The following is a 72,089-nucleotide window of genomic DNA, read 5'->3' as shown; positions in this document are numbered from 1 at the left end:
ACGTGCAATTCTATTTTGCACTTCTTGATGTTAACCTTTGCTATCCAAGGGCAACTCTAGAAATTTCTCCTTTTCTCTGTGAGATGTTAAATAATACTCCCCTTTCTCACACCTCTACAATTTTTTACTTTATTCTTCTGCTTAATGTTCAAACCCTTCTTCAAAAGGCTGTTTGAATGCAGCCCTACATTTCTATTCTTCTATATTTTGTAGAAAATAGATAATCATAAAATTGACAGTCCAATCCACAGGTACCAATCCACAAAGTAAGTAGGAGATGATGACACCGTACAAATAACTAGCAAGCTGGTCTTCAGAGGTCACTCACCCTGCATCATGACAGAGCAGGTATTCTCAAACTCTATCACAACTTCCCCCTGGGCTCAATAAAAATTTTAATCCACATTTTATTTTCACCCATATCCTAAGTACTATAATTTTTTAAAACACCCTTGTTTCTTTTCTTTAAAAGGAAAGGAATTGGAAGTGTTAGACCCTCTCTGAGGATGTCATTCTCAGCAAAGGGAAATTCATAATGAATGTTCATTAATGTTTTTTATCAGTTCATTAATGCTGCTTGTGCACTATGTTTATGAACATCTTTGATAAACATTTGGATTTGTTGTGCATGAACTGCTGATGAATAGTCATTAAACTGTCCCTAAGTTTATTCATTATGAGTGCTTATTAATTTCTCATGAATTATTATAAAATTCAAGCTGCTCTAGCAGTCATCCATTAACAAAGAACAATCTTTCATAGTATAGATTACTTATTAGAAATGAAATATAAGTTTCATTTTAMAGATTAATGCATAGAAAATGTACTTTGTTCTGGTAGTAACTTAAAGCAAATCTAAGGCAAGTTCAGAGAAAACTATTGAAAATTATGTTATAATTTAGAAACACTTTCACTCAAGAATCATCTGATGGCCAAATTCAATCAATATTACTGCTGAGCAAAAGTTTACTTCTTGAGTACTTGTGTAAAGATATCCAGATCTATCCAGCATGTTGAATATCTCTCTTCTCCATATTATTAATATTAGGGGAATGTTTTCTGCTGTATCAGTGTATTGTTCTTCACAGACTTATACTACCTTAATATGAAGTAACATGAAAGCTTGCATTAAAAAAAAATCTAAACGCATCAGAATTATGACAGCCTATACAATTTTAATCTTCTTGTCCTGTGCATGACTGTCACTACTCAGTCATGTAGTTTTTCTTCCTACCAGCTCCCACAGCCTCCAGTGTCAAATGACTCTGTATTATTGTGACTACAGGACAGAACAGAAATTTCTGAACTAGATTTAAATTATCTAGATTTTATACTGATAACAATTTAGTCCTTCCGAAGCTCTATGCTGTCACAAATACACAAGTACTTAGCATCTGGGTTAGCTCAAATACAGGCAGTGTACAGCTAGCTCAGATATGTCTACACTATACTTATAGGTATCTATAGTCATCACTACTCTGCACTCAACCCCCTTATAAAGCCCTTTTCATGAAAATCTTAAGTTATTAATCAAACAATGAATGCTTAATGTTTGTCCAGTTTTCATTAATAAACTGTTTTTGATCTTGACTCTAATGATTTGGGGGGTTGACTGGATAGTGTAAGATGAGTATTTTTCACAGATGTTACAAACATACTATCCATACTGCTTCTATTCAAGGAAAGAAAGAGAGAAGTAATGAAAACTGAGGKCAAGTAAAAACATGTAGTAAGCCACTGTATCACAGTCTGACAGCAACTGTTGCAACTGGAAAAAAGTCAGGTAGGCTAGTCATGATAAATGCTATAAAAAGGCCAAGAAGGTCAAAAAGATGTGCTTACAGATGCTAAAAAGTTTTCATAGAAGGGTAGTTTCTGAATAACTAGGCAGTAGTAGAAGAGAGAGGACCTCCAGCACAAAGAGTACAGTCAACACGAAGGGCTCACAACACAAAACAGATTGTGTGTTTTGGTTTTTAATAAGCTCAAGTTTGATGAAATTTACTGTAACAAAATTCAAACTGAGATGAGATTTTTTGGGTCTCATTCTTGGCATACTAGTTTTGCCTCACAGTATTTATGCTACTTCAACTGTAACTTCTAATCTCCAGCAGTGTATTTGTATAAGTAGATAGTGTTCACACTAATAATTATTCAGCCATTCAGCAATGTCATTTTCTGTTACTTAACAGACTACTTAAATGTTATTTTAAATAAGTTAGACAGAAAACATGTACTCTTATTTTGGTTTTATAAAACTGGCAGTCAGCATTCCTTCTTCTAAGGACCCGACTCATTCATGATAGACTGGATACACAGGATTTTAGACAGGCTCTCCTCTCCTGTGACCCATACAGGACCACTCACCCCTCAGATCTGGTTGACAGGATGTGTGCTACTCACACAGATACACAAAATCACTGATAAATATGCACATCCACTGAAGTTCCACCAGATTTCCATTACTGTAAATGAGAAGAAAATCATATTCAGTATATTGGGGGAAGGGGGTTCAAATTGCTTCTCTTTCCTTTGTCTTTTATTTTGTAGTTTTTTTCTAATTCTCTCTTCTTACTCGAGTCCTACTTTTAGTCTTTTTTTCACATAGCTATTTCATCTCTTTTCCCTTCTTTTTCCACAACCTAAAGCAGGCAGCTACTCAATGTTTTGTTTGAATTCACTCCCTCAAATCAAACAAGATGAAGGACTTTAATAAAAAAAATTGCCATCAGTACATTCAAGAGTACTATATAACTAAGACCGTACTAAAAAATTGAGGTGGGCATATAAACTAACAAGCTGATTAGCAGTGACCTATGTGTAAAGAAAGAGCTTCTCACTCACTTCCTCGATTCTACCTACTAAGCTGCAAAAGCCACAACAAGGGAGAGAAAGGCAGGACCTGCCAAGCAACGGGACAGTTAGCAGCGAGCACCCATTAACATCCTCCTTCAGGGGCTAGGACATCGTGACACCCCTCTGGCTACTACTCCTCCCTTATGACCTTATCTGACACTGAGCTTGCAAACACGTCATTAAGGGGACAGTCCCAGCTCACGTCTTTTCTCCAACAATGTAAACAAACAAAAAGACAAATCTAGTAAACAGATTTTACTGAGAAGTTCAGTTCTAACACCTGAGTACCTCTGTCAGTATATGTTTGATCTCAAAATCTAAAAATATGCTGATTGCAAAACCTCCTGTAACAATCTAAAAGCTTTATACCATCTTAGGATCTCATCTATAATATAGGAATAAAAAATGGAAATTCCTTTCTTCAATACTGGAAGCAAAAACTTTATTAATGTTAATGGGAGTTAAGCTTGTACATCAAAAGGCAATATGAGCTGAAGCGACTTAATTTATTAAACACATTTGTCATTTAATTATCTAAGAGTTATCAAAAGTAATAATTGCATTTTCATAGGTAAGGAAGTAATTCAAGAAATCAGACTGATTGATTGAGTAAGATTACCTTATGGATTCATTTTCTGGAATAAGCTAATTTAATAAGCAGCATTTGGAAAAGCAAAAACATACACATGTGGAAGTGGTAGCTATAAATTAAAGTAGTGAAAAAAAGAAGTAATCAGACTTTGAAATACTTTGAAAGAAAAAAGAACAGGACCGTCTTTTTACCCTGAAAGAGCTACTTAGAAAGATCCAAGTCCTTTTTACATGTGTGTAGGGCTTTTTTTTTTTTTTTCTGTGTTATATACTAACTTTCACTTTGGTTATAATTTACTTTGTTAAAGGCAGAACAGAGAGCATCTTTTCCATGCTTAATTTTATCTGACACTTTCTTATATACAGTGCTGTTTTGGGGTGATGAGGGTTTTCATAAAGGCTGAAAAAAAATTTTTTTTGATTTGCCTGTCACAGGGTGAATTTTGAAATGGTTCTGCCACCTATCAGACTGATTTAGGGAGAAAATGTACTGGCATCTAGAAACATGTTAAGAGTTTAGAGCCTAAATTCATACATGGTTCATCTACACTGAGAATGTCTCAGTCCAGAACTGTGGAAGTGGAATGACACTTTGCTGTTGATGGTTTAGTGATCTGGGCAGAACTCAAGAGAGCAGAGATTTTCTTGCCTATGTTTTCAGGCCTTTAACTGTTTTACTCAGGGAGGAGAAAGAAAAATGTGAATGCTACCTGACTGGATCACAACTTGGCCATAGGATATGGCAATAGAAATGGGGGCAAAGGATGAAGGAGCCCGGATGTGGAATCTAAGAGAGACTGTCAGCAGAGAAGGAAAGGATTAAGGAGACAAARGCAAAAGGGTGTTTCTGCTCCAAATGAGATAAAAACCTGGGAGTGTCTGTGTTTGTGAAAACATCTCCTTTCATAGGCCAATTTAGAAAGGGTGATGACACATTGCTTCCATGTGTTAGTGTCAAAAGTCTGCACTGAATACCAGAATTCTAAACCTGCTATAGTCAATACATCCCCATGCAATGGACTTTTTATTCTTTCAGCATGCTTTAAAAAAAAAAGGAATATTATACTTAGAAAAGGTTGATGAACCACATACTCCAACATTTGAAAATATGAGAAATGCCTCCTATGGAGTGAAAATTTGATGTTTGCTGAACTGAACTCGTGACTACTCAGTTTGCCCTTGCCTTTTAGACCCTTCAGCCTTAGGCACTGAACACTATTTAAATCTGGTAAAATTTAGAATTATTACCTTTTCCATGATTTTTCTAATTCTCCATCCTGAGAGATATTGTGACCACAGGTACATTCTGTAACACCTGAAGCCAGTCTAAGGTTTAGAAGAGAAAAGTGTTAGGAGGAGAGGTAGGTTGCCCAACACTGGAAGGGTTCCTGATCGGAAGGAGCTAGAAGTTCAGAGATGGGCATTTTGGTGGTAAGTGCTGGGTGTAATAATATGTTACCTTTACCACTAGGGGACCTCTGCTTGGCACCAGAGGTGAGGGAGACATTGCTAGACAAGTGTCCCTTTATCCTGACACCATTCAGAACTGTCCAGAGCTCCAGTACTACTCACATTTTAAACCCTCTGTCCTGCAGTCTTAATATGGAAGCCCTAACAGAGTCCATCATAAAGTATGGGTGCACTATGCAGGACTCTGTATGAAAACATAGAAAACCATTCTTAACCTCAGAAAACAATAGTAGCTCCACTTTTAATAACATTATCCTTAGTTAGTTTCCATTCTGAGATTAATTTTTCTCTTTCTCAATGTTTGCCTGCCAGATTTAAGAGCCTTCTCTTAAGAGGAGTGAACCACTTTCTGATCTTACTCCAGCTACTGGTAGCACGCTATAGGAAAGGCAATATCTAAAAAATTATTTGTGTGATAGAAAGGACAATTTCTGCGATGCTTTGCTCTCTGAAAGTGTGCTTACCATGATAGCAGAGACACTGGTCTCATCTCTTGGGATTTAGGTCCAATTCTCAAGCCATTCCTTTCTCCTCAGCTAGATATTATTGAGGCAAGCTGGGAATCAAAGATATCTAGTGGAACCACTAGAAGGAACCAATCCTTCTGCTGATGCCAGGGACTTACAGAGAGCTATTACACTGAGCAGGAAAGAATGGTTCAGTTTGGCATTTGGTTTAGCAATGATCCCTTCAGAAATCCTGCATGATTACAAAAGGGCTAATAATCAGAAGTTCCTTTGGGAAGTTAGGAACCTGAATTCTATTAAAAGGTGAAAGGACTTCTAAAGCCCAGAGTTTTTTGAAAATCTTCCTTCCAAAAGCAAAGGACAGAAACATTTAGGCTTTCAGGAAAGATTGCTCATGAAACTACTAAACTCATCTGTCTCCATTTAGTGTGGTATCTGGGCACATATTAGTCCACACTCAAATACACCGAGCAAGTGAAGTCAGAAAATAATTTTTTAACCTATGAGCCATAAAGACATAGAGAGTCAAAGTAATTAGCACAAGGGCATCCTGTAGCTGAATTCTGAACTGAAATGGTATCATTCGAGTTCCTAGATGTCTCTTTAGCCAGTAACTTATCCTATTTCTCTCTCAAATACTGTCTTTTAAATAAATACCAACTCCCATTTCCATCCCAACAGAGGTTTAGGTGTTAGAAGAAAGGGGATTCATTCCTCAGCCGCTGGAATCTCTAAGTAACTGGTTGACCTAGTCAGTCAATCAGGCTGTTTGGATTAGGGGCTGTCTCTTTCTTTGCTTTATCACTCTTAGGCATGACCTGCCCCTACCTTTTAGGTAGACCAGATGAACAAAAACTTTAAGAGAAGCTGCAAGGTCCTACGGAGGGACTGCTTCTTCCTTATGCCTGTGGTTCCAGTTTGCAGCAGCCCAAGGGACCACACTGAGGTCATGTGTGTAACTCCTGGTGAGACGTCAGCTCAGGAACATTGCGGAAGCGCTTCCCACATTCTTTGCACACATGAGGTTTCTCCCCCAGGTGAGTTTTCTGATGGAGAGTGAGGCTGGAGCTGCGCGTAAAATGGTCACCACAGTCTGCACACTGAAATGTGCGCTCGCCGCGGTGCACCTCACGGTGCTGAGTCAGAGACGAGTTGCGGCTGAAACTCTTTCCGCACTCTGTGCACTTGTAAGGCTTCTTTGTGGTATGGACACGCTGGTGCTGGAGAAGGTTGGAGCTGCGGCTGAAACTCTTCCTGCACACAGTGCACTGATAAGGACTCTGGCCTGGTGAAGCTATCTCTGAGACTGCAATGTCTTGGAAGTCTCTCACATTACAGCATCTCTTCCTGGAGACCTCTGTCTGTTTGTCCTCAAAGGGTGTTTTTAAATTGATATTTTGAGACATTTCACCCTTCTGACAAGCTAGGTCACCATTTTGGAAGATGCTTTCTCTTTGACCTCCTGATGACACCTTGTGCACTTCTTTATGTCCATGACCTTCCTGTTCATGATTCTCTGTTTCTTCCTCAAGTCTATCAACCACTGTGGGTAGAAAAATAAGTAATTTGCTACTATTAGTAAACAGCAGACATAATTCTTTAGTACCTGTACGTTGAAGCTAAGAACTCTAGTCAGAGTTACACTATTAAGACACTCAATAATGTAATAAAACTTAAGTTTTGACAGCTCAAGGATAACAATATAATTTACAGTTCCTGTGAAAGAAATGGTTCTGGGGAACAGAACCCTGAGTATTATTCTGAGTACAGGGAAACAAGTGCAGGAGAAACAGGAGGAACCAGTAGAGGTTTTGGGGAGGCACAAACTAAATGCTGATTGGCTTAACCATCCCTTCTGAAGTAGCAATTTAAATATGCTCACATGCATCACAATCTGAACTGAATCCAAGCTGTGCAACACTAAGATCAGGATTTTCATTGTGCTTGGTACTACAAAAGGGGTAGAAATCCGTCATGCTTAATGTTTTCTACAGCATCAGTACTATTTTCTACCACTGTTTACAACTTTGATACTATTATCAAAGAAAGAACAGGAATCCTCACCAATTTTTTAAGTCACAAGAGAACAACATGAACATTAACTTGACCTCTTGCAAAGGACAGGCTAGAAGGCTTAACGTAAATCAAAAAAAAATGCTTTGGTTCAACTAACAGTTACGAGTTCAGTGCAGGAATAACAAAGTTATACCTATACTTACATACCTTAGGTATGYAAGTATACATGCATGTAAGTAAGCCATCTGGCTTACTACTTTCTACTCTTTAAAAATCTGGGAGTTACAACCATCTGGTCTGTCCCTTGAAAAATTCTCAAAAATCTCACTTGGGAACGCTTTAGGACAAACATAAATGGGTAAAAAAAACCTTTTTTTCCTTATGTACCCCAAACCCCAGATTAATGCAAGCTTCCCTCCTTTATCCCCCTCATTTAAATCAAAAGCATCTCACTTTGAAGACAGAGAGAAATCTGATTCCATAGTTCCTGTTTTCATGTTTCTCTTTAGTGAGGTGCCAGGTATGATGGTGGATTTGTTGGTATAGACACCTAAACTAAATTATTAAACAGCCAGACCCAGGAATGTCAGATAAACCAACTGACCAGGCTATATTATTGCTAAATCCTGTACTGAAGCATTTCTTGCTTTCTCAACAGTCCTCAGCAATTTTCTCCCTGTTCTCTTATATACAGTTCTATGTGTTCCCATCTCTTATAGCTTCTTACCCAACTCTTGAAGGAACTGGTGGTCTTCTTTAGCAACAGAGAGCAGCTTGTATTTGAGTTCTGGTTGTTTGCTTTCTCCTGCCTCTTCCTGGGATGGCTGTTCAAAATCGGGCTGTGGCTGATTAAGTGGAGAGCTGGAAGGCTCCCATAATTTCATGGGAGCAGCCATCTTCACACAGTTCGCTTCTTCAGTCTTCAAACGCTCTCTACCCTGGCAATAAACCACACACATCAGGAAGAGGAAAGGCCTTGGAATCACTAGGAGGTCAGATCAAGTATCCCTGAGAAATGAACACACACCTCACTCTAGGTCTTCACACTGCTGTGGTGCTGCAGAATGAATGAAGGAGCACCAGAGGTCTGATACTCTCTTACACCAACTTGATGCAGGCACAAACATTAGCCTACAGAGCTGGGATAACAGAATTTAAATTGCCATGTGGGAGGAGCATTCTTCCATCCCAACATAAGGAGTGCACACTGCTTTATCCTAAGTAGCATTTCCTCAACTGAATCTACATTGGAATACAAATCCCTTCTCAGGCTGCTGAATCAAATTTGAATTCAATTTTAAAGACCAGTGCATTTAGGATTTTGGTGCTGGCTCCCAGACCTGATGTGAGCAATGTTAAATAGTTCTGGAGAGGCCAAGAACAGTTTCTAAGCCAGTACTTCCCACCCATGTTTGTCATGTCTAATGCTCCCCCCCATGTGCACTCTTGGGTGAATCACTTTGAGATTGTATTTCCAAATACTTCTAAGTCCCAGTGAAATTCATTTTTGCTTTTGAAAATATCCTTMGCCTTTTTGTGCTTCCAGCTTTCATTTGTATAATGGAGTATTGTTATCGCTATACCTTTTTACTTTTAGGGAGACATTGAGGTTAAATGCATGAATGTTCACAGAGTACAATCATGACAGAAATAAATGTATAGATAATGATAGATTAATTATCTATTTCTTTGTTGCAGAAGCTAAGAGTCTTAGTTGTGTCTTAAATTTTTAAACAGGAATGGTCAAACATTTCYGTGCAAGCAAAGTATTTTTTAACAGAAATTCCAATTTGGTGAGGACAGTTTCAGTATTAATACTCAAAACTAGTAAAAATAACACCTTGTCCTCCACAGAAATTTTAGGAAAAAAAAATCATTTTTTTATTTTTATCCTCAACCTTATGGTTCTTCAGTGCAAGAAGTAGAATTAATCACATTTAAGTTTTCATCAAAATACATCTGCTAGATCTGAGTTAGCTAGCTTGCTACCTTATGGCAAATCATATGCCTGAGCCTGTGTCTTTTATTGTGTGAGACTTTTTCCATGTTTCAGCATAATTCATGGCATACTCAGGCCTTCAGTTCCCATCTGGCAAGTAAGAGGAAAGAGCCCCTCTTCTAGGTACTAGATCTGTCTTCCCTCTCTTTGCACAATGGTACATTGGGATCTCATGGGATCCTGATACCTTCATGGCTCATCATCATCATCCTTTCATGGGGTCCCTTATGGGGTTTCCATTCTAAAGTTCTGAGCTGTCCAGATGAAAAACTGCAGGTGACTGCACTTTGTGTAAAACTAAGATGTCAAAACTTTATTTAAAAGCCTACTATAGAGAAATTCTTATTATGGCAAGAAAGAGTCACAAAGGCCTGACATATCTATAGTTTCCCTCCTCCCATAGGTATAAATACTCTCACTCTGCAGCCCTAGTATTTTAGCATCTGGTTGGTCCTAGATGGAAACCTTCTCCCAGAGCAGTCATCTAGAAGCAGGTATCTGGACCATGCTCCCAGACCCAGCTCTTCCACCAGCATACACAAGAACTATTGCAGGATACATGTGCCCATGATCTGCTCCTTTGTATGTCTCTCTGCCTTCAGCTTATAACTCCAGTTGTCTACAAGCCTCATGGGTACCCCCAGCCTATTGGCAGCAGAATTGTCTGAAATGCTGGAGCTGCGTCTCCATGGACTCTACTTTTTCATATATTAATGACAGTCTCTTACTGATTCACAGGATTTCCAACTTGTGCCAATCTCCTCCAGCATTTCAGAGCTAACCCTACCTGTGTTCTTGCTCAGTGGCACTCTATATAAGGTAGTGGCATTGCAGACAGCTATTTCTAGTACTACAGTCCATGTCTGGTAGGTAGCTGTTTTTTTCCCCACATCCAATCTGTGCAAAAATTGTTGAGCCTGAGTATTTAATACCTGGTGAAGACTGATCAAATCTTTTCTTGCATCTCAGGGTCACCAGCAGCACAAAAAGTATTTATGGACTGGCAAGGGCAACAAAACATACACATATCAGGAAGGGTCATCTGAATCGTTTGCAAAAAAGAATTAAAATAAAAAAAATTATATGAGACCACTACCTACCACATGCTCAAAAAATCAAAAACAGACAAGAATCCCCTCATGCATCAGGCATCATTAGTTCTGAAACAAAGATCATGAGATTGCAATAAAAACTCATTATCTAGAATTCGGATGTAATCTAAAAATGCAGTAGGCGATCATTTAAATTTCTGTAATTTATGCTGCACAGATTACAAGTTGTTGAACGTACACCACTTCGTATTTTCATACAAAAAGCTGAATGACATATACACTCTTGACAATTTATGCAATATTTAGTGTATTTCTAACAGCAATTCCCCATGGAATTCCACAAATATATTTTTACTTTATAAAACTAAAATTTGGCCCTGATTATTTCAGACAAAAGCTTTAAAATGGAATTTAAGTACATGTTAATAGAAAAGGACAACCCAGAAGTTAAATAAAAATATAGCACCTTTTTATCATCTCATTAATGACAATCCAGTTTTACAATATTTGAACACTTCATTCATGAACACATGAAGTTCTACAATGCTGTTTATATATTTCATACTACATAACCATTGCTTTAAATGTAATCTGTATAAGCAATAATATTAAAAGTACATATTCTCTCCTCACTGTTATTCCGAATTTGCATTTTTCAAAACGCAGAGCTATTTTGGAAAGAGTGACAGCTAGAAATCTATTAATACCAAACTGTCAGAGTCAAGGAACTGAGAGAGCAGATCTTTAGTCTTAGCCAGCATGGTAGTTCTTATGATCTAAACTTTGGAAGATATATAAAAACTGTCAGACGGGAAATACTGTCACCCACACTAGCTGCAGACTCCTATTATCAACTGCAGGTTGGATTTAAAAATACAGTAGGTTATGCTATCTCAATTTTTAAAAGGTGGCATGCCTAATACAGTTTATTAAGCTGCAAGAGCTATCTTAAGGCAGATGCATGTGTGTCCTGAAGTAGAGGGAAGCATGTACAGATGCACTGGCAGAACAGAGATACACAAAGTGTTAAAGTTTTAAAAACATTTTGACTTTGAATAGGAGGAACGTTCTATCTAATTTCATCATCCTGCTTTTATTCTCCTTTTCTGGATGGTAAAATACACATACACAACATATCTTCATAATAATTTGATTCTTATGGCACATTTTAAACACCATTGCATTTAAAATATGCCATGTTTAAAAACGAACACAGAAATTAGTGTTTTCTAGTATGCAAATATTTCACTAAAATGTCTTTTGAAACTGCCACAAAATTTGTGCTGGGGGACATTAAAAAAGAAAAAAATGCCTACGAATGAAACACCCATTGGGATGGGCGTTGCTCGCGTGCGCAGCTGTGTGAGAGCCAAACGCAGGGCTCGCCGCCTGCCGCCCGGAGCTGGGAGGGGAGACGAGCCYCAGCCCGGCCCGGCGCGGGTGTGCGGGGACGCGGGTGTGAGGGGACACGGGTGCCCAGCGGCAAGCAGGTGTCAGGCCTCACAGGGCAAGGCGCCAGGATGCAGGAGCCCTGCTCCGCTCCGCCGGCCCCGCCAGGAGCAGTGTGACTAAGGAGACTCTCTGGGTCGAGGAGAGATTTGGGGGCCGCTGAGTGAGGCGCGGCGGGCGGTTTTCACCCTCCGGGAGCCGCTTCTCRCCTCGCGCACGGCAGCTCTGTTGCCTCCCTGGGAGCCTGTGCCTGCTCCCTGGCCGCCTGTGGTGCAAAGCCAGGTCACTAGAAGTGTGGAAATGTGGGTCTTGCAAAGGCAGGGGAGAGGGTTCGCCATGCCATGGAGAAAACTTACATCTACCTTTGGTTTCAGTCTGAACACAGATTTCTTAGTCTGGAAACATTGATATGGTTCCTCAGATAATCCTTCTAAACGGCCAAATGTTGGATGTGACAGAAAAACAGAAGGCACCAAGTCTCCCTTCATGTTATTTGCCTGGACTTCTGAATAATTTTGCAGGCTACTTAACCAAACACTTTGATCACATTTTCAATTCTGCAAAGATTTGCTCCTTGGCAGAATTTTATTGTTTCCCAGCCAGAAGACGTAGGACCACGACAGACCCTTCAACAGCTAAGAAGGGCTAATTATCCCCTCCAGGACAAGTTTCTCAGTTTTGCTGTGTGTTATTACATCTGCTGTCTGATTCTTCTTGTTCCCAGACGCTTGGAGAAAGCAGGCCTGGTACTGTGAAAAAATGCACCTGAGAATGCGGCAAGCTGATCTTGATATCCCAGTTCAGCAAACACTGTTCTCGTTCCTAAAGTTCCCGTTAGGCTGTCTCAGGTCCCCTCTGTTGTTCCCTGATCTCTTAGGAAGAAAACACCTTCCCACAGGTGTGAACTCCCTCCTTGAGGTTCCTGGAGGTATCAGGTACTCTARGGCTTCATTAATCTACAATACTTTGCCAACTAGCAAGGAAATCGCTGTGAGGCAGACTTAATTTAAGGACAGGATTATTTTTTTGATCATACAAAGCACTTAATCCTTGAATTTGATGAGAACTAGTGAGAGACTGAGAGATGAGTTTCTGTGGCTGAAAAACAGAATTCTGTTTCTAAGCTTGGTCAAGCTACTCATTTTTTTTCCCCTCTTGTTCTGTGCTTGACTGGGCAACTCTTTATTTCTCACTTCATTGTGAGACTTCACCRCCGTAAGAGAGAAAAATCCAAGCCTTGAAGACAGTCTTCCCTCCAAACAAGATGGTAAAGAGCTACTGCTCCTTGCATATTTTTCCCCCAAACTTCCAGCTAGACACTCAATGCCCTCAGTGCATTTTTTCTTTACAAAGGACAAAACTTAAGCCATAACAGAAAGGTTGTAGAATATGGCAGTCTACATCAGAAAGTTTTCCAAAGAGAACTCTAACTCGAAGGAAAAGCTATAAATAGAAGAAAAAGAGCCAGTTATCACTGGCAGAGCATGGTCTGTAAAAGCTCATATAAATATATGCAGCACTTCTGGAAAACATAAACATCTCAAAATCTGGAATTGCCTCACTTGGAGATCTATTCACACCTCTTCAAAATGTTATGAATCCTCCAGATTTCGGCTACATTTAGCAAAGCTTTTTGCAGCTATCCTTCTAGGCGTCCATAAATAGAGTTCATACACTGAGCCAGGCAGAGGTCTCCCTCAGAGTCCTACCTATGAGAAATGCCCCGTTAGCAGGAAAATGAAGCACAGCAGTTGCATGCCATCAGTGTGAGGCACCAGAGGAGCAAGGCGTATAGGAACAGCTGGCTACAGAGCATCGCTATGTTAGAACACATAAAACTATTGCTGCTGGATATACATACAAATGCATCAATCTAGGAATAAGAGATTGCAGTGATGGGAGTGCTGAGAAGACTGACAAGTCAGGCCAGTTTTAAACTTTAAAGCTCAACTTTCCCGAACGCACACGCTCCCTGCTCGCGGGGCCCCCTTACCGCCGTCAGAGCCCGCCGGGCACCGGCCACCGCCTGCCTCTCCTGCCGGCGGCTGCGCTGCAGCCCGCGGGGCCTCTCCCCGCTCCGGTCCCCCGGTGCCGGATGTTTTTATGCTGCTGCCCCCTCCCCGGCCCTGCTCCCCGCGCCGCTTATCTCCTTGTCTTCTGTCTCGCCAGCCTCCGCCGTGTGTATTGGCGACGTCCCGCCGGCTGCGGCCGCTTTTGCCCCCGGGCGCCCCGGGCGCCGGCTCCCTGCGCCCTCGGGGCGAGCGCCTTGCTCGCCCGGGGTGCGAGGCTGCGCCTGCCTGTGCCGCCGCAGTGCTGCGCAACACCCGTGTGCTGCTCCTCGCTGCCCGTTTTGGCACGCTCGTGTTCAGGTTCAAGGCGAGCTAATACTCATCATGTCCTCATTAATACATTTACAGTATGTCGCATGCATGTACTCTGACAGTGGGTGAAGCATATGGACTATGCGTTGTTACTTTTTAACTACTGTAAAATGGTTTCCACATCTTCCTTGTTTCTAATGTTAATGGAAAAGAACTGTATATTTAATATTAACAAACAAGTATTTTTGTATTCATTAACACTTCATATCTATATAAGCAGTGGTCTCATATGCATAGAAAAAGACACATGCATGCTACTACAAGCTGTAAAATAAACAGTCTTGGGGACAATACACCACAAATCTGTCTCATACTCTGAAACGCTAAGAGCAGTCTTGGATCCATTTCTTGAGTGAAGGAAGTATAGCTGGTTCTATAGGGAAATTTAAATATTTATTCTAGATTTATAGTGCCTCTAAATTAGTAGCACCAATCACTTCCTGTTAATGTAGAACATCTTCTGAGTCAAGTAGGTACATGGAATTTCGTCAGACTTCAGTTTGACATGATTTTTAAGGGATACTGGTGTGGGTGATATATCATGGCACACTTTGTGAAGTGACATTTTCTACAGAGCTATAGAAACAGTGTAAAATTATCATTGGAACCAAAAATAATATGGAGTAAAAAAAGATATACTCTATATGGGCAGATTAATAAGGGCTCAAACCTAAATTTGTTAACCAGTGAAGCCAGTTTTCTTGAATAAGTAAATACTGGCCCTATTTGTCAAAAAGTGGAAAGCCAAAGGTATCTCCTTATTATTCCCTTGGGATCCTGTCCATTTTTTTTAGATACATATTTTTTGATGGAATGGCAGCAGGTTCCATCTTCTTCCATACACATGCAAACCAGCTCTCCTCTGTCAAATGCTGCTTGTATATTTATCTTCTTCCAGTTCATAATGATTTTTCTGTCCATTGTTTCTATTTCTCTTATATACCTAACAAGGTTGGAATCATAATTAAATTCCTTCCACAAGTGTCCATTGAATTCTTGATCTAGAGTATTCAGAAATTTTTTGAAGGTCAGAGAGTCTATATGAATATTGACTTTATGAATATATTCATGAGGATTTTTGTGACAAACTTTCATTTAAAAATCATCTCTCTTCCTACTCTATACCACCGCAGAATATCTTGTTTGAATGAATGTGCCTCCTATTGTGCCCACATGGACAAATGTTGAAGCAAAATGTGGACTATGCCTAAAATGTAAAAGGTAAGAAAAGGTAAGAAAACTGCATGCAAACACAGTTTATGACAATAGCACTGGAAATATAGCGTGGGAATTAATAATCTCATTCCACTAGTATTTATTTTGCTAAAAAAAATGATATCTTCTAGGAAAGTGAAGATATCTCATTTCTAACATACTCTGAAACCACAACTTTTTTTTTTTTTTTGAAGGCATGAAATTCATCATTTATTTTTATTGCTCTTAAGCATAGAGCTCTGCAAGTTTGGAGAGCAAAACAGATGCAAGCTTGTTTTCTATTTTTCAGAAAGAATAGCTCCCCTGCTGTCATTTTCAAGTTAAAGACTAATTAGACTTACAAAGATATTTCCAGAAAGATGAACATAAAATGTAAGGACCTGATCCTGAGAAACACTGAAAATTTGCAATGTCAGTGAAAGAAACCAATGCCAGACGACTGTAGGGGATCTGCTTATTTATCTTTTTCCCTCTGGGCCCAATTTCTTTTTTCTTCTTGTAACGGGGCTCATGCTTAGCCGAAAAAATAAAAGTCCAAACATAATCTGTTAAAAACTGGCAATTTTCAGGCAGGCTGCAGTCCTTCTTTGCCTGTCAGGCAAATGGATGTAATCTTTTTTTCCAAAACAGGAAGAATTGTTCCGTACTGATAGCCCTGTTCTGTACTCCTAAATGAGTTCCTTTGTGCTCTATGAACTAGGATTGAGATGGTCCATCATTCCAAAAAGGAACCTATCAGACTGTATTAGATTTCTGGCAAGATGATTTTTAACCATGTTTTTCTTTTGCTGTTCTCAGTAGAAAGCTAGTTTTTGAAGTGGTTGATATTGCTATATTCTAAAACACTTGTCAGAAAAATGGGAATCAAACTTTTAATGCACCAAGGAGTTTCAGAGAAGGAAAAGTGTTTCATAGGTAAATTAGAACATAAGGTTAGAAGGGACCATTAGATCATCTAATCTGACCTCCAGCATATCAAGATGTTACATTTCCTGGACTTTCACATTATGCTTTTGTTGAAGCAAACCTTCCAAAATGCACATATGCTCTCAGAAAGGTCTCTCCTTCAAATTCTAGTGTGGGCTTTTACTAGTTTGCCTCAGTGATTAACACCTAATCTAGCCAGGGATTCTTGTTATGCATTTCTCTACCTACCTGGGGGTGTTTTGGAATTAGCATTTCCTATACAAGTATTTCTTCTTCTTAAGCACAGTAATCAAGATACTTTTCAATGTCTCTTTGGATAAGTTAAGTAGCTTAAGCTCTTTTACATGTCTTAGTAAACCATGCTTTTTTCAGTCTTTCCATCATTCTTTCAGCTTTTCTGTACTTTCTCCTATATTTCAACATCTTACCAGAACTGTATGTCTAATTCACAGAATTGTAAAAGTCACAGCATTCATACAGAATGAGGCTAGAAGGATTCTAGGCAAAGTCATCCAGTTCATCCACTACTTCAGGGCAGCATCAGCTATACACATTCTTGATCCAGGTTTATCTAACTTGTTCTTAAAAACTTCCACCAGCGGCGATTCTATAACCTCTCTAGGCAATCTATTTCAATGCGTAACTATCCTTACCATTAGAAACTAAATCTCCCAACTAAAATTGGGCACATTACTCCAGGTGAGGCCTTCCAAAAGCTGAACAGAGCATAAGGATTACTTTACACTCTTGTTATCCCTTAGGGTAAGGTATCTGAGTCTTGCAACAGCACAGCCCTCACTCAGTTTTGGCTTAAAATTCACAATAGATTCTGAAGCTCTTTTCTGTAAAATTAGTATCTACCCAGTAGTTTGTTTCCCTGCATTTGTTCAGACAACTATTGTTCTCTCCAGCCTTGTATAAAGAAGTAAAATTACTCTATTCATATTCACTACTGCCTTTTTAATACATCTGATGGTCTCATGAGCTCTTTTAGCAGCTTTGCACTAAAACTGTGTCGGTTTCCATGCATCATGACTTCTCAACTCTCCCCAGTGGTTCAGCTTTTCAGGAATATATGTAATCTTTCAATAAGGCATTTATTATTCCTAGCGATGTAAGCCAGCATTCTGTAGCAGAGAACTGTCAAAGCTAGCTAGCAGTTTATCTTAAGTTCCGTCCCTCTGTAGCATTTAGGTGCATTATGCAGAATTATCACGTGTGTCTTACTCAGAAGTATCACATACTCAGAATTCTCACATTTGTGTGCCTTACTCAGAGCTTAAAATCTTTGCCTGATGACAGGTGCTACAGTCTTTCTTTAAAGATAAAACAGAGGGATTCTAATCAGCAAGACATTTACATACATCTTGTGGATTTTTTATACCAGCAGAGCAATGTAGTTGAGAATGAGCCTTCAGTTAGCACTCTGGGAACGTAAAAAGTTGAATTTGAGGTCTGATGCTACAAATAAATTGACACTGGCAATCTACTGTGACTTCTTCATAAGGCAACTTGCAATGTTAGGTGCCAAGCTAACTTCTGGAAAGAATCATATCTGGTTTCTATATAATATAGCATGATTCCTTGAAGAGCCTCAGATAACTGATTTTTTTTCTAATTTAACATAAAACTATTCTAAATCAGACAAACTGATTTTCAAATATATTGAAAAACCTGCTGATAAACTAGTTATGTTGTCAGTGCACATTTTATTTACTAGACATTAATTGGAAATAATGTTTCTGAGATACCTCAGATGTCCTAGGACATGACAGACATCGCTTATCTAAGAAAAGAGAATGACCTGCCAAATGGATACTGCTACTTTATACCTAGTTTTAACAAGTAATGAGAGTATGGTAAAAGTACAGATAGTGGAAAACAGGTATGGATCAGGCAATCATGAACATACTCAGATCCTACTAAATTGCAAGAATAATAAAATTTACTAGTAAGTAACAAACGTGATGTTTTAGAAAAGCTAACTTTGAAAAACTAAAAAATTGGTGAGGCTGAAAGCACATGAAATAATGGCTGAATACAGAGGAAGAGTGGATTAATTTTATTCAAAAGTGAAAATACTATGGAGCTTTAGGAGCTTTTATTCCTGGTAGGAGGAGAAAAAGTGGTCAGGGAGGATTTTCTTGGATTTTTAAGCCCTTTTAAGGGGATATTAAAAGTCAGAAGAGAAACCAAGAAGGATGGAAATAAAATTGGTTAACAAGTAGATCTATGTGTCAGAGATTAGGCAGTGTAGAAAAAGGAGAGTATGCAAGAGATTTCATTTACACATTACACAGAAAATTAAAACAAACAGCAAAAGTTTTTTGGCACATAAAAAAGTACTATTGCAAACCTGAAGGCAAATATTTTGCTTCAGTTTTCGATAAAGATGGATATGAACTTAATGGCACAGTACCTAATGAAAATGATAAGACAAAATAAAATTGCAACATTAGATTCCAAGGTGGAAGCAAAACTTTGATTGCTTACTAAGAAAAAAAATAGGGATCCTGAATAATCTTAAACCTTAAATACTGAAGTGGTTAATGCATTAAACTCCGAGTTGAAAGGAAATACTATTAATAAACATAAATATAAGCTTTTGGAAATGCAGTTTTGCACATTTACCTAGATGCTTGTTCACAGCATTAAAATTATTACAATGGCAATCTTTTATATTTTTTAAATATTTTACAATGCATAATATTAAAATAAGATGGTAATAAAACAGCAGTGTGATTTGGGGGAATTTGGTAGTACCTTTTGGTCAGAACCGTTATATGTATATATTACCTTAACCATCACAGCCTAAAGACAATAATTCTCAGTATGAGAGTATGTGACTACAATGCTACAATGGACCCTTGGTGCTAGAGACCTTCTTATTGGAAGCCCCTGCCTGTAGATTTTTAAATTTACACAGACTAGATGTGTTCATACAAGAAAGATCAACTGAGGCTGAGGTTTACTGAACTCAGACTGTGCCTGGCTGAGGAAACGCCTGAGCCTCAAGCACTTGGCAGCTAGAAGAGAACCAGGGGAAGCAGCGTCTGTCCTTCCTCCTTTCTTACACCCTTCTTGGGGCACCCGCTTTGGGCAGTGCTAGAGGCAGTGTACTGCACTGGCCAGACCTTTGACCAGAGCACAACCATTCTTGTGCTCTTATATACGCCATATATACAGTAACGACTTGACAAGAGGGCTGGTTTTATTAAGGAGACAAAATTTGGTATGCCAACTCACTACTTAGCCATCTTTCTTACTATCATCCATATTGCAGTTGTATTAGACCCGTGTGTGTGTGTGTGTGTGTGTGTGTGTGTGTGTGTGTGTGAAGCTAAAGTTTCTTCAAAAACCAGCCCAAGCAGAATCCCTGTGGAAACTCTCTCTTCCCTTGAGAAACCAGCAGAGATTAAACAGCCTTTTGTTCTGGCAGAGTCTGTGTCAGGAAGCTTTGTTTTACTATAAGAGGAAACTTTGATGAACATGTAGGTTTTGGCCAGTTTTTGAGTTTGAAAGAGTATTTCTGAAAGTGTAGAAATCGGTTTTTTAGCTCTTAAAAAGAGCCAAAGAATGAGCTTTCCATTATTTGGGTTGTAACTTCAGAAACTTTTTTTTTATGTAAAAACTCTCTCAAATACCTATACATATACATCTCACTGATAATTCTGTATTTTTATCAAAAAACTCTTTGAATGCCCTGATAATACTTGTAAGTGCTACTGACTTCAGTGTTACTCAGTACCGTGCATTTTCAATAGTGGATCCTAAGGTTATTCGGTATGTATTGTCAGATCAGCATTAACCATTTCATGTATTTAATCCATGCTAAATGACAGTTTATATCCAGTGACAGCTGTGGCAAACTGTCTTTCCTTTGTACCTGTGAGAGGATATTTCAAGGGAATTGCTATTAATCTGCATTCTAGTTCTCTGCACCATAGCTTGTGCATGTAGCCATAGCCCTAACTCCAAATACTGATAGAGGTACTAAAATTTATACATCAGGAGTTACTCATTGGAGTCAAAAAGACTGCTCATAGTATAAGAGCTGAAGGCTCCAGTCCTGCAACCAGTTTTCCACTTGGTTATTGGTTCCACCAATAATAATTGCTGCATGAGAATTCATGTCCACCATCCCCCCAAATTAAATTTTTTTTCAGACAAATTTTGAAACATTAAAAGCAAAACTCATTGACTACTAATAAGCTATATCACCTACTAATAAAGTCTATAAAATGAAGAGTTTTAATCTTGGGGAAAGCAGTGATCTGCCATAGTGACGGGCAAGTGAAGAGTTAACAGGACTGAAGTTTGTCAGTTGATATGCAGAAGAACTGATAGCACAAGAGCTGACCTGCACAAAGCTGCTGAACAGAGGACTTAACAGGACTAAAGAAGTCTACCAACCGATATGCGCAAGGACTGATATGCGCAAGGCTGCGGAATGRYWRMMWWRACWRGMSWRRWGARGTCTGCCACCTGGAATCCGCACGGACCCCCGGGGAGGGGAGAAGCAATACGGAGGTGTTGTGGTCTTGCCTCGCTAGCAGGGTCCTCCCAAGCAGACAAACAGACAGTCCTGTGATTGTGAAACTCGCAAAAAGTCAGCAAAAGCAGTGTTTGCCCAGAGCCCCAGCCGTGTAAAAAGAGACTTGGGAGCTAGGAGAGTTTGAGCAGGGATGGGAACGTGACCTGATCATCCTCTCCGGCTGGACCGTGAGTATTCCCCCCCTCCCCTTTTCCTGGGACGCTGGGTTAAGGTAACTCCTCGAGGTTGAGAGCCCTCTCACTAGGAGAGTGAACAAGAAAGCTTTCAAGCAGGGGTAAGCAGTCCTTCCAATTAATAACGCAGTAATCGATGGTTTCGGGTTATCCTTTCTAAATTAGTAACTGATGGTTTTGTGTTATCCTTTCTAAATTAGTAATCGCATTATTTTAATGGATGTTACTAATCCAAGAACTTGTGTGAGGAAATAAACATCTTTTTTATTATTATTATATTACTGTCTCAGTCGTTGCTATCGAACCTTCATAGCATGACAGCGTCACACATAGACTTAAAGGAATAATTTTGAATAGTCTGATTAGCCTAACAGGAGAACAGGCCTCCTGATTAGAGAAAATAGAGCGTCTGATCTAGGATGTGGATAAAATGTAGCAAAGAGCAAATCCTCCTGAAAAAGTTTTTTTGTTTTGTTTTGGCAAAAGAATGGCCAAAAGAAAAAAAAATATTTTGTAAGTAAGCAGATTTCTAGGAAGGCACATTCAGATTTGAGAAATTGATAGTATGCTTTCAATAAACTTCATAGTATATTTAGCCTGTTAAGATTATGTTTCAGAGAATTATTACAAGAAAGAGTTAAGAACTACCAAGTAATTTCTGTCAGAAGTGGAACAGGAAAGCCTGGAACTACAGCAGTCAGAGAGGTCATAAGGGAGCGCAAATGCATGTTAGCTAGTGAGAAATATTTCATCATTCCTTTTACCACTTTAAAAAAAGATAAAGAAAACAATCTTTGTATACATTTCAAAAGTGATATAGGTTTAAGAGGAAATTCTTCAAGTCATCTGGTATTGAAATGTGTCCATGATTTATTGACCCTCTTGCCTTGCTATTGTTAAACAACCCACTTACTGTGAATTCCGGATTTCATACTCTGGGCTCTGATGTGATACTGCAAGTGTTAGAAATGTGGAGACAGTGACGTCTGAGGTTGTTTGATTGAACCTAACAATGAAGGTGAGGCATCCAAGGATGCATTTTTCCCCTGATCAGTAAGAGTTTAATCTGAAGACAGTTAAAGATATATTTTAAAAATGTTTTTAGTCAATGCTTCTGGTGAAGTCAATAAGAACCATCATATGGATCTTGTGTTAACTGGCTTTGGAAATCTTATATAGATTTGAAATGGCTAAGAAAACATATAATATTATACATGTTACATCTACAATTTTTACATAAATATTTATTATTAATAATAAAAATAATTGTAACTGAGGACAAGTCATCTAATTTACATTTAGATCCAGTCTTGCAGAAAAAATATTTTTTAATTTAACTGTATTCATGATAAAACAAAGTAATAATACTGTATCCAGTGGATGTCTCATCAATTGTCTCATTAAATTAGTTTTATTCAGAATGCACAATTTACAGCATTCATAACATCATCTCACATCTTGTTCTGCATGTATTTGTAAGTTTTCTTCTAGTACTAAAGATATTTAAGTTATTTTTATAAAAACTAAAAATAAAAAACCTCTTATGTCTATTTTAGTCTTGTTCTACTTMATGATTATTTTCTTGCAGAATCATTAAATTGGATAGTTTCTTTTCCCTTTTCATATGCGATCATCATTGATGTTAACAAGTGCACAAGCAATGCAACTCAAAATACAGTGATCACCATTACAATCGTTACCATTGCCGTTTGTGAATTAACATTATTTTGTAGCTGTTCCAACACAGAAATGGAATTTATTTATAAATCTTAAAATAAACAGCTTAATGAGTCCTTTCATTTTGATTTCTGTGGACTTGAAAATCAGTGGAAATTTTCTTYGTGAATGACAGTTCTTGTCTGTCACTTGTTCATTTCTTGTCACTGAAGAAACTGGTTGCCAAAGCAGCAGCCCGTCTCACCCCAGTGTTGCAAACAGGTCAGAGAGCCAAGGAGCTGGTGTAAAATTCCAGGATGGCAACCCTTTCACTACTGTAAGTCTCTACGGTGATTTTAAGTCAGACACGTAGGTTACAACAATCCTCAGTCCTTGTTCACAGGCTGGAGCAAATCCCTGCTGTTGTGACTGGACTCCACACCCTAGAAAAATCTCCAAATTCTGAGGTGTCTCTAGCCAGTTATGGCCACAATCTGCTGACTTCCCTGCCTATACTCCCTGCCCTCCTGGGGAATCATCTTCTGCAGGGATTAGCAAGGCCAGTGTTGAGTTGCTGCCTAGCAGTTCTCTGGGACCGTGGGGCAGTACATGGAGAAAGCTGGGATTCTTATTATCCAAAGATGGCTTTAGACATGGTGATAACTCTATCACAAACTTGTCTAATAAGCTCCATTAGTCCAAAATGCCAAATCTGGTTTTCAGAGAACATTCTAATTTGCAGACTGTCATCTGGCCATTTGTCAGACAACTTAAGCTCCAAAAGCAGAAGCTATTCTCATCCAGCAGATACACAGTGACTGCTCCTCCCGCACATGCTTGCCAGCTCTTTCTCATCCGGCAAGTTTTCCACAGTGACTGCTGCAGTGCAGACTCCAGTTCCCTGCCTCTGTGCCCAACAGCAAGTAACTTACGGCTGTTTGCATTGTGGCCCTGAGCAGCTCTGTCAGTAGTGTTTCAGACTGCACAAGAATGATCCAGCACGAGAGAAACTGGCAGCTTCAAAACACAGGTAGAGAGAGGGAGGGAGAGATATGCTTCATACAATTGCTAAACAGCAGAACTCACTGCATCAAGATGCCTGCTCCACAGCCTGTGCACCAGCCTCACAGAGAATAATAAAGGTGACAGTTCACGACTGACGCCTCTGTATGCGCTGCTGGTGGACAACAGTGTAATTCCACTAGCAGATGTCTTCCCTCCAGAAGTGGTTCTCTGGAAGGGCAGAGGAAGCTGCAACATGGCCTGCGGCGATCTCTGCAGATTTGTAGGCGGTCTTCCAAGCAGGATGGCAGCAGCATGAAGAACCTCTCAGCCCTTCAGGTTGTAGAGAGCCTTGGTATGTCACTAGAGCCTGACAAAGGTGGCAGAGAAACCAATGAGTCCTGAGTAGTTTGTATGATCAAGTTAGAAGATCACTTCTCAGCACTCCTATTTCAGATTCTCTACAAACCCAGGAAGATATTACTTTATTAGTTGCATTTGGGTCACAGCTTTAAGTTTGATTGTGTTTTGGTAGAGCAGGGGAGAAGGCAGGAGAGGAGATAGGATCATGCTACCACAGTGTCYGGAAGTTTTGGATTCTTTTTAAATGTAATCATAGATTCTGGTGTAGTCACATGATTCCAACTGTAGAGCTAGATACACACATAGTAAATTCAGCACTGTCGTGCCAAACTTGCCTTTTGTCCAAGCTGCAACTTTTCATTTAGATGCTAGGCTTCCTTTTTGAACTGATCTGAACTGGTCTGACCAAATGTGGTTTTGTCAGAAAAATGCCAGTTCACAGAACTTGAAATAAACACAGGCTTTCTCCAAAGCCTAAGTAGGATTTGTATTTGGCTAATACAATGAAGGTCCCTCTGCACAAGTATTCCATAAACAGACTAGGAAGTCGCCCTGCAGACAGAAGCAGAACAGGATCAGAATGTTCTGTGCTTGTCGTACTCTGGAGCATACTATTCCTGAACAACTTTGAGGTTATTTTATGCTTACATGAAATTTTAATGTTAGAAAACTAAGGAATTTGGGATTCTTTTCTTTTTAGTCTCAGGGATAGATAAAAGTTTTTGAGAATTTCCATTGTAGACCTAGGAGGTTAGGTCCTCTTGTGGATTTAGACCTTATCTGGATAGTTTCATGAAGGTGCCTTATTAACTGATTTCAAGTGCAGCCATTTAGCAACTTATATTATTTCACTTTTACATTTAAAATTGCCTCTCCAAAAATTTTAAGTCATGTTTTGAAAACTATTCCAACCTCATCCAGCGCTGTATTAGTAAAAGTGTAGTAAGTAGATCCAAGGAAGTGTTGCTTCCCTGCTTTCTGACACTTGTGAGACCACATCTGGAGTACTGTGTCAAGTTTTGGCCTCCCCAGTACAAGAAGGATGCTGACATACTCGAGAGAGTGAGAGGGCCACCAAGATGGTCGAGGGTTGGAGCATATAACATTTGAAGAGAGGCTGAGGGCACTTCATCTGTTCAGCCTGGAGAAGGGAAGGCTCAGGGGAGACCTTGATGTTTACAACTACTGGATCAAAGGATACAGAGAAGACAGAGCCTCAGAGTCTGAGAGTCTTCTCAGAAGTGCGTGGTGATAGATGGAGAGGCAATGGAATCAAGTTGGAACATGCAAACTTCCAGTGAGATATTAGGATTTTTTATTTTTATTTTTAATATGCAGGTGGTCAAATACTGTAAGAGGTTGCCCAGAGATGTTGTGGAACCTCCATGCTTGGAGGTGTACAAGACTCAACTGGACATGGCCCTGAGCAACCTGATCTGCTCAGACCTGCTTGGAGCAGGAGGTTGGACTAGATGACTAGATGACTTCTGGAAGTCCTTCTGCCCTATATTATTCTACAATTTCATGAACTGAAACACAAAATATTCTTAAAAAARGAAAGAAAGCAGATCCTGTATTATAAGTATATATATAAGAATTATTATTGATCTGATCTATCATTCCTTAAGTATGGTGGAAATTAGCATTTTAGGACTGCAAATGAAGGGGCCCTTAGCTTTTACTAAATTCTTCTTTCTAGAAATAGTACTTCCCATTTTTCCTACATACAGTTTTATACTCCAATAGCATATCAGCATATTTCCAAAAATGATTTTAGAGAATGTTTTACATATGTTGGCAGTTTAGTAAGGCTATTCAAAAACATTAATATTTTAGCAGATTATGTTACATGAGAAACACATAAAATAATAATTACATATATGCTCAGTTCAATAACTAAAATAGTTTAATTATGACATTCTATAAGAACATGTAAGTAGAATTTACATGGAACTTACATAGTAAGTAGAACTTATATGGAGCAAGCAGGTTTTATTCTCCATATGCACAGTCTTCTAGATAAATTTAAAATAAAATATGCAAGAACAACTCTAGTTCCTTTTTCTACCAAAATTATACTTAGCTTTAGTTAAACAAAGGGTATGTTGTTTTCATTAGTATTGTCATAAAGAACATTGCATGGGGGAGCCTCTTTTATGTCCTCCTCCACATGTTCTGTCCTTTCTCAAGGCTATTCATTACCTTCAGTTCAATCAAGTGGCTCATCAAACAAGACAGGTGGGTGGATTTTTTTATTTATTCCTGACCTAAGAGGTGGCAAGCTGAACTGGCCATGCAGGAATCTTACTTGCTCATTTCAATGTTCCAGGAAAGTTCCAGAAAGAGGAGTCATTAAAAAGAGGAAACGAAAGCAGAAAGGGTTGAAGGGAGAAAAAGGTGAAATTTCTCATCACTGAAAACAGCTGTCATTACATGCGCTACATAATGAAAACCTCTTGGCAGATTTTTGTAGGCAGTATGTAGACAGCTTTTAAAAAGCTCGGAATCTATCACAGTATCATCTGATCTTGCCAATAATGGTAAGTGCATATGCTGATGATGGCAGTACAAAAAAATAACAACTCCTCTGTTGCCTAACATGCCGTGGAATGATCMTGCCTTTGCCATTAAACACCTGAAGTATATGGCTGTTGCTGCATAGTTTAAAGGCATAAGCCAAAATTAGAAACTTCATATTAGGTAAGTAGTGGAGGTTTGCTGTTCCTGATTCTGATCTGTAGAAGGGCTTGTGTCCTCCAGGTTTATCCATACCAGTTTGTTTAATAAATGATATGCTATAGACAAATACTTGAAAAATCAGTGAATAAAAAGTACAGAAGTAATCATCAAAGCTTGGAGTAAACTCCAGGACTGACACTTTTGGAGAGGTGAGCTGGTAGGCTACAGAGTCAGGCTCCTGGATGGCCAGCTGAGAACAATATTTTCCACTGGTCATAACCAAAGTTTTATCGAGATGGGGGAAGACAACCCTACTAGAAGATCAGAAAATCAGGTAATTGRTCTGTTGGGACTTGGAGGATGTGGATTTGATCCCATGGGACTGAGGAGAAATGTGAATTGGGAACTTTTCAAGGCATTAGTTGAGTGCTTTTAGGGCAGAGCAATTTCAGAAACTTTCACAGACAGGAACCTATTCTGAATTTTTGTAGATAGGCTGTAGGTATCAATGCTCAGAAGATAATCCTAAAATTTAGCATCCAAGTAGGTGAAGGTATTTTCCCAACACAGATACTTAAATGACAAATAGTAATTTTTATTTGTGCAGTATTTCTTTTTTGACTAATTTCCTGTTCATCTGCTACTTGTTCTGAAAACCTTTCTGACAGTTATGTTTCTCCCATTCACTGAATAGGGAGCTGCCCCTACAGGCTTCTGGCTTTTACCTCAGGGGCTAGGTATCTAAAAGAAAGATGTTTCACCAGCTCTTTTAAAGAAGTACAAGTCCTTTACAACATATGTGTGTTTTGTATTGTCAACAAACAGAAAATTAAGAGCCCTGCCATACAAAGACCTACCTTATTCATATAGTAGCATCGGTTTTATCAGAATTTATCCCACAGTCCTTTCTGAAGCAAAATTATTGTATTTTTAAACATAGTTTTTCCCAAAGCTGGACAGAATATTTAACAATGTCAACCTCATTACATGACCAGAAGCATAATCTCATACTATAAGTATACTGTGGTCATCAGTAACAGTTACTGTAATTCAGAAAGTATTCATTTCCATGCTACCAAACAACTTCACTCTCTCTAGTATTTTTTTGTGGAAACTTAATAAATGCTGATTTGCTAATGGTTCACATTGTGCTGCTCATCCAGCATTCAAGAGAGACCCCCAGTATTCAATCACATTAATTCCTTCTCCCTCACTACTTTTTTTTATGTTAAGCTGATATAAAGTTGATATCCTCCCTGTATGCTAATACATCTTCTTCTCCTTGAAATCTTTTAACTTGTGTAAAGCCTTTCCCCCCACTGTTTGAACATAATTCATTACTTTCTGGCTTTAAAAATCTAAGAACTGAAGCTTATAGACTTTACCTTTGAGGTCTGATTCCTTTCCCTTTTTATCCTTTATTTTTTATAGCCTTTTCAGCAATATGGTAATCTTTCCAGAAGGATTTTTTGGCCTTACAATCCTTTCTATACTCATATTCTTTTCGCACCTGGTGGACTAGTTCAGGTAAAAGCTTTTCTTGTACTATTTAAAAGTAGAATCAAGGTATTACTCTCCAAATTCTTGCTGTCTGTTTTGCTTCATCAAAACACATGCATTTTAGCCTGTTCAAGAAGTTTTTTGGATTTCCTGCATTTTTACATTTACAAACTGGGTTACTTACTGTCCTCAGAAATTAATTACATCCGCCCCCTGCCCCTTTTCATTAGCAGAGGCAGTGTGAGCAGTGATAATCCAGTAGAACTCAAACCTGTAGGGCTATGACATCACACCTGACTTTGGAGGATCGGATTAGGGATAGTAATCCCCAATTTACTATTCATCTTAAATATAATTCCTCTTCTTTACTGATCCACCCACCATTCCTCCTATACTCCGACCATAAATATAACATAAATGTAAGACGGATTCTCTAACAAGTCACCAGACATCTTTTTGAAACATATTTTCCCTAACATAGGAGGGAAAGTCTGGACGAAGCCAGAATGCCTCTACAACCTTCTAGAAACAGGTTGTAATTTTAGAATTGTTGCCTGTAAACTCACTGTTAATTATCAAATAAAGTATATGTCTACTAATACTTGCTACTTTTAAGCTTGTTTCTCACAAGACTTGCTAAATCATTATGGAAAGTCACAGCATTCTTGTCTCTTACCAGACCACTTTTATAAAACTTATTTCAATATTTATTTTCAATTATTATTACACATTAACCTTACATTTCATCACTAACCATAATTTTTAACAAATATTCTAAAAAGGTCATATCGTTTTGACAAATAAGGCAGTTACAAGCTTTCTCAATCATAATTCTACATAACCATGCATTTTGCTTATGTTACGTAATTTTGAGTTGTTATATTTTCCTTTTTTGTACTTTTGCAAAATAAACATTTTACTAGTATCAACTACACTACATTTATCATAGAATTACCATGTGTGAGTGCAAGTCTGCATCTATCTAATCATTAGTTCTTATTCTGTACAATAGCTATGCTATTTGGAACATATGTGCTACATATCTGTGGAAACCAACATATTTTTTATGAGCCAGTTTAAAGGATGATTCTAGGTTTCTACAAAGATCATATTCATGATCTTATTAAAGTACTTTTTCACATGAACAATGAGAAGAAAGGGCATTACTGTATAACATTATATGTTTTTATATAACTATTCCATTTAATTAGGTTTACACATTGCTAGCAGGGTGGAATTTTCTTAAGCTTTTATACCTCACTCTAGAATATTCATCAGGAACTCAATAGAAAATCAATTTTCTGAGTTCTCTGGGCACTTCAAACAAAGATACACAAAGACTGGCATAACTTAAGAGAAGGCCTGATTTTTAATTCCTTACTTAGATGCAGCTCCCCAAGCTGACATGGGAACTTTATTTCAGCAAGGAGAACAACATCAGGAGAATATATGTGAATACTTTGCCTCACAGTACAGTCATAAGATGTGCCAACATGCACTGTGACTCATTCACACTGCAGAATTTTCTTTATTTTTCTGTTCTGTCTTGTTCATGTCTCTCCATTTACCATAGAGATGACTGGGACTTCTGACCTCAAAATAGTCATTTTAGTTGGCAAGGGTCACCATAACAAGTAGCTCTGAAAGGCACGGTTAAGAGAAGCTCTAGGGATAAGAAATCTCCTCTGCGCTCATAAGCCCACTGCTCAAATGGGAAAGGTAACAGATAGGCTACAGGTTCTCTGCCTTGCTGAAAGCAGGTAGAATATACTCTCACTTCTCATATACTAGCCAATGAAACTGGGTAGGTCCACATGGACTTCACATTAGAAGTATAATTCAGCATATTCATTATATCTCAACATGAAGACAAAGCCTACAACCACAGCGCATAATATACCCAGAGTTCATATTGTAATATATTGCCTTTATTATACTTTTACTGTTATTTTCTGTAGCATGAATTAATGTGCCATGACTCAACAGTCACTGTTATATTCAAGGGAAGAAAATGTGTTTATATCCACTCTCTTTCCCTCCAACCCATTTATTACACATCTTACCCTGAAGATGTTTTTAATTAGTTGATAAGAATGGCAAATAATGAACTTCATGAACATTTTATTACAGTGTGTATGAGTATTAATTGTTGCCAATTCATCAACCCTAAAGCACACACTGGAAAAAAGATTTATTTTATCTGTTCTATATTTATGAGTACAATCTCATCTTCAAAATATTAGTAAACAAAAATATCTTCTGAATATAAAATTTGGCACTGCTGTTCTCCTATCTCAAAGCTGGTCTCAATTGCTGTCCTAGGAAATATTTTGTTCATTAGTAATTGAATTAAAATGATATCCTTGTGATTTAGCTTGCTTGTGGCCTCTTTTAATTACTGTATTGGTAATTCCCTGGACTCTCATCTATGTGTCACCTCAGATTCCATTAGTTAACCCAATATTTTCCTCCTTCCTTGTCTAGTTCATTTACCACTGCTACAGGCACTGGCTTGCGCGCAGTTTGTGATGTCCCTTGTAGGCTTACTTCCTCAGTCCTGCATGCGCCATATTAAATATAGAGTCAGAGGGAAGGAGGCTTCACAACCATGTGACAACTGGAAAAAAAGCCCATGACCTGGAAAGCACATGCTATACGGTGGGGTGGTAAACCCTGTATACAGCCCTCATATTCCAGTTCTTCTCTTAATCAAATCTGAAAATTTAGACATCTGCACCAGACTGAAAAGTGAGACTCACCGACTTTTACAGAAGGAATTAGAAATAGGTATAAACGCGTGGCAGGACTTAAACATTGCCTACAAGTGGTTAGTAAATATGCTATTTCAAGAGGACTAGATTGTGACAGCAAGGGGCAGTGCTGAAGGAAGCACTGTCTTTTATACAGTCCGCTTCGCCTTGTGTTCCCAGCCTGCAGGCCACAGTTACTGCTTCCTTCTGCTCCCGTGACAGTATTAGATCCCTCAAGACAGCTCAGCTCTAAGCACTCTTGAACACAAAGTTCTCCATCTCTTGTTCAAGTCATGCAAAGAGAAAGTAGGGATTGCTTTACAACTTTCATACACACGTGGGATGTTAGAAGGGTTTTTTCCAGAAAATAAGTCACTCTCTTATTTTTTAGAGTTTTAGCATTAGAGTTTTATTCTTCTACAGCATATATTCTTATACAGCATACACAGAGCACCTAAGTCATTTTCCCCCATAATAAGGAGTTCTATGAACTTTCCTTAGATAATAAAAGGAAAATTATTAATTTATCAAATTATATGCCACCAGGTGATGCAGATATTATGCCATTCATAATAATATAATATATAGTATAAAATATATAATATGTAATGATATAATAATATAATAATACAATAATAAAGTAAAGTTCAGCAAAAAAGGTAAAAAAAGATCTACTTAAATAAACAGCCTGAGCTAATCTCTTGGATGCATAGGCCCTTTAGTTTCATCCAGTTACTTCTCTAGCAAATCCAATAACTACTGTAAAAAAACCTTTTGTTTGTTTTGGTTTTGTTCCTATAAAGCAACATTTCTCAGTCTAAAGGCTGTCACAGGTCACTGACAGGCACATCTGCTGTCAAAAGAGAACACAATACTTTTCAGCAGTAGATTAGAAAGCCTGTGAACTTGCAACCTTGAATGTAAAACAGCATTTAACCCCTTTCTACAAAGCTACTGAAAGAGCACTAGTTCTGGGAGTACAATAAGACTGAAATGGCAAAGGCAACACTGGTTGACTGAACAAAGTTTAATTTTTTTTTTTTTAAGAGAAAAGAGGTTGTCTGATTTACAGAAGCAAGGATGATATTCCAAAATACAGAAAGGTATGATTAGGGAAAAACAAAGTCCTTGCAAAAGGTGATTTGGGACATGGAACAAGCTGAAAAGATGAGAGATGATCTGCAGGTCTAATGAGGTGAAACCTCAGAACAAACCAGTCAACCCAAATGCTCTGCTTTCCAAAGTAACCTACAAGGGACCACAAGGGAGTCATGCTGTACTTCAATTTGTTCTTGATCTGGATGAGCAGAGAACCACGATCTTGTACAATGCAATGCCATGCCACATAGATAAATCTAGATGCAACTAGATATGCTTGCTCTGGACAGAGAGCCAAGCCTTAAAGAGCAACAATGGGATGGAACGTGCAAAAGCAGGACACACAAAGCAAGCTACATGTCTACGGAGGCAAAGAGCAAGAAGATCGCTCTATTCCTGCATAGGCCTGAAATCTTTTCCTGGCAGTGACTGAACATGTCAGAAATTCTGGACCATTATAAAACTGGGTGACAATTTGTGCATCATTATCTAAAATAATATTTAATTGCAACAGTAGCCATACTTAACAGAGAAATATTTGGGATTGTTTTAACACTTAGTCTGACCAATTTCCAAGCTTTAAAATGTCTGTTAAATGTTACCCCAACCCAGAATGTTCTGGTTTTGCTAATATTTTGATTTAGTATTTTTCTAATATGTTCAAATAAGTTGTTGCTTGTACAATTAATCATGGGAATTTTCAGAGGCATGGTCTTTTGAGGTTTTTGGACCTTGGGACTTTATAAAAAAGAAAGAACATGGAAACTAATTTACAACATCATTTCATTTTCTTTCCAGAGAATGTTGAATAATAGTCTCTAAACTAATAGACTGAGATTTTTTTCAACACAAGCACTTAGATGCACTTATACAAAACTCAGCTATAAAATATTGTTTTGTTCTGCCTTTCAAACCCTCCTCAGTGTGCATAGTCAGAACACCAGGACAGATGCTTAGTCATCCCAGCCTAGATTACACTGTGTCCTCCTGGATGGTTTCTCAGCTCAGCTTTTATAATGAGAAAGACTTTTTGACTTCTAACCAGATCTTTACAGAGCTTCTTCAAGCAACAGGAGAAGCTAGCAATAAAAATATTTTCAGGCCTATAATGTGAAGGGCATCATGATCTTTTTTCCACAAGGCAATAAACCTTTCACAATGAGGAAACTGTCTTCAAGAAGTTTACCACCAAGCAGCAGGGTTGGAGTCTAACAAAGCAATACTGTTTTTGAGTAAGTATGGTGTTTCCAAAATAACTTTCAGACATCCCCTGAAATAGCTTCATTAAATTAATTTAAAGTGACTTAATCTGTTTGACTTCAATAGAAATATAAGCAATCCCTTACTGATAGCTTTGATGTTCTGAGTATACAACTATTATTAATGTAGTATCTACCTTTGAAATAGCCTTTTAAGATAAAATAGTTTTAAATGTTTGCAATCTTATGGTCTTCCTTAAGTCTATGGTACAAACCAGTTCTGGGGCTCAGTTCTTCTCCCTGTCTTTGAATGAAAGTCGTGCTGCTCAGCTACACCAGTGGTGGTGGCTGGGAGGAGAAGGCTCTCCTGACTCCTTGCCACTGCTCACTTTAGCAATGCAAGTGAAAACTCTGTAGAAGCCTTTCTCTCTGCTGCACTGTCACACAGCTAACCCTCACAGGGTAACAGAAGGTTTTTATGGGTCCTTGCTTCTCTAATCACATTCATACACCAGTGTAAGGGCAAGTCACAGTCGTTCCATTTACACCACATACTCAGTTCTGGGGAACACCTGACCATAATTTGTAACATCGGAAAATACTAAGTTTCATACTTAGCCCACTGAGGCTATTCTGTACTCCTCTATTTCCACACATCAGTCCTAACATGGTCTTGCATTCCAGCTAGCAATTCCCCTGGTGAACTGTACTAATGTTCAGAAATATTCCTCTAACATAGTACTTTCTTTTGTTGCTCAAAAGTTACATTTTTAATGTTAAATTTTAAAGGTATGTTCTGAAGGAAATACCCCTCTCACTTTTTAGAGTGGGATAATCGCAAAGGATCAGTGATCTGGCAACTTCACTTCAAGATTTCTGCCTCATTAATATGTCTCTTCCTACATATTCATGGATTAATTTAATAAATAATTTTACTTCAGGAAATGGGCTAGGTCACAGGAAAAATACAGAGGAAAATATTTCATAAATTGGAACATTCAATGCTTACTCAGGTTTTTTGATTTTGCCCTGCTCTGCCTACTCTTCTTATCCTACTCATCCTATAGTTGCATCATGTAAAGTGTGTAATAAGGTAAAGACTGCCTTCTGCCTATGTAAGGTGCCTGCCACAGGAGGTAACAATTGTTGACTAAGAAGCCTAAGTAATATATAGAATGTCTAATAACTAACATTACAAAAACATTAACAAGTATCTTTGCACACAGCAGTTTGGATTAAAAGGTATTTCAAAGTCATCACATCTGTGCCCAGTAAATTCTCTTTTGAGAGTGCATTAAAAAATAGGTTAGAACAATGAATAGCTTTTTTAAGACAGCTATGATCCTTCTGAGTTGTGCACAGACCATTAACAACTCTCACATCTTTTCCTTGGTAGTAATAGCATATAGGTTTAATTATACTAACATGTTAACATGATTTTCACTGAATTTTATAATCAGTTTTTATAATGAAAATCCATCCCAGATCACAAGAGTGAACAGGAATGTCTCAAAGTGCAGTACCTCATCTGCATAACTAAGTTACATATTAACAAGCTTATTGAAGGCTCGCATAATGATTTTGCGTACTAAACAGCAATGCCTTGTGTACACTTCTATCCCATTCTTATTAGTTAGGTCATGAATTATATAAGTGTAATCTAATGTAGGTGAAGGTGTTGTAGCTTAAAAGACTTACTGTAGAGAAAAGAAAAACAAATAGAATCTCTAGTCTGGATGATTGTTTTGCATATAGGTCATCTGACTGAGTACAGAAAGAAGCCCACAAAATGTCTCAGCCTCAATTAGGGTAAAAAGTGCAAGGGAGATAAAAATTCCTCCAGGCAATGTGACTAGCAATCACTTACAAATCTTTCTGGTTATTAGGCAGTCACACTTTTATTTTTTAGGGAGAAGTGGTATCATTTATCGGATGAGCTGGTATAGTTGGGAAAAAAGGGACAACCTCTTAGCAGAGGTCTGAAATGGCATCAAACAGCTCCAAATTATTTACATTGGAACAATCACTTTCAGCTTTGTTTAATTAAGTAACTAGACAATTTGAGAAAAGAGGGTAGTTATGAGAGGTGCATGGTAGCAAGAGAAGAGATGATAAAATCCTTGGCCCTGTGAGAAGGAGACAGAGACAGGCAGTTACTCTGAAACCAAAACTTTGTGTATTTGGGGGKTTTTTTTTGCCCTCAGCTATCAATCCATTAAAGATATTATCTCTCTTAGGAAACTTACCTCACTTATATCCCTATCCTATTACAGCTTCAACAACACTACACTTCTGATGGATGGTTTAGTCCACAGGAGAAGAATCTGTTATTTGCTCTTTGGCAGATATTAAAAAATAGTAAAGACAAAGAAATATCCTTCTGAAGCTGGGCACGACATAAAACCTAATTTAAATCAGGGCTCAGAACTTAAAATATTCCCAAGCATTATGATCTCCTACTACAATAATCCTCCTCCTCTTCAGCTGGGGAAAAAGAAATATGCCCAGATATAAATTAAGGAGTTAGTATTATTTCAGAACAAAAGATGGGAATTAACAAATTTGGGATATGTTGTATGAACATGTAAGATTAGGCTCTAAGGAACAGAATCAGTGAAGGACTTAATTACCTAAATTGGTGCTGAAGTAGAAAACAGATGCATAAATCCAAAACTAGGATACCAAATCTCTTTGCTCATGTTGCCTTATCCTGGAAATAACTGAAGTCCTTCCTTTCTAGTCACTTTAGTGGTCAGGGATTGTATCTCAAAAGGAAGAAATGTTTGGGTTTGAACCTCCTTCAGCTCGAATGGGAACTGAACCTGCATTTTCTATTTCTGAGCGTTCCAATCACTAGGCCACTGTGTGAAATACTACTAATAATATACTACTACTATTGTAGGCTTTATATCTCTACCTTCAGAATAAGCTTCCTAACTATAGATCTCTCTCAGACAATTTAATCTCTTACTGAAACCTTGGAAGAAGACAGCATTTTAGACACATTCCATACTTGATGTTTCTTTTTGCTTTGATCTAAAGTACTGCTAATCAGTGCTACGAAAACTTACCTACTTACTCTCCCCTTATAAATTGTATTTCATGGGTGTAACTTTCTGTTCACCTGAAGAACTACAGAAGATTACTAGTCTATAAAAAAAACAGAATGTTTTTTTCTATCAGTACATATTTAAAAAAAAGATGTACAGTAATATAGATTAGAAGGGTTTTTTTTAAGGTTTTACAGATATTCATTGTAGCCCTGATGCTTTGCTCATTCAAGTCAGTAAGCTTCTATTGATTTCAACGTACAGCGCAAGAAAAATATGTCAATGCACTATGTACATCTCCAAAATTGGTGTAGATTTTGAATATGGTGTTAGCAGCAGATGAAAAAGAATGATCCACTAATGCAAGAAGTTTAAGTTACATTCCTTTTTTTAATGTGAAAAAGGCCAGCTTAATTAAGCTTTCATTTGTCCCATCCAAGGGCACACCAGAAATCTATGCACTGGCTCTAGGAACTTAAATATAAGTCATGGTCTCTTTTATTCATGGTCCTTGGACAGTGTGCAGACATACGAGAACTTGGAAATAGAACTATGTGAAGAAAAGATTTATTTAAATAAGCATTACAAGGAAATAAATAAAAAAAGATTAACTGTGCTAAGATATTCCAGGACCAGAAGATATAGCACATTATTTTCGTAGATCCAGTATTAGAAGAACTCCCCCCACCTTACCCTTGTATTGTGGCAAAAGCAGATTATTCAGAAAGCATCCAGCTTTGACTTCCTGAGAAACTCCCAATCCCTTAGGGGCTGGTTATAAAGGCAATTCTCATTTCCCCAAAGCAAGCAAGCAGACAACAACAGCATCAAGAAAAACACAACGAAGTTTTAGGTTTTTTTCTTTTGCCTTAATGCACCTACATAACTTATTACAAACATCACCCTCTCTATTTAAACTTAGAAAAGCTTCAGTTCCTCAGCCCTAAAGCAGCTGAACTCTGCAGAACCCAGGCAAATGTGGAATTCCTTTCAGCTGGTGTTGAGTCTAGATTATTCCAGACTAGTGATGATACAGTCAATCAGTCAAGCTGCTCGAGCAATCTGCTCCACTACATCAGTGCCATGTTTTGTCTATCCCACTGTCATCATCAAACACATTTGTCTTCTTCCCAGTGCAAACCAAAATTAAAATGATTTTCATGATTCATGATTTAAAAATACTTACCATACTTTGCACAATTTGGGTACATATGTCAGTCTGAATATTTAATAATGGGATAGATAGCATGTAACTGAAGGTTTTATAATAAGCTATAAGAGGATCTTACTTCAGCTGTTTTCCATGCAGATTCACACAACAAAGTTCAAACCATATACAAGCGAATATGGAAAAAATGTTTGTTTGCTGAATTCCCAGTATTCCTAGACCTTTCTGAACTGTGGTCAAATTCAGAATAGGAGACATATTTAAGGTATTGTCTTCATCTATCCAACACACACTGCAGAGAAGTGTATGATCTTTCTCAGATCCTGCCCCGTGATGGTACTCTGCTTTTCACTATAATGAGTATGTAGGAAATGAAGACAGTAGATCTGATGAGTAAGTTAGTTCAGTAAGAATTCTTTTACCCTGAAAAAATAAGAGCAGCTGAATCAGTCTTCTCATGTCAAAACATCATATCGCTCCAATACTTTGACTTATGTGTCATAAAAATGTGACACTCAAATAACACCCACAATCTGATAACATAGAACAGTAGTTGACAATGCATAGTTAAGGTTATAACCTTGTATTTATAAACTGATTTCATACAACTTAAGGTACAAAATCAGTGAGAATGCAGAATCCTTTTCTTGTGATTTCAAAAAATTACTTCTATCCATACAACCTTCAAGGAAAAGCTGTGCAACATGAATAGCAAGTATTTTTTTTGGTCACCAGCATGATCAGAATAGATCATAATAAAAATGCAAAGCATAAATAAAAAAACAGAGAATTGTCCTTTCCAATTACATGGTATTAGTAACTCATTTAAGAGGGATCTTACTTAGTTCATACGTTAAGAATTAAAATATTAAGCATTCAACTATTTAATGTTTTGACAAACAAGAATTATTAGACATGCCTTTAATAATAAAAAATAGTGCAAGATTTAAACCAATCTTTAAATGTGTTACAGAAGAGACTGAATGCTTTTCTGAAACAGTCTTACAGCTGGTGATGTTATAGGAGAAAATTTACTTGTCAATTCCATTTTTCACAAATCTGGCATCAATCCCATATGATAGGTTCCAGCACTCTTAGCTGCAACTTTGCTGATTAGGAATTACTATCTACTATTTCCATAAATTACACATCATTAACAGTGACAGGCAGGTACAAGAAGCTGCTCCGTTAAAGCACAGGTCTCTCACAGGTCTTGTGTTGTAAGCCAGTAAAGAACTTACTTTGTAAGAAGCTGTATGGCCTTCGCTCCCTCTGACATCAAGAGTCTAAATAAATGATAATTCTTAGTTGCCACATCCTAATTTTCAGAAGAGGTGCTAAGGTGAGGATAATTTAGAGATGTACCACACTATTAAAAAAAGACTTTCTGCAATATATGCCTAAAACATTGTTCATTTCATCCATCCAAGAAATCTCATTCATGACCTTTGGTCCAGTAAGATGAGTATAACAGAGCCAAGTCCTATATTTTCAAACAAATTGTTTGCATTTGTTTTAAAATGAAGCAGCCAAAATTAGTAAAAATGATGAGTTATAACATATATTAATAGAGGTATCCTACTTGTTCTGCATAGCTCAATATTACATTTTGTAGACTTACAGTCCAAACTAACCAATTACAGATCATTTTGAATAAGCATAGTTAAAACCAATATACACAACCTACCCATATTTGCCCTTTCTCTATTGTTATGCTCAGCCTTCCAATGTGTTATTATGGTGAGGCTGACAGCATCCCAAGTTCCTCATCAGTAGTCATATGATATTGATGGGGGACACTTTCCCTGTGCTTTTGGGGCTGCTTGGGTTTATTTTTATACATTTTCTAACTTTGTCTGCTTATCAAATCTTTATTCACTGGTCTGGAACTGCATGTTATATTTCAGTTTTACAATGTATGGTTATGTTTTGCATATGATGGATATTGTCCTTTGTTCTCTTTGGTACCCTAAAACCAGTTTTACCCAATTCCCAAGACTGCATTCCTTTAGTGATCAATAATCAGAGATTTGTGTTCATAGCCCTGAAGCTCTGTTATCCTCTGCTTGTACTTTCAAGGCCTCTGCTGTCATGCCACACTTGCACTCTACTACACTTTTATTCTAGGGCCACAGACGGTTCACTTTAGAGTGAATAACTGAATACTAACTGAATACTAACTGAATGAATAACTACTGGCTATTATCACCTATTAGTTACCGACATACACACAAATTATTATAACAATCAGCATTACACCACACAAAAGTACAAAGCTAAGCTTAAGATAAAACAAGTAAGGCAATAGTTACCTGTCATTAGACAACTGCTGTTACAGCTAAATAAGCTAAAACAAGTTCCAGAAAGACCAAGACAAGTCCAAATGAGCCTGACAAGTCCTGACGCCTGCACTGCCAAGTTAATACAAAGCCTGCGGCCTGTTAATAACAACAGCAAGACCATACTTCTCGGTCTACAGGGCTGTGCTGCTTCAGTGGTGGAGCCACTGACTCCAGCAAGTGTCCTGGGTTCCTGTTCAGGCAGCTGAAAGATTTGAGCACCTTCAGATGCAGGAAGTCATGCACAGGACTGCTTCATAGGGGACTGGTCCTTGGTTTGAGGAGTTTCACTTGCTCAGGCAAGCGAAGATACCTCATGCACACAGTAAGTCCAAATGCCTTGGACAAGCTGTGAATGCATGGAATACATTCAGCAGTTATTGCACATGGGTTGGAAGGTCCTTAGGGAATTGTGGAACTCATGCCAGAACTGGGCATAATCATAGTCCTAAATGTCCCAAAAGGTTGCTCTACTGTCTGAAAGACAACAGTTTCTCTGAAAGGAGATACAGTCTCCTTCTTCAGCTCTTTTTCTGAATCAGGGAGAGGATGTTGGTCACTGTATTTTCTGTAAAACTCAGTTCTGCTGTTGATACTGTGTGCTTTGTTCATCCCTACCAAATCAAACTCTTTAGGGAATTTATGTGGAAAGTACTTAGTTTAATGCTAATTCGGCTTGTAATACATATCAAGCCAAAATGGTTATCAAGCTGAAACAGAACACTGGGATTTGGCAACAGTCATGAATTTAAACTTAAGTTTTAAGTTACTTAAAAATTCTTGGAGGAATAGGTACAAGTTACGAGAATTGCCTTCTTGGATATTGCTGCCTAAATGCAGACTAAGTGCTACTTTGAGAATTCAGGCTTTGGTTTTGATTGGATATCATTTTATATCTATTTTCCCCTCACTGTTGCAAGGGGCAAATAACAAACACTTCTACCCACCTTGTACCATTTCACCAGGGCAATTTACTCTGCTGTTTCTTAATTAAAATTGAAATGTAATTTATTTCTAACTAACTTACTAACTGATTTTGCAAGGATGCCTCTACAATGATAAAATTAAGATATAAAGGTCATGTTGTTTCCTACTGTACAGAGTTATTCCTGCTTGTTTTTAAAACTGTATTTTTCTACTGTATGTTTGAATACCTAAACAAATCTGCAATCTGAAAAGACATTTCTGTACTTGTAACACTAAAATTATGAACTTTGCCAATGACTTGTAGAGGCAAACATTCCAGTATGAACATAGCTCTCTTCATGGTTCTTTCATTTCCTCTCTCTCTGGTCTATTAGTGCTTCCAGTTTGGAAAGACACTGCAAGTTTTCTACCTTAATTTCTAAAGTTCTCCACATGGTTGAACACATAAATAGATATTTGTTTCTTATTTTCCATTTTACAAAATGAAATGATATGGATAATATAGCTAAAAATATAAAAATCTCTAAAAATGTTAATTAATAGTGAAAGTTTAATAAAGTAATAGCAATTTATTGCCCTAAGAAGAAATACTATGGATGAGAACTAGTCAAATGGAAACTTACCTTATTGATACACAAATTTAATGAGGTATTTCATTTTTGCATTCAACTCAAAGAGGTGCAATAGAAGCTTGGGGGGGGGGGATGTTGAATGAAGCAAAGCTATTTTAACCATGAAAATCCCCTCAATAGTTTTATACCTCAAAGTAAAAATTAGTTAATGTATAAGAATTTGCACAAACTTAAAAACTTTTCCTATGGACTCCAGTATTAGAGTAAATAGTTTAGGCTTTTGCGTTATGAATGTGTCTCTAAGGTACATAAAACTAGCATGAAAAATACTTTATGTTGTATGTATGTTGCATGCTCTTTCTGACTGTTGGCTAAAGCATGAATGGAGTGGTATGACATTCTGCCCCATGAGCCAATTTTCTGCATTGCAGGTGCTGTTTTATTGAATTATGGTTGTTGAGGGCTGAAGTATACTGCAATAAATGTTGAAAGTTGCTTCTTGCCAGGAGATTGATGTATGAGGTCACTGGTCTCTCTGGACATTACTGCTTAATAAAAAGCAATTTACTTAAATTACTTTTCTCACTAGTTTTGTTCATATCACAAAATTACAAGCAAGTAAAGTGAAAGTGCTTTGCTGGCAGCAGTATTAAATTTGTTCATTTTGGATCTAGAGTAATTGATTGACCTACGTAGAACCTAAACATGCCAACTGTAACACCAAGGAGAGTCGGCCAATTACCGTTCCACACATTCTTCAAAGATCTCATCTAAAATTTAAAGGGATCTCTGTGTGATTATGAATCATTACAATACCATGGCAAATTAGATACAGATGATATATTGTTAAGCCCTGCTCTTGCAAAGAGATATAAATGTAATGTTCGCCATTTCCGCCCAGGCTTCACTTCAGGAAAAAATCATTCTTCTCAAACAGGTACAGAATTAATTTGAACATAATGTCACTTCTCAAAGAACAGTGAAATAATTTGGTAGATATATGGGAAGGGCTTTATCAGTGACTAAACATCCTCCAAATAGGTCTGTCCAAATCAACGATACTTCAAAGCTCATCGGAAAAACTGGCAGGTATTTTTCTGTAAACAACATTTATTTTGTTATCTTCAAAACAGACAAAACATCCAGTTTTACCATTGAGACAACTTTGCATTAGAAGATTTAAGATGATTACGTTGTATCAATCAAATGTAAGTAACTAAAACAGAAACAACACTTTTGAACTATATCCAAAGAAACCTTTTGAATGACTATGTCTTTTTGTTTGTTTTGCTCTTAATTAACTTCTCATACAGACTCCAGATGAGAAAAGATTTCCAAATCTTGAATATTTTGCCAATTAGAAATTGTATTTCCACCCTGACTACCTATTCATTGTTCTATGCAGTAATTCCAGGGTGATTGGCCCAATCAGGAATAAAATTTGTGTCTTTTGCATCTGTTATAAGACTACCTTTTTCCAGAAAAATTGATAGCACTGCAAATTAGCATGAATTAGTATCACAGTGTATGATTCTAATATCGCAAGATAATGAAAGATAAGGTTTATTACAAATTCTGTATATATGGTTCCTGCAAGAATTAGGATAAAACTAGATGAAGATCTATTTAAGATGAAGATCCCTCTTAATTCCAAAGCCTGCACAAAACCATATCTCTATCACAAGAAGCTCCAAAGCTGAATATAAGAAAAAGAAAAATGCAGGCAGCTGTTAAAATATTTTTCTTACAACTGACTTTGTGTAAACATATATGTTGTTACTCATTAGAAGTGTTCTGACTGGAAATCTTATGTCATGGAAAACATTCCCCTTTTTGCCGAGAGTTCAATACCTAAGGAAAAAAAATTGCAGAACAGTAAGCTCACGATGCAGCTAGACTTCTCTGAAGACACCACAAAAGCATTTTCATTCACTAGCCATAATGATTTAATGATTTCCCATGATGTAGTCAAATGATGGGGCATCATTATTCAGAAAACGTCTTAGACAATCTTTCTGAATTGTAAAACATGAAAATAGTACGATGATTGGGGATACAATTTTCTTGCTCTAATTTCTGAATATCAGATACTAAAAACTATTTGTTTCACAAGCCACAATAGCTGCTTTCAATCCAGTAGCACAAAACCAATCTTAACTATGCAAGCTAGCCCGAACATAGAAAATGTAGGTGTCTACCTGACTCCAGTGAGCAATAAACAATTAAATGTTAATGGATGCYCTACAGCTGTGTGACTCAAAATAATGTATATAGTGCACTAAATACCTTCCAAACTACTCTGTCTAGATCTGACCTTAACTTGTAATGAAATTCTGATTAATATACAGCACTGCAAGTATACCCATGCAATAGGATATTCATCCATATTCTATTTAAATAATCTCTGAATTTCTTAGAGATCTGCTCAATGTGGCATCTTTCCAAATAACAGATCTATAAATTTATAGCGCTGAAACAAGTGCTGTTAAAATAAGAATTTGAACAGCCATGATTAATGGCATGGCCAAGCAAGGCAAGTCAGTAGAGTTATATTAATTAAACAATTACAACCATTTTTGTAACAAAGACAAACCTATGGATGAAGCAGCAACATAGCTTAATTTTCATTTCCTTAGCTATTATGCCTTCAGACAGCTAGCAAAGGTACAAGCTAACTTTTATATGCTTTGCTTACACAACACGTTTTAGACCTTTGAACACTCTAAGCATAACTGCACTGTGTTATCCTCAGTGGTGAAGATTCACCTCCTACAAGGTAAAAAGAACCCGATTCTGTACTACTAATGCAAATTCACTGAAATCCATAAGATCTTTCCATGAAAAACAGTGAGCTCTGGATCAGTTCCTAGGGCCTGATTCTCTAACATCAGGCACTTCCTGTAGCTCATCATTTACACTTGTCCAAAATGTCTACAAATAGCAAGGGTAGGTTCTCCTGTCCTTTGTTTAGTTTGATTAGATTGTTTAAGGTCTAAAGAAACATAAAGCATTGCTGTTCTCATGCATCTGCTATGTTATTATGATTCTGGTAGTAACATTAGAAGTATACAGGAATACCTTGGAGATATTGTGGGTTCGGTTCCAGATCACCGCAATGAAGTGAATATCACAATAAAGAGAGTCACACGCATTTTTTTGGTTTCCCAGTGCATATAAAAGTTATGTTTACACTATACCGTAGTCTATTAAGTGTGCAATAGCATTATGTCTAAAAAACCAATGTATATACCTTAATTAAAAAATACTTTATTGCTAAAAAATGCTAACCATCATCTCAGCCTTCAGCGAGTTGTAATCTTTTTGCTGATGGAGGGTCTTGCCTCGACGTTGATGGCTGCTGACTGATCAGGGTGGGGGTTGCTGAAGGTTGGGGTGGCTGTGGCGATTTCTTAAAACAAGATAGCAATGAAGTTTGACGCATCAGTTGACTCTTCCTTTCACAAAGGATTTCTCTGTAGCATGCGATGCTGTTTGATAGCATTTTACCCACAAGAGAACTTCTTTCAGAATTGGAGTCAATCCTCTCAAACTCTGCCACTGCCTTATCAACTAAGTTCATGTAATAATCTAAATCCTTTGTTGCCATTTCAACAATGTTCACAGCATTTTCCCCAGGAGTAGATTCCATCTCAAGAAGCCACTTTCTTTGCTCATCCATAAGAAGCAACTCCTCATCCATTAAAGTTTTATCATGAGATTGCAGCAATTCAGTCACATCTTCAGGCTCCACTTCTAATTCTAGTTCTCTTGCTATTTCCACCACATCTGCAGTTACTTCCTCCACTGAAGTCTTGAACCCCTCAAAGTCATCCATGAGGGTTCGAATCAACTTCTTCCAAACTCCTGTTAATGTTGCTATTTTGACCTCCTCCCTTGAATCACCAATGATGTTCTTAATGGCATCTAGAATGGTGAATCCTTTCCAGAAGGTTTTCAATTTACTTTGCCCAGATCCATCAGAGGAATCACTATCTATGGCAGCTATAGCCTTACGAAATGTATTTCTTAAATAAGAAGGCTTGAAAGTCAAAATGACTCCTTGGTCCATGGGCTGCAGAATGGATGTTGTGTTAGCAGGCATGAAAACAACATTAATCTTGTTGTACATCTCCATCAGAGCTCTTGGGTGACCAGGTGCATTGTCAATGAGCGATAATATTTTGAAAGGAATCTTTTTTTCTGAGCAGTAGGTCTCAACAGTGGGCTTAAAATATTCAGTAAACCATGTTGTAAACAGATGTGCTGTCATGAAGGCTTTGTTGTTCCATTTATAGAACACAGGCAGAGTAGATGTAGCKTAATTCTTAAGGGCCTAGGATTTTTGGAATGGTAAATGAGCATTGGCTTCAACTTAAAGTCACCAGCTGCATTAGCACCTGACAAGAGAGTCAGCCTGTCCTTTGAAGCTTTGAAGCCAGGCATTGACTTCTCCTCCCTAGCTATGAAAGTCCTAGATGGCATTTTCTTCCAACAGAAGGCTGTTTCATCTACATTGAAAATCAGTTGTTTAGTGTAGCCACCTTCATCTATTATCTTAGCTAGATCTTCTGCATAACTTGCTGCAGCTTCTGCATCAGCACTTGCTGCTTCACCTTGCACTTTTATGTCACGGAGATGACTTCTTTCTTTCCTGAAACCTCAGGAAYCAACCTCTGCTAGCTTCAGACTTTTCTCCTGCAGCTTCTTCACCTCTCTCAGCCTTCACAGAACTGAAGAGAGTTTGGGCCTTGCTCTGGATCAGGCTTTGGTATAAGGGAATGTTGTGGCTGGTTTGATCTTCTATCCAGGCCACTAAAACTTTCTCCATATCAGCAATAAAGCTGTTTCRCTTTCTTATCATTCGTGTGTTCACTCAAGTAGCACTTTGAATTTCCTTCAAGAACGTTTCCTTTGCATTCACAGCTTGGCTACCTGCTTGGCGCAAGAGGYCCAGCTTTYGGCCTGTCTCGGCTTTCGACACACCTTCCTCACTAAGCTYCATCAYTTCTAGCTTTGGATTGAAAGTGAGAGACGTGCGACTCTTCCTTTCCCTTGAACACTTAGAGGCTATTGTAGGGTTATTAATTGCCCTAATTTCAATATTGTTGTGTCTCAGGGAATAGGGAGGCCCGAGGAGAGGGAGAGAGACAGGGGAACGGCCGGTCGGTGGAGCAGCCAGAACACACACAACATTTATCGATTAAGTTCGCCGTCTTACAGTGGCACAGTTTGCGGCACCCCAAAACAATTGCAATAGTAACATCAAAGATCACTGATCACAGATCACCATAACAGACATAATAACAATGAAAAAGTTTGAAATATTGTGAGAATTACCAAAATGCGACACAGAGACACAAAGTGAGCACCTGCTGTTGGAAAAATGGCGCTGACAGACTTGCTCAGTGCAGGGTTGCCACGAACCTTCAATTTGTAAAAAACGCAATATCTGTGAAGAGCAATAAAGCGAAGTGCAATAAAACGAGGTATGCCTGTATTCAGTTTTATCAAATGTCTGCATTTTCATCAAGACCAGAAGCRCTTTCTTTACTGTCAGTAAGAAACAATTCTGACTACACACAACCTGGGTGTGATTGTTTCCACGGTTCTATTCACAGAGTAGTCATTTGTACTCAGAATACTTCATTTTAAATATTTTCTAGAAAAAAAACAGCATATCTTATGGTGAAGACATCTCTGTAAGTAATGAATATGTTAATAGTACTAAAAATACTGAAAATAAAAATTTCATTTGTTAATGTGAGGAATGCCAGTGAAGGCATAGCCTTCCTCTTATTTTCTCCCTGAGGCCTGCAAGATGTATGTGCTCCTTCTTGACTTTTTACTTGTCTGAGCACACGTATGTCACTCGTTAATTAAACTGCTTTATTTAATCTGATAAAAACTCTTTTGCAGCCACTCTTCCTTGTGGCTGGAGTAATTTAAGGCATTCAGAGCAATTTAAGAAGTTTCCAGCCATGTTTCTCATTTCCAGCTACAATTTACTAGGTGTGGGCTGATCACAGACAATGTGTGCACCCTCCTAGTTTATTTTAATATAAGGTAAAATAGGGTCCTTTAAACTTGTCATGGCATAAGGAACGCTACTTCCTCCATCATCAGAATTGAAAAGGAACACTCAATATGTTAAGACACTGCATCTTTAACACAATATGTGGAAATCTAAGAGACCTGACTTAACCAAGTCAAATACAACAAAAAATAACTGTTTGTACACATCCTAATATATTTAGCTGAACGCAAATAAACATTCTTTAAACTATATTGCTCAGCCTTTCTTTTCCCCAAGTACCGGTCCCCATTCCCCCCTTCCCTGCTGTCCAGTCATAATATATTTCATATGATGTAATGAATCCTGGCTAACAAGTATGATGCATTCTGATAGTCATTAAAACAAGATTTTCCAGTGTTTGCTTCATGCCATTTTTAATAGTTCAACTTTTTCTCTTAATTTGAAGTAAAAAATAAATATTGAAATAAAGAATTTTTTGTTAGAAAGTCTGATTGCCATTTAGCTCTACTAATTAACTATGTTCCAGATGATCTAAAGATGTCTTTTTCTTGTAGGTGTTTCATTCAGCAGAAGAGACTTAGATGAACTGCCTTAAATATAACCATTTTGTTTGTTCTGGGTTTTGGAAAACAGTGAAAGCGAGTTTTAAAGTAATGTTTGCCATGCCTTGGGGAACAAGTCAGTTTTCCCTTTCAAGAAACATATCTGCTTTCCATATATCGCTTTTTTTCTTTGTGAAGTTGCTGGTCCTCTATATTTTCAAAGACTGTTTGTAAATTCATCCATACAGCTACTACTCAAATTAGGGGAAATTTATTTAAACCATGAGCAACGCTTTGTCAAATTAAAGGTATGAATTTTGAGAATATTCCATTTAAAATACACTTTCGGACAAAAATGTTCATTACTTTACCTGGCAGCACTGCAACTAGTCCCACTCAGAATTACAGATGAGATGAAAACTAAATACAGGCTGTTTTTTGAAGACAAAATGCAAAAAGAAACTTTTTTGCTCAAGGAAATTACAGATAATCTGGAAAGAAGTTATGCAGTGCATAAATATTAGGTGCCCACCTTTCTATCCTTTCTGGTGTCATTGCTGACACTTATTTTTCTAGCTTAGAAGATCAGTAATTCTAAATCTTTTTAAACTGATAAAGCCTGCTGGTTTTCCCATTTTTTATCTATCAGTCTATACAGTAATCACTTTGTGTTTCAGAGTGGGAATAAGCCAATAGGAAAATAGAGAACTCTCTTAGGAAATTCTTTATTTTGATATAGTGATAATATTCTCCATGCTGCTTCACTGGGCATATCTATGATGGAAAGTTAAATAAAAAGACTGTTTTTTCCATAATTTTTCAATATAGGCTTTTTTCCTATGTATTCTGCATTCATGAAGTCTGATTAAATGTGTTTCATTAGTGAAGGAATTTTTGAAGGTTTCTTCTATGTACGAGAAATATGCCAGTACTACTATCAATTTAATACAGATTATTAAAGATATAAGGCATATATGTGAGCTGCAAACCAATGCATTTTCTGAAGGAGACCTTCTAACGAAAGAAGTTCAGCATTCCAGGATGCTACATGGATGGAAGCTCCTGGCTGGCTGTAAGCGGTATCTTACTCTTTCCAGTCAATCTCTTAAATGTGCCCAATTCTTCTTCATCTTCTTTTTTTTTTTAATAAATACTTATCTAATATAATTTCCTAATCAACCTGAAAGATATGTTTCCCACAGGTGAGACAGTAACTATGAATTATATGAAGTTTGGGCATTCTGCTCAAGACTGAGGTTTCCAGTAGGCCATTTTCCTCTCCCTTCTCCTACCCCTGTCCCTGCTCAGTTCTCCTGAATAAAAACAACGCTTTCTAGATCTGAAATCTTTTCTACCTTAGATACAAAGAAAGTCTTTATTTGTACCACACAAAATGATGAAAGAGAGAAAGAGATGTAAAGAGATATAAAGGGAAGCAGGAGCCCTGTCTACTTTTATTTCCTTAGAAGGTTTATTAATTAAATTTGAGTTAGTCCATGGCTTTTCAGAGATACTGGGATTTCTGTGCATATTTATAATGCTATCTAATAGCCAAAATGAGTAAAACCAGAATCTTTTAATAACCTCTCCTTATTTTGGTCAAGAAATCCTGTTCTTTTTTTTTTTCAATGGGACTTTCTCTTCAATTTCAGAATTTAGGTCAGCTGATCTATGTAAAATATATGCTGAGACATATATAATACAGGTTATGGAAGGTCCGGTTAGTTCTTCATATTTTTAATATCTGTGTATCTACAGAGGCCTGAAACAGAGAGGCCAGAGCCSTCATAACACTATTTGATCTTCTAAATAGCAAAATGCTGTGAAGCGTACAAGACAAATTGATGTTACAAAAAAAAAAAATCAGAACAAAAACTGTTGAGTTAACCTAAAGTAAACATTTCAGGATTTGCTAATCAGACCCTGAATTTAGCCAAATACCAGTTCACACCATACTATATCCTTCCTGTCTCTTTCACTTTAAGATATTGCAGAAAATATAGTGACTATATTCACTGCAATAAGCAGAACTTCAGCTTCTCCATTTTCAGCTGTTAATGTTTAAAATATATAAAATTATTAATTCCACTTGATTTGTAAAAGTTATTGTTATGGCACATGGGAAAAAAGCAATATCATAAAAAAGTAACTTATTTGAAGAACTGTATATGTATTATTTTAACTAGTATGATTTAAAAGCCAAACAAACATAAACCGTTTGTATGCAAGATACGGTAAATAGACCTTGTTTGCTTCAAAAATTGACATCTTAAAATTTGTGGTTTAGTTCTAAATATAATACTGTTTCTAACAGTTTCTCCAACATGTTATTATTTCTGCAGTTAAAGCAATTTTCATCATTTACTGTGGCTCTTAAATATTTGCTATGAGCTTATTAGATCTTGAAGAAGCTACATTAATTTACATCTTGCAGTCAGCACTCTGAAGTACTGACTTTGAACGACGTTTTCTTCAGCTCCTTTCAAAGATGACAAACACTGGTGCTATTAGATGAAGCTTTAGTACTTTGCTTAAGAGGAAGTCTTGGGTCCACAGGTCATCCAGCAATTCTGCTGTTGCAAATTATGGTATCTATGGTATTAGGCGATTTCCTTGCTTGTCGGAAATTATCCTTGTCACTGGGCTAAGATGCAGTTTGGAATGAAAGCGCTAGTGAAACACATGGCTTTTGCTGCAGGACGGCAGACACATATTCACTCTCTCAGTGGCTATTAATCAGCTCTTGATGCAGTGCCCTTAACTCAGTAACCTCATCTCTGCATTTTGCAATAGAAAAATCACTCAGCCAAAGTCTTTAAAGAAAGTTCTGCTTTGTATTGTAAATTTGGGGGAAGCAGACTATCTATAGTTTCTTATTTTAGCTTCTTTTTGGGGTGCTAAACACCATCTGATGACCTCACCAATAATGTACTACCGCAAAAGTAATGATATCATGGGTGACTAATTTGGTGACAATAATAGATTTCATATAATGAACTTGTTAAGAACAGTTTTGGTAGATATATTCTGCATAAACAAATGTAACATTTTTTTCCCTCCATCTGGTTATTTCTCTTTTTATTTATTTAGTCAGTAAAGTTTATTAAAGATCCTAAAAAGGCATTTCAGCAGATGGATTTATTTCTTTGACACAGATATTATATGTGGGCATACCAAATACATATATATAGGCAGATGGATTTAAAAAAAGTATAAATAATTTCAAGCTAATATTTTTACTTCATTAGTCTAAAACCCAAATTCATCAGCTCTTAAAATTCTCAGGAAGAAAAAGAACTAGAACTAACAATGAGAAGATTTACTGTGTTAGTAATCAAAGAATAAAAACATTTTCCCATTAGGACCAATTAAGCTCACCCCTTTACAGCTTCATGAAAAGTTTAACTAAATCAAATTAAAACCTACAGAAGCATATACATTCACAAAATATGATGTAGATATGATAAGTATGATAGCCAGATTTCTGTAGCTTGACTACCTTACAATACAACCCACAATCCCACCTTAAGGCATGTACAAAACTGTTTATTTTCAGCCAAAGATTTTTATTGAAGTTCTGTGGTGTGTGCAGCCTGTGGTTTAAGTCTGGTACAGCACTGGACTTTACCTGAGATGTAACGCATAGATAATGTGTGCAGCAAAGCATGTGTTCATAGTTGGTTTCATTTTGGCCATGCAGACGGTCACCCATGTGTATGACACCCAGATAATTTGCTGGCCTGTAAAATTATAGAATACCATACTACATGATGTAATATTCTTGTTTTTTCACAGGATTAGGTCCTTCATGAATAAGAAGTACGAGGCTTTTCTAATTTCTTTGTTTGAGGATATATCTTGTTTTCATTTTTCGTTGTTCCATAAAAAAGCCAGCTGACTAATTCTTATACCTCCAGTTCTTACCTGAAGATACGCCTGTGTATGTTCCCAAATAATTTTCCAGAAGCCATTGTTGCAATGTTTGTAATCTCACTTCTCGCTGTTCATTTTTTTAGAAATGTCTGTCCGGCAACCACTTATGGTTTGTYGTCGGAAATGAATGTACTGGATAGGACAGGCACCTTGGAAACACAACTTTTTGGGGAAATATGAGAAATATGTGGTGTCTACAAAAGAATTGTTGTCTTCCCACATTTTCATTTTCAAAATTAGTTTCAGAAATATTTATTAAGCTTCCATTCTGAGGTGGACTTAAATTGGACTTAAGAGAATGTCTTCAAGCATAAGTGGCCTTTCAGCAAGGACCTCAACCTAGAAACATAATTTTCATCTTTGAAGTTACTTGCCTTCAGTTATTTCTATTAACACATCATTTATATATAGTGATATAGTCCCTACATCACACATTCATTATCATCAGTGCTGAGAGGTAATAGTCTGGTAAAAAAGAAAATCTACCTGGGGTGGGGTTGAGAATAAGATCGGGGCTACTGAGACCTGGAACATGACCCAAGGAATGCCTGCTAAACTACCTATGATTTAGATAACATGGTTGGTTGCCCTTAAGATTAACAACAGCTGGTTACAGAGGTTGCCACAGAATATGACATCCCCAGTGACTGTTCGTGCTTTGCGGTGGCAGAGCACACAGCCTCCTGCACTGGGAGGCACACTGGGGAGAGACAGAAGTAAAAGTGAACTGGTAAGGTGAAACATAGTAGTGAAGGTTCAGGTGTGGAAAAATGGAATGGAGATGGTAAACAGAGGAGGAGCAATAGATGCCAGCAATCAGTGAGCCCATCCAGTTACCTCCTACTGGAGGTCCTAGGCTGGAGTAACCATCTTTCTGCACCAACACAGTGATGCCAGGATGCTTGCTCCTTCTGGCCAGGTGTTCACTCAACAGTTAGGCAAAGCCCCCATCCCATTCCACCCCCATCCTCCTCACCACAGAAGCAGGCTCAGCATTCATGGTGTAGCCAGAACAACGGGTCTGGTCTACTGCCCTGTTCCAGCGGCAATGCCCAAGCACAGGCTGCCTGGTACGTACCCCATGGCAATCCTGGCCACAACATTTGCATACCTTATTATCTCTTCTCCCACTTTCTGGCTGTCCTTCTCACCACTCTTGCACCTCCGCCCCAGTTTCCTCCCARATAAACAACCCACCTCTAATTAATTCTGCATTGGGCCCAGTTTTTCTACATCTGTACCCAATACAGTATTTCTGATACTGTTTACTATCAGCCTCATGATATTACTGATGTAGCTACCTAGGTGCTGTTGGTCTTGCACCACCATACTCCCCGAAAGGTTCCTCATACTCCCCTCCTGCTACTCATGGAGTTTGGCTGTTTCTCTCATAACTCCTCCTTAACCATCTGTGAGATCCAGCCATCCTTCCTCGAACAATCTCTAACTTTTCTCAGCTTCTCACACCACTGTTTATGTTCAGAAGTTTCTCATGCCACATCCAGTAATTTTCCAGTTAGCTTAACTTCAAGCCAGGGCATAGTCAATGGTCTAGTCATTTGCCTGCAGCCCTCACATTAACCCAGAGATCAGGAAGGTACCTTTCCCAGTGAAGATTCACTATCAAAATCCTTCCTCAAACAAGGTGCAATAGCCAGCCCTTTTCCTTAGAACGGTGGAATAGGGAAAGAAGTGGCAGCAGCACTCCAGTAAACAGCCTGTTACACCCAGTAACACAGTGATCGCAAAATCCTCGCAGCATGTCAACATTTTGCCTGAAGACACTTAACCATGCAAGACCCATTTTCCTTCACAGTGCTTTCACTACAAAATTATATGGAATCTTGATGTCCTTAATATTTTCTGTTGAATTACCTGATTTTTAATAAATGGTACTTAAATTTTCATCAGAGCAATTACCAGAGCCCAAGTCTCCCTAATGGGTAACTGCCTTATCACTGGAGGTGGTTTTTTTTTTTTTTTCTGGACAAAATATACCTTATGAATCTCCATGGAGCTCGCTCTAAGTGAAGCATCTAGCCAGTCAGTTGTTTCAGGACTTTTTATGGACCTTCCCATGGGGCCAGTGATGCATCAATACAAATACCTTTAGAAAGAATGACATGGTATATGAGGTAATACAGGATTTTAGCAGCAAAAAAGGCATTTTTCAGAAAGAGTAAGCTATATTTCTCATTATTGGGGAGGTTATATAATAGAAGTTGCAGTACAGAAAGGGCTTTACACTGGACTAAAGATGAAAAGATAAATGTTGTTGAAGATACTCAGGATACTTACAGAACTTCAGACATTTTCTCACTCAACCTCTCTTTTTTCTTCTTCCTCTTAAATACTTCAATTTAAGATTCTCAGTTGACACTAATTAAGCTTCTCAGGTTAATTAATCACAGAAATTTCAGTAGCATAAGCCAGATGACCACAGGAGTTGACCTAAGCTTAATCAATTCAACTGTCAAGTTGCTATAGCATGACCCATAATGAACTGTAAACAGTACATACTTTCATTTGCTGAATCACGATTTGATTCCAAATTTACATGTATTAATATGTAAATTACATCTACAAACAGGATTTTATCTTTTTAATGGTATTACATTAGGGAAGGAAGGTTTAGAATGCAATAACCATTTGCATACCTTCTTGAAGAAAAGAACTATTAATGATGCCTTACAGAAAAGTTAAAAAAATCAGTCTATTACATAATTCTTTTGTATTTCTTTTCTCTTATTCTTTATTTCTAAGCCAGTTAATCTTTGTTTCCTACGCTGCTCATTCTTCTCAGAAATCTCAATTCTCCACTATTCTATTCTCCCCACAGATATCAATTATGATGAAATAAAGTGAGGAACTCTTTAAATTAAATTAAATTAAATTAAATTAAATTAAGTATTGGCATGAAGTCATATTACAGCACAGACTGTATCCAGTGTACTAGGGGTAAAGGGCTGGGCAATATTCTTTAAAGAACTTGAACATTTCCTGCATCGCCTCTGCTACTCCTATTTTTGGTTTTATACATACGTACATACATAAAATATATGTTTGCATATATTGTCCATATGTGTGTGTTATATAATGTCACGTATGTATGTAACATAAATATATGTATATATGTTGTATGTTTATATGTATATAATATGCATGTGTGTGTGTGTGTAACATATATTTCTAGTATATATATATGAGAGTGCTCTTCTCATTCCTGAAGAAGCGAGCCTTGGTCTTGAGAGGATGAGAAGTAATTGCATCAGGTCACCAGCACTGCAGAGAAAGGCAAACATAGGTACAGACTTAAAAACAAAACATATAAAAATGTAAGAAATAAAGATCCTGATTTCAAATGTATCTGCAGTAATAAAGATCAGGAGAAGAGAAATGCAGGTATGTTGCATAACAGCCCACCTGCCATTTGCTTAAGCTTCTGCAGCAAAGCAGCAGACTAGGTGGCCCTTTGTTTTACGAGGCGCAGCCACGGAAGTCGGTTTCAAATCTTTCACTGAATGTAGCTTATTTTTTAGCTGATATCTGTACTGAATTACTGAAACAAGCTAGAGAACATAGATTACTAATAGGGAGGGCCTACGGTCATTATAGATTACTACAGTCTGTAACAACAGCACCTCCTATGACCAGGAACACCTATGGAAAATAGAGTATGCTATGAATAAAAGATTTAGATAACCACTGCAAGCTAGAAGAAGCCACCTGGCTGAATTCACAGGCAGGTAACTCAGGTAGATACTGTGTCTCTTTTCATGATAAACCTGCCTCCTGAATATTCAAATATAGTGGGGGCAACAGACAATAATAATCAGCTTGAGATGAGTACTGAGATAAAAAATGCCCATGTCACTAGCCTTTGCCTTTGGTACCCGGGCCACTTCTCCCACTCATGTGAGAGCTGAAAAAAGAATGGCACCAGCTGAAAAAAGAATTTGAAAAAAGTCTCTGCAAATGCAGCTTGAGCTTCTTTCTGCAGGAATGAAAAAATTATAAGCCACTGTAGATTTATTCTAACCTGAGGTGGATGGACAAAGAAAGTAAAGAAATGTAAAATGGGAACAATGTGAATGTGGCATTCACCAAATTCAATTCACTCATCAAAAAATCTGTTGAGTCACTGCCTGAAAATCAGCTAATATATTATATCCTTGAATTGAAATGCATACAGGTGATCTTATTTTTCAATTTTGTATAGGAATCTGATAATTTCTATCAAACATTATTACACAAATTCCCTGTTAAATGTGATATGAAAAATGTATTATCCAATTWAAAAAATTGTGCAAATGCTTATCAAAGGAAAATCAAGATTAAATTAAATAGACTGTTAGTAAATAATAATTCAAATTTTAGCCACAAGGACCATTTTTGCAAGTTCATAGCAATATCAAGAGCATTAGTCAAAACTAACTAAGTTTTTTTTTTTCTTTCAGAACATTGCACAAAAATTAAATATTTGTGAAGGGAACTAATTTTCTATAGAAAATGCAATATCTGCTCTGTGTTCAAATAATATGAAAAATTATATTAAAAACTGAGTTGCTATAAAGATAAAACATGCATTTTCAATATTTTAATGCAAGTTGGACCTCATATTTCAGATGCTCAAAAACATACTTCTTTTTATCAATTTCTACATTTGCATCCTGATAAAGTTAACAGRCTTTTATTGATTAATTTTGTCCATATTTTTGATTCCTGTTATGTATCACCTTTTCTTGGTTGAGTTTAAAAGTAAATCTATAGCACTGTGATATAAATAGAACATTCATTAAATACTGTTTATAAACAATGCTGGCATATTTGCTGGTTTTCATTTTTAAATACAAACTAATGAATTCTTTCCTTTTTTTCATTCTTTTCCTTTTTAAAATAAATATCCTACATCACAGATGGGGAGTTGATTTTTGGAGGGTTTTTTCTTTCTTTTTTTTTTTTTAGGAATCTGATACTCTCTCTTTACGGGATAGTGAAAAATCTGAGAGGCTGACTTTCTAAGGTACATAAGGATAAAACACAGGTGTATCTGAAGCTAATTTTTGGCTGTCTCATTCATTCAGTATATTCTAACTCCTGACTGCAGCTTATCGGGAGAAACTTCACTATACCAGTGCAGCTAAAAAGACATGATTTATCTCCCAACTGATATTTATACAGTGAAGGTATTTTTACAGAAGATTCTGTGAGAAAGATGGCACTCCAAGAAAATCAATCATTTACATTACTACAAGAAATATTAACTCTCAAATTCTTCCAATAAAACCTCATTGCAAGATATTGATTTCACACAACAAACCTTCAATTTTAGGTAATGATTGACACTAAAGTAAGTAATTACAGGACAAAGATGAGAAGATGACATTTCTGTTATAGACTGAAATTAGCAACAGTGAAATAAATTCAGTTATGCATACTTATTTGTAAAATACTTAAAACAAATACATTCCCCTGGAAGACCTGAAATCAGAAAAAAATGTATTTTTCATGAAAACATTTGAAGGTAATTTGGCCATTTTTAAGATAGATTTATTAAACTGAAAAATTAAATTCTAGTTACTAATGTCATTCCTGTGCATGTATGTTGTTTAAATACATGCGTGCACGCACACGCACAGTGCGCACGCAGAGCTCAGTTAGTACAGAGCAGAACACTGGAACAGAGCTGCAGCTGAATAACATCCATGGAAGAGATGGACTTTCTGAAAAGCTACGTAACATGGTCAGGTTTTACAAAGAAAGGAAATACTGTCTCTTATTCATCATGGCAAGCCCAACAAACAATAAATAGAGACAAAGTTAAGAAGACAAGATAACAGGTGAAATTCAGACAGACAATGGTAACAGGAAATTGCTTCGTAAGTATAGTAAAAGTAAGCCAAAGACCAGTAATAGTGTTGGTTTATTAGCCACTGGGCAAGGAAAGCCATCCATAAGGATGCCAGAAAAGAATGACATTTTTATATCAACCTTGCCTTTAAAGATCARCTGCAAATAGCTGACTACTGCTATACTAGTGACAAAAGGATAAAAGTTCATCCTAAAACGCAGAAATCTAAAGTTAGAATGCATTCATATAACAGACTTTTCAAATTAGCTGGGCATCCTCTGATACTTGGAGACTTGTCTGAAATGATCTCAAAACCATTGGCATGAGATTTTTCTAAAATAAATTGTGCCAAACTAATCTCTTTCCTTCTTATGACTACATCTCATATGAAGTTCTCATCCAGAAACTAAATGTGATCTTGGGTAAACTATTACATGGAACATGTACAGATTGCATAACTCTGCACAAGAGCAGTTATCATTAGTTTACTGCCAGAATTGAGGGATATTTTGAGAAGTATCTTCAAGAATTTGTCCAGGGTATAGTTCTAATCAGTATTTTCAATAATAACCTGGGTGACAAAATAGGCTTATTCAATGTGCATAACAGGAAGCTAAGCAGAAACGCTAGAGCATTAAAGGAAAAGAATTAAAAACAATCCTTTTCTGTTAGATTGAAGAAATGTTCTGAACTAACTAAGACGAATTTCAAAACAGAGAAGTACTGCCTACTGCACTTAAGTGGAAATAATCAATTGCATAATCAGACAAAAAAAAGCTGAGTTGGTCACAGTTTTTCAGAAAAGGAGGAGATTAGAGCGGATCAAAAGCTGAACAAGCGTCAAGGATGTCACACCAATGTGAAAAAAAATTAATTGGCTTACTGGGATGCATAAGTGAGAATACAGGAAAAATTGAGAGTCTAAAGAAGAACAGAAAGAAGGGGAAGAGTAGAAACTTCTTACAAAAAGGAAAGCAGTAATGTATAGGAATAATAATAGTAGTAGTAGTAGTAGTAGTAGTAGTAGTAGTAGTAGTAGTCATGACAGAAGAAGCAATACCAAGAAAAAAGTTCAGTTTGGGTTAAGCATTAGGAAAGGTGGTAAAAATAGGAGCACAGCAATAGACTGCTAAGCTAATTTATGCAATTTCCAATATTGGACATCTTCAAGAATGGGTAAAACAATAGAGTACTTGAATCCAAATTCTTCCAAAAATTCTTCAGAATTTTCAGGTCTGCAGTTGTGATACAGTCTTGTACCTACTGCAGGTATTTCTACGGTCACAACATACCAACAAGTGCGTTCCTATATAAGCATATATGGGCCAATCATTTTCACATGAAGCAAAATGTTCCTAGGATGTGGGTAGGAGTTTACATTTAATAAAAAAATCTCAGGAGTTCTCCTGTCTGTCAGAAATGTCAAGTTAGTACTGACAGTTGCAGAAGTTTTTACCACACTGTCTTCAATGTTTTGAAAGTCATGAAGTCTGAAAAAATGCCCATCATTATCTAGAAATTAGAAATAGAAATGATAAATTAGCATGAAGGTGCTGAAAAATGAAACTTTGAATTTTTTAAATTAACACATATGTAAATTAAAGTATATAAGTATATAATAGTATGTGTATATAATATATACTTATATATATACAATGTATGTATATACCTAATATACATTATATATAACAGTATAATACAAAAGGAATTCTTGAAATGTAAGGTGATACTGAGACTGAATAAGAGTGTCCAATTTCTCTATTACAGATTTTATTCTATTAAAAAAACAATAAAGTAGTCTTATCTCTTAGTACAGCAGGTGTAAGATGTGAGAGATGACGGACAACATTTATAACCTGATGACCAAAACGCATGCCTCATTATGCAAGTCGATATCCATTCATATACCTCTAATAGTGCAGTTTATACAGTTAAATCAAGAAAGGCAAAGAAGCATACAGGATCAAAAGAGCACTGTCATCATAGTTTATACACTGAAGGCCAAAAGTATAACTGGGTTATAAAAACATTCATTTACAGTAAGTCCATAATGTGGATTAAAGATGATGTATCTTTCAGATGAGGAAGTCCCTAAAACAATGAATAGCAGAAGCTGGAATGGTAAAGAAACATTATGCTGTAGTTGTGAGCCCCTAAATTATTGAACAGTAGTTTCTTAGTCAGAAAAGTATTAGATAGAAGAAGAAGGGGGGTATGTCGCTTTCGTGGGCACATTGCGAAAGGAAGAACTTTCCTTCCTGCTTCTGTTTTGACAGAAAAAGCTTGAAAACAGAATTCAAGGAGAGGAAATAGCACTCTGTATCTTGTGCTAAAGGAGTCACCTCTCTAGAGCCAGAGAACATAAACTTAATCTCCAGAAAAAACAAACTATCATGAGAATGGCCTTCAATCTAACATGACATCATTAGCAACTATTATTGCATTTTGATACTTAAAAACTATAATTTAATGCCCTCTTGCATAGATATCTACAAACAAATTAGTCTCAGTCCTGAGAAACCTACAATGAATGTAACTGGATGATGTTTTGTGTGTGGGAGCACCTGGCGGGGAGGCAGGTGACAGTTATGTGTTATGACCAACTCACCAACTGCAGAAGGGAAAGAGAAAGTACTAGCAAATAAAAGAGTATATTCAATGAAGCACTGACCACATGCATTAACTCCAAGAAGCCCTGCCTTGTCTTCATGAAGGTGCCTGTTCACCTGACAAACTGTTTCTCCTGCACTACTATGGAACGAAAAGAAAAACTCCCATTAAAACTCATTTAGCTACTAACTTCTCTTTCAAATCCTATGTCACTGTGCCTATAATCACAGTCGTTTGATATTAAATTGGTTTAAATACTAGTTTACGCTACCAGACCTGTCTTTGATGTGACTCTGTTTCAATACTTGGGAGAAGAAAAGAGGGAGCTAGCTAGATAGGTCTCTGCATGTCACCTAGAGTAGCACGTAAGTTTTAGGCTGGTAGCCTGGAATCAGTAATTTAGCATGGATTCAAGTGGTCACAATCAAAATTCGTTGCACAAAATGACAGCTACAAATGTCGAGAGAATTCCCAAAGCTGAACCTTCTGTGTGCAGAACAGCCTAAATTTAGCCAACAGGGAGGTTAGTAAAGAACATTATCAAAGCAACCAGTCCTCCTTGCAGCTGAGGTCTAAAATAGAAACACCTCTACTGTCCTGATTATCTGTAAACAAGAATCCTCTTTTGAACAGATACGACTATAAGTATGCTTTGAAGTAAGTGAACAGGGATATCACTTTATAAAATACAACCAGAAGGAGAAGTTAACAAGTTAGATTTGTTTCCCAGGAAATAGGTGACTTGGATTTGTCTAAACTCACTCCTCCAAGTTAACAAAGTTCCTCTTCATTTGTCACAAGAATAGTCAAGATGTGTCAGAGAAATAGCCTCTGACATTAACATAAAGAAGAAACAGAAGAAAAGAACAAGGATAAAACAGTATTTCCCTCATTATTTCCAACAGTCTACAATGTTGGGGCTGTTAGAGTCAAGTATAAATATAATATCTATATCCTTGCATTTAATAATTGTTATTCATTTTATGATGACCATCTAGTGGGTAAAAACAAAAATAAATCCTGTAAGTGGTAGCAGAACTAGCTCTGAAAAAAGACCACAAACTCATGCACCTCTGGCATATTTTTCGTCTCCCCAATGAATCTTGTATTCTTTGTGCTCAGATTTCAGAGGCAAATCATAACAGTCTGAGTTAAAATAAATCAAATAAACCAAAGCTATTGTGGGTCATGCTGTCTGGGGTAGTATATACCTCACAGCAAGAAGAGCATCCCATCTAAACAGCTGGCTCTTTGTATATTTCTTATCACTTAACAAACTCTCAAACCAACAACAAAGAGGAATGAGAGCTACTGCCTCTATCAWGTTCTATACTGTGAAGTGTTGTAACAAGAGATAATACTCTACTGCACAAAAATCTAGAGATTGTTAAAAATTATTCTCACATTTGTAATATGAAGATGTTGAGTTTAACATGTACTTTGATAATTACTTTCTCTCTGACACAGATTATGAAACTGATTTGCAAAATAGTGCAAATTTTTGGTTTGGAAAAAATATGCTATCTCAAATTGAAATGTGTCATTTCATATTTATTTTTTAAAAAGGAAATACATTTTTAAAATGAATGACTAGACTGACAATAGGACTTAAATACCATTGATAACATAGAGATTTTTCAACTTACCTTAGGGTTTAATGATTAGGCACTTGCTGGGTTGCAGGAGCCTCAGATTCCAATTTCACTACTACCTAATTCAGAACTGTGACTGAACTTGAGACTCCTGGCTTCCTAAAGAGTAGCCTAATCAGTAGCTGTTACAGCTATTATAAGCAAGAGCCTTTCCTTCAATACAAGGAGTACACCTCAGGTGCGTTTCACAAAAAACTGTTACTACTAAGGTGCATAAGATTTTTTTTACATATTATCCAAGCCAGTGAATAGTCATTTATAAAAAATGGAACAGCTTCATCAGGAGAGATTTAGGGAGAGAACATTTTACCTTAAAGTTAGAAGTCACAGGCTGACTACAGATCTGAATTCATTCTGATGACATGAAATATTTTCACGTAACCTCATGGAGTGGGGATCAGAATACATTAAGCAAAGAAAACAGACAAATTTTTGATAATCATCTTTTTTATTGCTATCTCTAACACTCAGAATTCAGTCACAGGATGCTAATCTATTTTATATTACAACAGTACTTAGCTGCAAGTGGCTTATATTATCTGAAGTTTCTATTAAGATAAGCTGTTACGTAGCAAAAACAGAGGGTTGTAACACCCCTATGCTGTAAATGTATTAATGAGGACATGATGAGTATTAGCTCGCCTTGAACCTGAACACGAGCGTGCCAAAACGGGCAGCGAGGAGCAGCACACGGGTGTTGCGCAGCACTGCGGCGGCACAGGCAGGCGCAGCCTCGCACCCCGGGCGAGCAAGGCGCTCGCCGCGAGGGCGCAGGGAGCCGGCGCCCGGGGCGCCCGGGGGCAAAAGCGGCCGCAGCCGGCGGGACGTCGCCAATACACACGGCGGAGGCTGGCGAGACAGAAGACAAGGAGATAAGCGGCGCGGGGAGCAGGGCCGGGGAGGGGGCAGCAGCATAAAAACATCCGGCACCGGGGGACCGGAGCGGGGAGAGGCCCCGCGGGCTGCAGCGCAGCCGCCGGCAGCTCTCAGCGCAGCGCCTGGGCAAAGCGGCCCAATTTGTCAGTCGTCCCAACACTCCCATCACAGCAGTCTCTAATCACCTGATGTATTTATGTACACACACACACACACACACACACACTCACACACACTCACACTCACTCACTCACTCACTCAGTTGCAACAGTTATCTCTGGTGCCTTTTTCTTCCTTGTCGATTCATTTCATTTTTTGCTATCTTAGTCAACATATTATAATAGTAGTAGTAGTTAGTCATAAATCTTGTAGAGATACATGCCAAAAAAAAAAAAAAAGGTTTAAACTAAGTATTTCTTCTAATGAGCACCTTCACCTCTAGCAATTTTAAAAGGTTTCAGATTCATTCATCCTGTTTATCTGGGTTTGTTCCTCCTTTCTGAAGTTTTTGACCCCTCCCATTCCCCTGGCCAATAAAACACATGATGGTCCAAGTGTACACCTGAAAAATTTTGCATATGAATACAGAGTTCATATATGTTAGATGAACAGGACAACCTTCTATGAAAATTATTAGCATATTGGAGATACACTGGGCAAATATCCAGAATGCATATGAACCTTAATATAATTTATCATTTTCCTTTTATTGTATTTGATCTCCTTTGGAGTCACTAAAATCAATACAAATGAAGAAAGTGAATTAAGAACATTGCATACTATTTTGAAAATTGCTCATGTTGATCTATTTGTTAAAAATAAAATCACAGCCATTGTCACCGAAATCGGGAGAAAAACTCCTTAACACCAATGTAGCATTAAGAAGCAGGCATTCTCTTTATTACGGTGCCGGGTGCACACTGGGTGGAGCTATCCTCCGGGCACCCGGTGCCGTAGTAAAGAGAATGCCTGCTTCTTAATGCTACATTGGTGTTAAGGAGTTTTTCTCCCAATTTTGGTGACAGTTTTGGCAACCCAGATGGGATTCTGCTTCTGAACCTCGACAGATCCGTGGGATCGCAGGACCTCCAGCCGGCACCGAGGGATTCTCGGGGAGAACCTCCAATCCCCGGACCGAAGAGCTCTGAACAAGACCCCTGGGAAGGTAAAGGCATTCCTTTCTTTAAAAGGTTGGGTTGCCTGCCCATCAGACGCGGCGAAAGCCCCGCAGGGTTGGGCTACAGAGGTACCTCAAGGGGAAGGTAAGGTTATAGTTCTGCTAGACGAAAGTCTGTGGAACACCTGGGTTGGTATTTGTGCACAATTGTGGGTTAGAGTCCCACCAGGTCAGGTTAGAGTCCCGTTAGTGGGTTAGAGTCCCACCAGGTTGGGTTGGAGTCCTGAATTGTGGATTTGTGTGGTAATTTGACATTTGGAATGTTATTGGACTTTGTTTTGTGGATTTTGTGATTATGGGTAACCAAACGTCGAAAGAGGGGGGATTTTGAAGAATTCACCCCTGGGATGTATTTTAAAGCATTGGAAAGAGGGTACCCTTACCAGAGAACAATTAATTGAATACTGTAATCATTGTAATCATGTATACTTTAGAAGATCAGGAAAAATGGCCTAAAAATGGAACTGTGAACTACAATACCATATTACAATTAATGTTGTTTTGCYGRAGGGAGGKGAAATGGGATGAAGTAATGTATGTAGATTTGTTTTTCGCATTAAGAAACCACCCYGAATGGCAGAAAGATTGTGGAATGATTCCAAAGGATCCAATGATACTAGCACTAGAGAAGGAGAGAAAGGGTCGAAAGTTGAAAAGGTGTTGTTCTGCTTGTAGGATCGGAAAGAGGTGTTTAAAGTGTGAATGGGAGGAGGAAGAGGATTTGGAGCTGTTGGTCGCCCCCCCGACAGAAGTGTGGGGGGGATGTTGAGGATGTTGTTGGGGAGGCTGAAGAGGCAGAAGGATTTAGCCCGACTGCAGGGAGAACAAGAGGACGACAAGGGGTAGTGGGGGAGGTTTTACAGGCTCCCCTTCGGCAGGCGGTTGGAAATACCGGACCTGTAACAGGTAAAGTGCCTTTCTCTATAATGGAGTTAAGGTCCTGGAAGGAAATAGCAGGAACTATAGAGAGGATCTGGGGAAAGCGGCAGAAGTGTTTGAAACTGTAATTAGGACTCAGGATCCAGATTGGAATGATTTGCAGGTAATATTAAACACCCTGCTGGATAGTACTGAAAAGAAGATGGTATTAAATGTTGCTTGGAAACAGGCGGAAGGAGCACATGCTGGTGGGGATTTGCAGGGAACACTAGATCAGAATTTTCCTGCTACAGACCTGGGGTGGGATCCTAACCAGCCAGGACCCCGGGGTCTTCTAACAAGATATTAGAAATGGATATTGTATGGTGTAAAACACGCTATGCCAAAAGCAGTTAATTGGTCTAAAATATATGAGGTCAAACAAGAACCAGCTGAATCCCCATCTGTTTTTATGGAACGATTAAAGGCTACTGCCAGAAAATATGCCAACGTGGATCCTGAGAAACCAAAGGAAGCATAGCAGTTAGCTTCAATTTTTATGGGACAATCGGCCCCAGACATAAGAAGGAAACTTCAAAAATTAGAAGGGGCAGATTCGAGAGATCTGGAAAAAATGTCAGAAGTGGCCTGGATAGCTTTTAATAATAGGGAAAAGGAAAAAGAAGTGCAACATGTTCGAAGGGAATACCTAAGAGAAGGGAGAGTGGTTGCTGTTTTAACCAGGGCTCCTGAAAGAGCCTATAAAGAAAGGGAAGGCACAAGGGGGGGGGGGGTTACCAAGATGTGAGAAGAGGTAGGGGAAGGGGAAAATTACCTCCTTTTGCGCACCCCCGACTTGTGGAAGATCAGTGTGCAATCTGCAGAGAAAGGGGGCATTGGCAGAGGGAATGTCCTCAGGCTGGGAACTTAGACCCAGCCCTGCAAGCCATCAAACTCATGACATTAAATGATGAATCCTGAAGGGGACTGGGGCAATCATCCCCAGCCGAACCCCTGGTTACACTGAGGCTGGGAAATGATGAAGTAGAATTTTTAGTTGATACAGGAGCCACTTACTCTGTACTTAATACTTGTAAAGGAAACTTTAGCCATAAAACTGTAAGCGTTGTTGGTACTACAGGGAAACAAGAAAATCGGCCCTTTTTGCAGCCTTTAAAATTTAAGTGGGGAAAACAATGGATGACTCATCAATTTTTATATATGCCTGAATGTCCGATGCCCTTGATGGGCAGGGATTTATTGGATAAGTTAAACGCACAGATAATCTTTAAAAATGGAGAGGTGCAGCTACTAATACCTGATGCAAAAGCTGTGGAAGTGAGAATTTTTATGTTACAGAGCATGCAGAAACCAGAGGAAGAGATTCCTGCCAAAGTAGTGGATGCAGTAATACCAGCTGTATGGGCTAGTGGAATTCCAGGTCGGTCTAAATTGGTGAAACCAGTGAAGGTTGTTCTAAAATCTGGAGCTAAACCGGTAAGACAAAAACAGTACCCTATTAAGTGGGAGGCTAGAAAAGGGTTGGAAGAATTAACAACTACATTTTTGAATTATGGGTTATTGATAGAGTGTGAATCAGAATATAACACCCCAATATTACCAATAAAAAAMCAAAATGGCAAGGAATATAGGTTGGTTCAGGATTTAAGAGCCGTGAATCAGATTGTTCAAGATATTCACCCAGYGGTGGCTAACCCATATACCTTGCTGACATCCCTAAAGGAGAGCCATAAATGGTTTACTGTGCTTGATCTCAAGGATGCCTTTTTCTGCATACCTCTAGACAAAGACAGTCAGGCGATATTCGCCTTTCAGTGGGAAAGCCCCACCACTGGACATAAAACACAACTTATTTGGACGGTGTAACCTCAGGGGTTCAAAAATAGTCCAACAATATTTGGCAATCACTTGGCCAAGGAACTTGAATCATGGAAAAAGGAAAATCTGGAAGGAACAATACTGCAGTATGTGGATGACATTTTGTTGGCTGCGGAGACTAGGGGAGAGTGCCTACAGATGACCATAAGCCTGTTGAATTTCCTAGGACAAAGAGGATATCGTGTGACAAAAAGTAAGGCTCAGGTAGGGAAAGAGACTATGATTTATTTAGGTCTTAAGATTTCACAGGGACAACGAAGACTGGGAGCTGACAGAAAAGAAGCAATCTGCCAAACTCCAGAACCAAGAACTGCACGAGAGCTGAGGGCATTCTTAGGTATGGCCGGATGGTGCAGACTGTGGATTCCCAAGTATGGGCTATTAGTAAAACCCCTTTACGAAATTCTGAAAGGGTCAAATGAGAATTACATACTATGCACCCCCGAATGCCAAGTGGCTTTCAGGGATCTAAAGAAGGCCCTGATGTCAGCACTTGCACTGTGACTGACAACATCTCGCCTTGGGTGTGCTGACTCAGAAATTGGGAACGTGGAAAAGAGCTGTAGGATATTTCTCCAAACAACTGGACAGTGTGAGTAAAGGATGGTCAGGGTGTTTGCGTGCTGCAGCTGCAACTGTTCTTTTAATCCAAGAAGCTAGAAAATTAACAATAGGACAAAGAATCATAGTATATGTTCCGCATATGGTAATTTCTGTCGTAGAACAAAAGGGGGGACATTGGCTGTCTCCCAGCCGTATGCTCAAATATCAAGTTATCTTGTTGGAACAGGACGATGTGGAACTCAAAACTACCACAGCAATCAACCTGGCAATGTTTTTGAACTCAGAAGTAAGGGACCCTGAACCCTTGCACCATGATTGTCTGCAAACCATCGAACATGTATATTCAAGCAGACAAGATCTAAGAGATGAACCATTAACTAATCCTGATTTGGAACTGTTTACAGATGGTAGCAGCTTTGTGCGAGATGGGAAACAGATGGCCAGATATGCAGTGGTCACCACGACAGGTAATAGAGGCTGGGCCCTAGACATTAACGTGTCAGCCCAGAAGGCGGAATTGATAGCATTGAAGCAAGCCCTGAAAATAGCTGAAGGGAAAAAGGTAATTATATGGACTGACTCAAAGTATGCATTTGGGGTAGTCCATGCACATGGGGCTATCTGGAAGGAAAGAGGATTGCTGACRGCTCAAGGATCACCTATTAAATATAAGGAAGAAATTCTCCAACTTCTACAGAATATTCAAAAACCTAAGGTAGTGGCAATAAGGCATTGTAAGGCACATCAATTTGAACAAACCACAGTATATGTGGGTAATCAATTAGATGATAAAACTGCCAAAGAGGTGGCTGGACAAGGCATCCTTGCATTGGTACCAGTAAAACAGGTGAAGCTCCCAAATCTGAAACCTAATTACAGTGAGGCAGATCAACAATTAGCATCACTGTTAAAAGCAACCCCAAASRGAGAGGGYTGGTTARTAACTCCTACAAAACAAGTCATTGTTCCACAGCAGATAATGACTGARATTGTAAAAAAGAGACACGAAGAAACACACTGGGGTAGTGAAGCTATGATTTCTAGTCTTCAAAATTCGATTATATGTGTGGGAATGACTGGAATAGTGAAATCTGTAATGGCAAAGGGCCCTGTTTGTTTAAAAATTAATCCTATGAACAGGAAAAGACCGCCTCCGGGGACCACTAAGCAAGGAAGTTCCCCTGGAGATTATTGGCAAATAGATTTCTCTGAATTACCAAGGCAAGATGGTTATAGATACCTTCTGGTATTAGTTGACACCTTCTCAGGATGGCCAGAAGCTTTTCCCTGTCACACCAATAAAGCTAGGGAAGTAACTAAAATATTGCTCAAAGAAATAATACCACGATTCGGGGTACCGATAGGAATGTCCTCTGATCGGGGCCTGCATTTCATGGCAGATATAGTCCAACTGCTAAGCAAAATTGTTGGTATCAAGTGGGATTTACATACCCCATGGAGACCACAATCGAGCGGGAGGGTAGAAAGAATGAATCAAACTTTAAAGCAACAAATCAGTAAGATATGTCAGGAAACTTCTTTAAGATGGCCACAGGCCCTTCCACTGGCTCTTTTAAGAATCAGAATACAGCCAAGATCAAAAAGTAAGATTAGTCCTTATGAGGTATTATATGGAAAACCATACCAAGCGCTGTTGATTCCAGGGGAGATRCATGTAAAGGGAAMAASAGATTTARWGTTATATCTGATTTCTTTAGGGAAAGTCCTTGTGGCTCTCCGATGGCATATTGTTTTGACAGGACCTCTTGCGTTGGACACTCCTGTCCATCAGTATCAACCCAGAGGTTTTGTATACATAAAAACGTGGAACTCCGAACCTTTACAAGAGAGGTGGAAAGGACCTTTCCAGGTACTCCTAACTACTTACACTGCACTCAAGGTAGAAGGGATTGAACCTTGGGTTCATTACACTAGAGTTAAGCCAGCGTCATTGCTGAAAGAACCTCAATGGAAGGTCATTCCATCAGATAAGAATCCTCTTCAAATAAGAGTGCAGAAAATAAGTTGAAACCTGGAACTTAAGAGTGTTGCTGAGTTATTTGTAGTTTTGCTTGTTTCAGGACCTGGGAGTATTGCTGAATTATTTGTAGTTTTTGCTTGCTTTTACAATTAGAAAGTTAAGAGTGAATTGATTAATCAAACATGAGAACTAATCAACAGATTATTAGTATTTTAATTGGGGCAGCCATGACGTTAACTGACTGTTCAGTCAATCAGGGATCAAGCCATGAAAATCTTTACCAAGAGGCAAAAATACGATTGGCAAAGAAGTTGAACGTGTCAGACTGCTGGATATGTTCACAGGTAATGTTGGGGGGGGGGACAAGATTTCCCTTTAAACTCACCCCTCTAGGATGATCAGAATATTCTACTAAACTCAACTGAAAAAGCAGTAGAGGAGTGGGAAAAACAAAAGGAGTCCTCTTCCACAGGGTGGAATTGCTTCACTTCATGGCTACCAAACCTAACCTGGTTAAAAGAATTGTTTGTAATAATTATAGCCATAGTCGTGGTATGCATATTGTGCTGTATTATGATCCAATGTTTACCTTTAATTATGTTATGTTGTATCCAATTGTGTGTACCTGAAAGTCGAAAGTATTATCAGAATTATGCAATCTAGGTAAGACTCCCAAAGAGATCCTGAGATCTTACTTCGGAAGTATCAAAGGGGGGAACTGTTACCAAAGGCCTCAGACAAGAAAGAGTCTCAAAGTGTGGGGGGGAATGGGGGAACTGTTACCAGCTCAGACAAGAAGGAGTCTCAGCAGGAGCCTCAGACAAACATACCCAAGGACACGGGTGCAGCTGGGACTGATACATCCTGAGAAAGTACAGATAAACCAGCAGAAGCCAGTTGGAGCCAAGATTAGGACCAAGACAGCTTTTCTCAAACACGGAAGCAGGCCAAGCTGAGACCATGTATGGAAAAGTAGAGCAAAGTTCATGGCAAGACGCTGAGTGGCACCTCTTCTGACACCAGTAGGGACCACCAGAGACCCCCACAGAAGACCCCCAGAGACTCAGACCGCATGCGTAATGATTATGTAAATGTAGTAATTAGTTCTAGGAAATAGAATGAATATGTATAATCATTCCTGGAAATTTAATGCATATGTATATGATAGAGCAATATAAACTTTAGATGATGCGACACACGGTGTGCCCATTGGGTGGAGCTATCCCCCGTGCACCCGGTGCCGTAATAAAGAGAATGCCTGCTTCTTAATGCTACATTGGTGTTAAGGAGTTTTTCTCCCAATTTCGGTGACACCATCATCAGAAAAGAAAACTTTAATATCCAGAAATATAATTGTCAGCTTTGGAATAACTGCAGTTTTTTACTGTGCTGCTATACGATGACTGTGTTCCCTTTGAACCTGTTCAGTTCAAAGGGAGTCACAAGTAACAGGAAAGCGGTAAACAAAACGCACAGAGGCACAAACCTGACTGACAAGGCAGAGGGGAGACAATATGGAGCCTGAAAGTCTCCAGGCACTAATTGATGGGCCATGAGGGACCTATAGGCATTGCTTTGGAGAGGGCCAATGCAATTTGCAACTGAAAGGGGGAAACAAGACAAACGTATTATGGATATTTGAGGGGGTCCTGGAGGACTCTGCAAAGCTTGGTAAGGAATGTTTGGGGGAAGTGTCAAAGGTGGGGGAAAGGGGCAATGGGAAGGAAGAAGGTGGGGAAATGGGAGTGGGGGTAAAAGGGGCCCCTCCGGGTAAGCAGTGGCCGGCCAATGTGCTTGCCTTGACTGAGCCCTGTGCCTGATCATCGCAGTCTAGCCTATCTTCTTATTAAAACTTTCTTAACTCTCTTTCCATGCAATCTCACTCCCTACCCTCTGTTTGGGTGCTGTTGGGACTAGGTGCCAGCAGCTGGAGAGACAGGAGTGAGTGGATTTGGGCCAGCAACGGAGGTCAGACCTCGGTTGAAGGGGCCCTTGTGTCTGTGGCGCCAGCAACTGTGGCAAGTGAGGTTGGCAGTAGCTGGAGGAACCACAGATCTAAGGAGCGCGAGTTTGGGGTGACAGCTACTGGGGGGACAGGAGTGAGTGAATTAGGTGCCAGCAACTGGAGCAATACCTCAGGCAACAGCCCCCATGTCTGGTGCCAACAACTGGGGCGACCGGGAGTCTCAGGGCCAGCAGCTGGGCTGGGCGAGGGTCTCAGTGTCAGCAGCTGGAGCAGGACCAGCAGGCACAGGGGCCGTGTGTCCTGCAGGCCAGCTACTGGGTGGCTGGAGTGCTTGTATGCCCCTAACCTGGTATGCATGGTGTGTGTGTGCAATTCACTACAAACTTCAAGGTGGCCTAGCAGGTGAGCAGAAGGCCTGTAGAGCAGGTCAGGGGGCTGAGCAGGAGTATCAGACAGACAGTGCGGCTGGGCTGGTATTGGGGGATCTGCAAATGTGTGTGTGCTTGTGAAATAGAGAGTGAGGGCGTGTGTGTTTTCACTAGTGAACTTGAATTCTGACCAGCTGGAGAGAAGGAACAAGATTTGGCTTTATTTTTTTTTATGTGAGTTCTGGTGGTGCTATATGTTGGTGTGGTTAAAGGCTGTGCCCTGCCTGTGGCAGTCTGTGTAGTTGGCTGTGAGAGTGTCCTCTG

The 72,089-nt window shown here is 38.3% G+C and overlaps 1 protein-coding gene across 1 annotated transcript; it reads left to right on the top strand.

Moving 5' to 3' along the window:
- The first annotated feature begins 27,146 nt into the window (after window positions 1–27,146).
- Window positions 27,147–69,479, top strand: LOC112972813. The gene is given in 4 exon segments (XM_026079887.1): window positions 27,147–27,277; window positions 63,978–64,117; window positions 66,129–67,223; window positions 67,855–69,479. Coding segments are annotated over 4 exon segments (2,991 nt in total).
- Window positions 69,480–72,089: the final 2,610 nt, after the last annotated feature.

The sequence above is a fragment of the Apteryx rowi genome, unplaced genomic scaffold, assembly GCF_003343035.1.
Source record: "Apteryx rowi isolate R43461 unplaced genomic scaffold, aptRow1 scaffold_501, whole genome shotgun sequence".
Lineage (NCBI taxonomy): Eukaryota > Metazoa > Chordata > Aves > Apterygiformes > Apterygidae > Apteryx > Apteryx rowi.
The sequence above is the reverse complement of the archived record's forward strand: the minus strand, read 5'-3'. Positions and strand labels throughout refer to the sequence as shown.